Raw genomic sequence first — 70,642 nt, 5'->3', positions numbered from 1 at the left:
GGCTTTCCTTTGCACGACCAAGTCCTGTGGAGATGGCTGAGTTCCCCTCCACGCTGCAGGGCGGCGCACGTCTGCATGGGGGGCATGTGACATCTGGACAGTGGAGAGCATGGCTGGTGGCATTAACACGGCTGCAAAACCAGCAGGACCCACCCTGTTGGTCCCGGCTCCACCCTCGTGGGCTCCTGCACCTGCCTCTGGATGACCAAAGCGGGGCACATCCACCTGGCCCCAGACTTCGCGGCTCGCTCACGTGATGCCCCGAGCCTCCACCAGCAAGAATATCACCAAGGCCAGGGGACCGAGGCTCAGGAGGGGCTGACGGCGTGTTTGGTCTTCAAGTTCCTTTTACCATTTCCTGGGTCCCCCTCCGGTCCTCATGATCTTGGGAAATCACAGAGACCTCCAGAGAGGCCCCTGGTCTCTGGGCCTGCTGGGCATCTCCACCGGTTCTGGAGTGGCCCGTGGGCATGTGACTGGCTGGGGGGCACCTGTGTGGGGCCCAGACCTCAGCCAGCCCAGCGGCCTGCCCCTTGGCACCCACTGCTCTGCCCCCAGTCCTGGCTTGCATGGGGCAGCCTGGCCCCCTCCCCACAAGGAAGGCACACTTGGTCTTTCTGGGGATGCTGGCCCTACGGAGTGTGCGAGGGGCGCGGTTATAATGGCCGTGCTTGGGAGAGACGCACGCAGCCGATCGCTCTGACAACACGGGAACAGAAAGACGGCGCGGCTTCTGTCCATGTCCTCCCCCGCCCCGGGGCTCCCTGATCCTGGGCTCTGCAGACAGGGTATGCGAGCTCACCACTCAAGCTCACTCTCGGGATTACATACCCTGGCCTGCTGGGGACCTGCCCAGTGGAATCCCAAGGACGGAGAAGACAGCTTCCAGTGACCCCTGCCTCTGGGTCTTTACCCCTTGGTGAAGCCCCTCCCAGCGTGGATTAGGGCTGACCTGTGAGGCCTGACCCACAGGCCGCCGGGGGGGGGGGGTTCCTCCACCCCAGATGAGCCTTCAGAGAGGCAGCCCCCCGAGAGACCCTGAGCCAGAACCTCTAACGGAGCCTCTCCCAAGCTCTGACCCGCAGAAACTGCCAGGGCTAACCGACGGGTACGAGTTTGGGAGCTGTCTGCTGTGTAGTGACAGGTCCCCGCCATGCCGACCCTCACCGAGCGGCCAACACGGGCTCTCTTCGGCTTCCAGCCACGCTGCTGGGTTTCTGGCAGGACTGCTAAGAGCCGGGGGGAAACCTGGGCCCAGAGAAGCTACGTCGCTTTACTGAAGACACACAGCAGGGCCAAGATTTTAAACTCTGATCTGTCTGGCCCTATTGCCCAGGCCCTCACCGGCTCCACTCTGTGGCCCCAGGGGACTCAGGGCCACTAGCCAGGGTCCCACTCTCCCCTAATAGTCTTGAGTAGAGGGAGATTTCAATCCAATAATAGAAACCTGCAATAACTGTTATAATTAATTTATACAAAAGACATTAAAAAATTACACTCTGTGCATTCCAATCCTGTCCATGAGGTACGCCCGCTCCCCAGTTAAGCTACGGGGCCTCATGAAGACAGGCGGGGAAGAGGTATTTCAATATTTCTTATCATTTTTTATTCTCTCTAATATCCCTCATGCTAATTTCATTATGCAACACAGTCAGCACGGTGATGTAATTATTGAAAAGTAATTTTGCAATAAATGGATTTAAATGTGTTGGAGTCCGTTGTAGATTCAGTCTCGTGGTGAGGGTGGTGGGCGCAGGCGGGAGGCAGCGAGGAGGCCAGGCCCTCGGGGGAATCGGAGAAGTTCTGCGTGGCCCCAGCTGGGACTCTCCTTACACCGCTAGCGACAAGCAGGGGCCGCTCCCCGTCCCGCCCACGGCCCGGGGCTCACCTGCGCTGGAGCTCAGACTCCCGCCGTGGCCCTCAGACCCACTCCACGTCCCTGCCTGTGTCCCCTCCCCAGCAGCATCACATGGCAGCCGGTGGACACCACATCCTCTGTTCCTTGCTGGAGACCCCAGAATAAAATCCAGACCCCCGTCTCAGCCGGCCTCCTCAACCTCCCTTCTCCACGAGGAACCCTCCACTTTGATCCCGGAGCCAGTGGGCCCTTATGTCTGCTCCGGTCCCACCTCAGGGCCTTTGCACGGGCTATCCCCTCTGCCAGTGTTCACCTGCGGGTCTGTTCTTGGACTCTGTCCCCATTTCCAGAGCACCCACAGCATGTCAGCTCGGGGGCCGCCTCTGGGGTGCTCCCCAGCCAGGGAGAGCGAGCCCTTTGTACACCAGATACATGACGATGGGTGAAGAGGCAGCAGGATGGGGGCACCCCGGCTGGCAGGGACAGCGGTGTGAAAGGCCTGGTCTGAGGGGGAGAAAGAAGGTAAAAGCTGTCCTTTGAATTGACTCCCTCCTTCTCCAGGGAGCCCTCCTTGACTGACCTAGACCGCAGGAAAGGGGTTCTTAAGCAGAGATGCTCACAGGGCTATGGGGACAATAAGTGAGGGCTATCATGGTGCACGCGGGACCTCTGGAACTCTGCGCGGAGCCTGGGGGCCAAGCTCAGGTCCTGCTGCCCTCTCTTTGTCTGGTGTCCTTGCCTACAAAATGGACGGAAAAGTGAGGCATGGCATGTATACAGCAGGTACTCAGTAAAGTCACCCGGGCTGGACCGTGAGGGCAGCAGGTCCACGTCCCGCCGTGGCCCAGGGGCAGCCACACCACCCGCTTTCCACCCATGCTGGCAGTGGGCGCCTGCTTCGGCACCTTCCTGCCTCCGTGGGGGCGGAGGTGAGTGGGGAAGGGGCCCCAGCTGCCCCTCCCCATCGCTTCCAGAACTCTCTGCCAGGGCTGGCACCACAGCCCTGCCTGTCACAGGCCAAGCCGAATCTGCAATTTGTTCTTGGACGATGTGTAAATTGGCACCTCATTGATTATTAATGAAGTGCTAATTGCTCTCTGCAACCAATTTTGATGCAAATGCAGCTGGGGCTGCATTTTTGTTTGTACAGTTTTGCAGATTGGGATTTACCACGGACTTCCACTGTGGCCGGCCCGTGGCCGGGACCTGGGGCACCAGATGGGGACACTTGACAGTCTGCAAAGTCCCATCCCCTGTCCCACACCAATGATGTGGGTGCCACGCGTGCCACGGGCCCACTGGCTGGGGCGGCTCATGCACCGGGGCCGGACATTCGCGCCACGGCCTAGGGGGAGCGTGTGATGGGGCAGGAGGCTGGCGCTGTCCTGGGCCGCTCCGTCCTGGCTCCCGGGACCGAGGGGCTGACGCAGTGGAAACACGGGTCTTTGCCGAGACCTGGCGGAGGCGGTTGCCCGGGGTTGCGCCAGGCGGTTGCCCAGCAACGGGGCCCAGGGCCGTCCCTGCGGCGAGAGGGCTGCTCTGGGGACCGGCTCCCCGGGTGCCCAAGCGCCATCCGCGAAGGCTGGAGGAGGAGAGAAGGCTCCGTAGGGCCGGGGGGGTGGGGTCATGCCTGGGGTGGCCACAGGCCCCCGGGGCCCCCCAGCTCCGGCCGGAGCCCGAGGTCTCAGCACCCGAGCCAGCACGGCACCATCAACCTGGAGGAGGGGCTGTCACTGTGCCCCCGCCCCGCGTGGCGTGCAGGGAGCGGGTGTGAGGGGGCCTCCGAGGGAGGGTCTGAGCACAGGCTGCGGGGACGGGGCCTCGAGTAGGAGGCTGAGGTGGGAATGCAATTCTGGGGCCTTCAGGTCATTGAGGCAAGGCCGCTGGGCCTGGGCTGGACCGCTGGCAGTCCCTCTCTGGCATGGGGGGTGTCTCCCAGGGTCCCATGTCTGGTGGTGTCCACACTCACTTCTGCCTTGGCCGCGCACCGAGCAGCAGGGACAGGAGGATGGGTGTGGTGGGCAGAACCTGGGGCTCTACGGTGACTGGCGGCAGGCGGGGCTACGGGGAGGCCTCGTGGGGAACTCTCCAGCTGGGTTTGCATCCTGGGTTCTCATCCCCTGTGAGGAGGGGTCTGTGCAGGTCCTGGTGCTGCAGGTCCCAGCCAGACCCCTCGCACGTCAGGCCAGGAACGAGCCCACGCACCCCACACACAAGGCCTCACAGCTGAATTTGCAACGCCAACCATGCAGCTCCACGGCCCAGCCTCGGAATCTGGGGGCAGAGGGAGAGGAAGGAGCCCCCTGGCCTGGCCTGGCTCCCGGGGGGGTGGGCAGAGGGAGAGCCGGGGTCGCCCCACCCGGCTGGCTCTCCCGTCTGTGGGGCCTGCAGCTGGTGGTCAGGCCCCGCGGCCATGGAATCGGGTCTGCAGTGTGGGGCCTGGGACCGTCCCTCCCTCGCCCTGAGCATCATCAGTGCCCTGACTCCCTCCGCCTCGCCTGCCTGGGTGTGTGACCTCCCTGAGCTCAAGCCACCTGCACCTTAACCTCCCCGTTAGCAAGCGTCCACGAGCGAGGTCACGGAGCGGGGGCAACAAGACCAGGGGTGCCGTGGCCCTAAAGGTGGGTCTGGGTAAGAATCACCCACCTCCCACCCACTCCTGGGTGGTCTGACACGCGAGGTCTCCTGGGGGAGCCTCAGTTTCCCTGTCTGCAAAGGGGACGGAGGTACTGCTAGGTCCCGCAAGCTGGGGCGCTGGTTACAGACAGAGCGGGGGAGTCCGTGAATCCAGGGGAACCCCATCTGCTGCGCATTTAATTCACGGGGGCTCAGCTACAAACGTGTGTGGGGGAGGGGGAGACAAAGAGACGGAAAAGGAACTGGCGGTTTCCCACTGTCCCGCTGGGCGTCAGGTGCCCCTCAGAACCTTGCATATTTGTCACATAACCAGTCCTGACATGCCCGGCCTCGCTGGACCTCGCCCCAGGTGGGGCACCCAGTCAGCAGCAGGCTCCAGCCAGCTGGGAAGGGGGCGGCGATGGGCATGGGGGGGGGGGCGGGTGCAGGAGTGTCCAGGTGGGGGTGGGTGTGGGGCAGGAGTGGGGGGATGAGCAGAGCTGAGGACGCTTCTCTGCAGGGGCGTCCCGAGTTGGGGCCCCTGCTCTCCAGGCCAGCCCTGCAGGGGGAGGCAGATATGTACAGTGCCTGCAGAGGGAGCTGGGGGACGCCTCCTGCGTGCCTTTCTGAGGAGGGGCTCAAGCCAAGCCCTTACTGTCAGCTCATCAGAAGAGCCTGGAAGGACTCACACCGGCCTTCCCACTGGCAGCCGGTGTGCCTGACCAAGGATGTCTAATGAGCGGGTCCTACAGTGGCGTTGGGCTCCTTTCAGCCCCCGCTAAGGAGGTCTGTGGAGGGAGCTTTTCCTTGCTGTGTTATACCCCACTCCCGACCCTGGGCATCTGAGCCTTTCCAGCTTCTGGCCCCCACGGACACGCCGCTGAGCACCCTCCTGACCACATCTCGGTGCGCATGTTCTGAGAACGTTCATTGTCCCGCGAACCCGTGTTCCATGGAGAGCCCCGGGCCAGGCTTCCGGGATAGTGCCTGGGGAGGTGCTGGGGCCCTGGGGTCCGAAGCATCCTGGCTGGGGGCACAGATCCGGGACTCCCCGCAGCAGGTCCTGGGGACCAGCCCAGGTCTCCCGCGGCCCCCCGTGCCTGGGTAACAGAGGCTTTCCCGACGCGGCTGTCCACCTGGTACACCTTTCCCTCCCGTTCATTTCAACCCCCGTCATTGCTTTGATCAGAAAGAATATCTTTACGGCAGTTGTGGAGGGGATGTGGGGTGCAGGGGAGGGAAGAGGGGGGAACCAGGCTTCAGCTCAGGACAGAAGCTGGGGTGCTGGGTTGAGGGGAGACTCATGACCTTTCCATCACTCATGGCACATGCGGTGTGACCCCGACTCCTCAGACCCTGCCAAATCCTCAGGATGCACCTGCTTCGGGGGTGTTGTAGAGGTTTTGGGGTCTTTGGGATGCTCCCAGCCTGGAGTCTATGCCGCCGACCCCTCCACGGCCCTCGCCCCACCCCCAGTGCACCTGCCCCTTCCTCCAGAAGGAGCACCTGGGGCCTGCCGTCCTGGCCCCCACCGGCCCCGCTGGCTCGGCAGGGGCCTCGGTGGCCGTTTTAGGGGGAAGGTGGGGCAGGACAGTCATGCTTTGAAGCAAGTCCTGGCCCAGAATGACAGCAAAGCAGGGAAGACGAAGGTCTTCAAACCTTTGGAGGCGTCTCTGGGGCCTGTCTGTGGCCTCCCCTCAGCTGGGGGGTGCTCCCGTCTTCCCTCCATGCCTCTCCCCGGGGTCTCCTGGTCTCCCCACGGCCTCACACGTCCCATTACCAGCCTCGTCCCCTGCCATGTGCTGGTTCCTGAGAGGTGGGAAGGGGGTGTCCTTGGGATTAAAAACCTTGGGGGGCTGGGAAGCGGTGGTGAGTGGGGGGTCGAACGTGTTTTAAATACAATGCATACAAAAATGTAATAAATATTTAATTTTATTTTATTAAATACCAAATTGGTGATGGCTGACACTTTATTAAAGTGTCAAAGTGAGTGTTCGTACACTCTAATTACTTATTCTAACGAGGCGGGGAGGCCAGCATGGCGGGCTGTCTGGGTGTGCGGGAGGTGCGTGGCGGCGAGGGGAGGGCGCCTCCCGGTAAGTCACACCTATTAAACTATTATTTGCACCTAGAGGCATCTCATTAATACCTCGACTAGTGCCTTCACGCCGCCTCTGTGGGCTGACCCCGAGCTCCGAGGGAAGAGGCGGCCCCCGATTTCGCCCCCGGCGCAGCCTCCAGACCAGCAAAGCCTATAAAATTAATAAGGACTCTCCCACCTAATTGAATTCCTGACAAATGGGGAATCCTGCTGCCGCCAGCTCAGGGCATTCTGGGGTTCTGGGGTTCTGGGGCTGGTCCCGGACCCCGTGTGCTCCCCCCACAGGGAGGGGGCGCTCACCCCATCGGGCTGCCCCTAAAATACCTCTGGCCCTGTTTGGAACGTGTCTGCCTCCACCCCGTGCTGCAGCTCAGGAGTGACCTGGCCCCCCTGGCCCCCCGGGGCCCCTGCCTTGTGCGAGCTCGTGCTGTCTGCTGGGCCCCCTTTGGGCCGTGCGGACGTGAGCAGCTCTCAGCACCACTCCAGGCCTCTAGGGAAGGCCACACCAAGGGCTCCTGCAGATGCTGCAGGAATTAAGACGGCAGGGATGATGAAGACCCCACCCCGGTCTGCGGTCGGAGCCCCCCGCTCCGCTCAGACCCCGCCCTGGCCCGGTCCGTGCTTCCTCGGCTCTGGACCTCCGCGGCTCGGACCTCGCCACTCTCTGTCCACTGCTGTCTGGGGGTCCACTGGGGGCACAGCATGGACTCCACGCTCATGGTCCGGCACTGGTCATCTGAACGTCTCAAGCAGGCGCCAGAGCCTGGTCCTCAGCGTGGCCGGGAGGAAACCCACTGGCTCTCCCGACCGACCTGCCGAGCATTGATCGATGTGTCGTCTGCCCTCGATCAGCTATCACTCGATCGTCCCTCTTGCTGAGGGACGTAGCACATGCTCATTGTAACAATTACAAAACACCAAAGTATGCAGGCGCCAGGGCGGCTCCGTCTGTTCAGCGTCCGACTCAGGTCATGATCTCGGGGTCGTGGGATCGATCCCTGTGTCGGGCTCCGCACTCAGCGCAGAGTCTGCTTGAGATTCTCTCTCTCCCTCTGCTCCCCCTACTCAGGCTTTCTCTCTCAAATAAATAAATAAATCTTAAAAAAAAAAAAACCCAAAATACCAAAGTACGCAGGAGAAAACAAGGGTTCGCCTGCAGACCCGTGCCCCGATGCTAGGTCCTGGTTGTGTCTGGCTGGACATCGAGGATGGGTGTGTAATGATGTGGTCTCAGCACCAACCCTGGCCGCCTGTGGTTTTCCAGACCACCGAGGTAAGAAAGTTTCCAAGACCCAGGTGTGGCGGCTGAATAATGGCCCCCAAAGATGTCCACATCTTAGCCCCCAGAACCTGTGACTAGGGTTCCTTACGTGGCAAAGGGGACTTAGCAGCCATGAGTCAAGGCTGTTTGGGTTCTCCGGGGTGGGGGGGCTGACGCATCAGAAGGGTCCCTATGAGAGGGGAACAGGCAGGCAGAGAGGCAAGAGGACCCTGGGCTGCTGGCCTTGGGGATGGAGGAAGACCCCGAGCCATGCAAGGAGGGGGGCTGCAGAGGCTAGAAGGGGCCAGGACGGCCTCCAGAAGGAACACGGCCCTGAGGCTCCATGTTAGACTCCTGACCCCCAGAACTGTAAGCAGATGGTTGAGTGGTTTGGCATTGACTGACTTTGGGGTAATTCGTCAGAGCAGCAGTTGGAGGGCTGCCTCACAGGCGTGGCCGGGAAGCGTGCGCGGTCAGGTGCCATGTCTGCCATGGCCACAGGACTGGCGGGGAGCCCGTCACCTGCCTATGGCTGCCACCCACAGAGACGCACAGATTTAAGGGCACAGCTGAGGGGCACTAGGCACGCTCACGCTGCTGAACCACCATCCCCACCGTCTGTCTCCGGAACCTCCCTTCTCCCCACACGGAGACTCTGTCCCCATCCGACATTAGCCCCCGCCCCCAGGCCTCCCCCGACGGCGGTCGTGGGGGCCCAAGGCCTGGGCATTTCCAAACCCATGGTACACGTCCACCGAACGCCTGCCCTCCAGGACGGCCATGCCCATTTGCCTCCCATCGACCGCGAGAACAGCCCGTGGGGGTGATCTCCCCAACATGCGATTTGTCGTTTTATTTTGTTTTTAAAGATTTTGTTTATTTATTTGAGAGAGAGTGGGGTGGAAGGGCAGAGGGAGAATCCTCAAGCAGGCTCCCCGCTGAGCACAGCCGGATGTGGGGCTCCTCCACCACCTGACCCGAATTCAAGAGTCGCATGCTTAACTGACTGAGCCACCCAGGCGCCCTGCGATCTGTCATTTTAAACCATTGCTAAACTGACAGGTAACACTGGTGTGCGATTGGTGTTTCTGTGCACGCTTCCTGCTCCAAAATCAGGGCCCTGAAGAATAAGGAGGTGCGGGTGTAGGAAAACTGGAGAGACAGGATCCAGGAGGTGTCCTGGCCGACTTCAGGCTGAGAAGGGGGATGGGGACGGGGGGCAGGGCTGCAGGGTTCCGAATCCCACTGTCCCTGACGCAGCAGCCCTGGAGACACCAGCCTCACCTCCTCTGAGGGCCAGGGTCTCCTGAAGACCCCTGCGGCCCCTGAGGGGAGGGGCAAGGAGCGGTGGGCCTGAACTGCCCCCCCCCAGCCCCAAGCGGTGCCAGGTGAACACGGGGGCTGACTCTGCACAGACCATCGCTGAATTCAGGGGCCCGTTCTTCAACAACGTGTCCTTTTCCATGCAGTTACTAAGCATTTCCTGCGTTCCCACCGTGCGCCAGGCCCGTGCCAGGCACCCCTCCTGCCCTCGCAGAGCACGCAGTCCAGTCGGGCGCGGGCAACAGCCAAGCACACAAGTCCCGACAGCCAGTCCGCTGCTCTGGTCAGCGCGAGCAGGAGACCCGCCGAACGCCCTCCCTCCCTGCGGCGACTCGGAAATCAGCCCGGCCGCTCCCACTGGGAGAACGGATTGTCTCAGAGAGGAGGCAACACCCCACCTTATCACACGTCTTAACGCCCGTGCCTCTGGCCCAAATTAAAAGCATAAACTGCTGGTCCGTGAAGTCACCTACAGTTAAGGAGCACCAGGTGGAGGGCCAGAGAGGGTCAGTGATGGTCACACCCAGAGATGGAGGGGGCTGGCTTCTCCTGACAGCACAGGTCGGCAGCGCCCGCCTTGCCGCCCCAAACAGGGTCCAACCAGGAGACCCCAAGGATGGGGAGGCAGGCTACACGAAAGCACCTGTTTCCCTCCCACCACCCCCAATTTCTTGGGGTAAAATACACATAACATAAAATTGACGATCTTAACCAATTTCAAATTCAGGGGCACCGACCACATCCATGCTGCTCTGCAGCCGTTCCCCGCATCCAGCTCCAGAATGTTCCATCCTGCACACGGAGACCCCATCCCCATGACGCACGGACCCCCACCCGCTCCCCCAGCCCTGGCCCCGCCGTCTACCCTCTGTGTCTGTGAGTCTGACGACTCCGGGACCTCGCGGGAGTGGGGTCCCCGTGCATGTCCTTCCGTGTCTGGCTCGTGTCCTCGGGGCTCGTCCCCGTGGGGGCAGTTTCCCGCTAAGGCCGCTGTGTGGACGGAACACATTTTGCTTGACTATCTGTCCGCTTGTGAGGCTTGGGCTGCTTCCACGTTTTAGCTCTCGTGAACCGTGCTGCAGTGAACATGGGTGTGCAAACATCTCTTCAAGACCCTGTTGTCAATTCGCGAAGGTACATTCTGAGGCGTGGAGCTGCTGGATCATATGGGGACTGTGTGTTTAGTTTCTGGGGAGCTGCCAGGCTGCTCTCCACAGCGGTGGCGTCTTCCCACACGCCCACCAGCACTGACGCCTCCTGGGCCTTTGGCAGCAGTAATCCTAACGGGTGTGAGGCGGGATCTCCCGTTTTTTGATTAGGAACACCTGGTTTGGGTCCTGGGTGTGTCTCATCCTGTCTGGTGTGGCTTAGGACATCGCTCCTTGACCTCCCAAAGCAAAACTAGACTTTTCCCTTTCCCTCCTGGGCACCCGGGGAGCCCAGATGTGGCCACAAGCCCCAGCGGTGGCCGGTGCGATGTGGGCAGAAGTGATGCGAGCCTCCGGGCCCAACTCACAGACTCTTCCGAGGGTGCTCCTTCTCTCTTTCTCTGCTCGTGGGCCAACCAGTCAGATCCAGAGCATTCTGAGGCCTTGGGGGATGGCTGGGTCCCCACATGGAAGGAGCCCAGCTCCCTGGGTCGCCACGTGTGCACGGACTGCCAAATACGTCCCGGGACTTTACGTGAACAAGTTATAAACTTTGAGTTTAAGTCATTGACATTTCTCGGGGGCTGTCGTCGCAATCAGCGTTATTTATGTAACGAGTACCCAAGGTGGGATGGAATCCAGTTCATGGGGTTGCTGTAAAGGTTCAGTGAGCTAACCCACAAACGGCCCTTCACTTAGTACATTCGCAGCGCTGGGTAAACGTTAGCTGTTGTAACAGTGTGTGGCCCTTCCCTTCTTTCCCCAACCCCCCCACCCCACCCCAACACTCACACATTCATGCTTAAGCGTTCTTCTTACAGACAACAAACTCTTTGAACTTAGGGATCTTTACGTTGCTGGTGACAGAAAGTTCAGTTCACACTGGCTTAAGCCAAAAAGGAACCTGTGATTTCACTGAAGTGAAAATTCAACGGTCTAGCTTCAGGCACAGCTTGATCCAGAAGTCCATAGTCGTTAAGACCCAGTCCCTGCCCATCTCTAGGTTCTTATGTTTTCTGTGTTGGCATCTCTGTTGGCCTCCCTTGATGGCAAGATGGTTGCCATGGTTCCAGGCCAGAACGAGGTCACAGCATCCATAGACCCATTATGGGCAAGGAAGAGTCTGGCCCATCCCAACCTTCCTGGTCCCAGCATGGAGCCCTAAAACTCCTCTGAACCTCAGTTTCCTTATCTGTGAAGTGGGGATGCCTGAGGTCTGGCACACAGGAGATAACGGAATCAGTGCTTGTTTCCTACCTTCCCTGGTTTGGCCTTGAGGGGCTGGCACGGGCCTGGGGTGTACTTTGTCCCTCAATGCCTCCTAAGTCCTAAAGAATGGCTCCAGCACCAACAACAGTCCCTAACACATAGTAGGTACTCGGCACATGGTTGTCAGATCACTGTCTGTGGTTTGTGTAATTCCAGAGGTTAGTGCTGGAGACTGTAGGGCAGGGGCTGACTGGGAGAAGGGATCCACTCAGAATAAGAATTTTCTAACTCTTTCAGAGGCCCAGAGACAAGGTGAGCTGCTTCTGAGGATAGTGAGCTCCCCATCAGTGGGAGCATTCAAGCAGAGGCCAATCTCCCCTCCAGGATCCTTTCTATAACTCTATGTCTCTGCATCTCCACAGCTGTGCAGGGTGAGTTCAGGGAGCTCTGGCCCAGATCAGGTGTCACAGGCTGGACGCCATGAATGGGCCTGAGCTGAGAGCCCTGCATGGGACAGAAATATCCATACCTGTGCTCCCACACCCATACAGGGACTGACAGGCAAGGTTGGGCCTGCTGACCCTTCTGGGTCCCACGGGGGTCACCCCTGGCTGCAGTGGGCAGCATGGGCAGGCTCACACAAAGACCGTGGAAATCCTTTTTGCAAATTCCTCAGGGGAGACTCTTTGGACACTGCCCAGAAACACCTGTCTGCCGATTCCTTCCATCCCTTCTCCGTCCACCCCTTCTGTCCCTGTGTCTCTCGGTCTGTTTCTGAGACCCAGTCTGTGGCATCTCTTTACCTCTCCCTCTGCCTCTGTCCCTGGGGAGGAGGGGGAGGGAAGGGCATGTGGGGGCAGTGAGCTAACAGCTGGGGTGTCCCCTATTTCCCATCTCTGAATTGCTGTCTATGTGGGAAGGGCCTCGGCCACGAGGGTGGCCAGGAGCCCCCAGGACCCCTCTTCCCCCAGCCGGGAGACGGTGCAATGGGGCGGGTCCAGGGAACCAGGCGGTGTTTGCACCTGACCCGAGGGCTCATGAAGCCCCGTGGGGTCTCCCTCCCCGCCTCCACCTCGGGGTTCCCCCTGGGACGACCCCCGCACCAGGCCCGCTGGTGCACGAGTGACCAGCCTGCAGCTCAGAGAGGCGGAGCCTGCGAGGGCTCGGTCCGCCCTGGCCCGTGACCCCCAGGCGGGCCCGCGTCTGGAGGGCGGCCTCAGTGTCCCCCGGGCAATGGGGCCGCGCACCCGGGGTCGGGACCGTCCCGCGCGCCGCCGGAAGGGGGCGCCCCCCGCCGCCAGGAGGCCCCGCGAGGACTCGCGGAGAATTTGCTTCTTTTCATCACCCGCGCGCGTCCAGAGGCTCCTGTCAACACCTTCCCACAGCGTGTAATGCACCCCGACTGACAGCCGGAGCCGCCCCTCCGGCCGGCCGGCCGCCGCGCACCGGCCGCCGCGCACCTGGGGCTGGGCCTACGCTGGGGGACGGGGGCGGGGGACCTGCGGGGAGTCTGGGGAGGGGTCCGAGGGGCAGGGGCAGGGGCCCCGCGGGGGTGCGGGAGCTCAGGGGCAGGGGGCCTGCGGGCGGGGGTGCAGGGGGATCCTGGCGGGGGCGGGGGCAATGGGGCTGCGGGGGAGGGGCTCCCTCCTGGCGGAGCTGCGGGCAGGGGGTTTGGGGGCTTCCTGGCGGGGTTAGCGCTGTGGGGATTTGCCCCGGGGACAGAGGGTGCGCGGGGTGTGCCCTGGGCTGGCCCTCCCCCACCCCACCCGGCCTCCTGTCTCCTGGGGTGCCCCCCCACCCCGGGAGCGGTGCAATTCCATCTGCCACCTCGCTCCCAACTCCCCTCTGCTTGGATTTCTCGCCCAGCTTGATCTGACTCCTTCTGGAGCTCCCCTATGGAACCCACAGGGCAGGCGGGGCATCAGCAAATTAACAGAAATCCGCGCTCAAACGGGGGCGGCGGGGAAGGGGCAGGGGAGCAGGCAGGCGGAGCCCCCGTGGCCACAGCCCTCTGCCAGGCCGGGTTCTGCTGGCTGGGCACTTTTGCTGGAGCCTTGCCAGGCCTAGCCTCAGTTTCCTCGCCTGTGAAGTAGGGAAGCCACCTGCCTTGGGGAGGCTCACGAGGGTGCGGGCTTGGCCAGGTGTTGGCACTCGGAGGCCGCCCAGAAATGGGCCTCCTGCTGCAGGGTCGGAGCTGAGCGGAAACCAGCAGAGGTCTGAGCAAGTTGCCCGCCCTCTCTGGGCCCCAGGAAGGAGCAGGTGGGGAGAGATGGGGTCTGGGGGCCCCAGCTCCCTGCAGGGTTGGCAAAGCTACCTTCCTTCCCCAGGGGCCAGACTGCGGCCCAGGGGAGAGTAGGGGATGAAAACAAACATACTTGAATCCACACCCAGAGGTGGCTCCTCCCCTCCCCAGCCTCTTCCTGCTCCTGAATACCTACAGAGCGGACGCAGCTGCTGGAAAGTGGACAGGGCCCTCTGTCCCTCTGGGTGCTGGGCTCAGTCTCCATGAGGCCGGGGTGGGGGTGGGGGGCGTGCAAGGACCAGACAAGGCCTCAGGCGCGTGCCCAGCTACCACGATGGGCAAGGCGGTGGGCGGCTGAGGACCAGACCCCGGCCCTCCAGGCCACCTTCCCACACACTGCCACAAGCGAGGAACAAGAAGGGCCCTGCGGCTCCGGTGACCTTGCCGAAGGAGGGCGCCCCCGCCCCTGCCGTGATTTATGAGGGTTTCAATAGTGTTTGTGTCTTCTTGGAAAGCAATTTGGGGGCGGGAGCTTTGATGGTGGGATCCGGCGTCTGGGAACCTCTCCTTGGAGAATGATCCAAAAACCATACATCGTCTCAGGCACAAAGATGTTCAGCGCAGTGTTTATAACCGCAAAGAATTGCACCCAACAGGAGGCCTTTGGGATCGATGCTTCGAGAGCGGGGAACAGCCCCAGGGAAATGCAAATTCGTCTCTAAGGGAGAAGAGCAAGGTGCGCAAGCGAATCGGCACAGTACGCCAGCGCCACGGAAAGCCCACGCACGACCCATCGCCGCAGCTGCACAGCGGGGCCAGGAGAGGCCCAGGCAGAGGACCGGAAGCGCGGGACGACATCGCGGTCCCTGAGTCTGGCTGGGGTGGGCTTTCCCCACGCTATTAGTGCGTACTGTGTTGATCATAGGAGAAACCAACATCATTTCAACAGCAAATTATTTAAAGCCCCATTTGTATACTGAAGTATTTATGAGTGAAATGATATGGTGTCTGGGATTTGTTTTAAAACTCACTCCAGATGTATTCATGCATTACTTGTGCAATTAACAAGGAAGTTTAATAAAAACCCACCATGTGTGTTTGGGAGGGTCTGCACAGGCCTTGGCAGGGGTTGAGGGCAGAATCTGCAGCTGGCATGGCTGGGGTCCTGAGCCGGGCCTCCTGGGTGTCCGTCTTGCTCCCACACAACCCACATGGTGGGATCCGAGACAAAGGGATGATGGTCCTGCTGCAGAGGCAGGAAGGAGGCTGGAATGAGGGGCTCAGGGAGCAGGGTCCCAGCCCACAGGGATGGCGTTCCAGGCTTCTCGGGGCTGCATCAGTCCCCCAGAAACCCTGGCACGGGGGACAGAAGGGGCAATGTGTCCCGGCTGCAGTCCAGGAGGACCCAGGTGGGCAAGTGAGGACGGGGACCTGGGCCAGGAGGGCGGGCAGGACGCCCTGGGATGGCTCCGCTCCTGTGGGACCTGCTTGTTTTCGCTCCAGCGGCCCCTGAGGATGCCCTTCCCCCTAAGCTCGCGGGCTTCTCTAAGCTGGCTGATGGCAGCGCTGGGGTTAGGGACCTGCCTGCCCAGGCCGGTAGGAGGGGCTTCCTGACTGAGCGGGTGGGGCTCAGGGCTGGGGGCACCTAGGCCCAGGGCTTCTGCCCCCACACCCCTCCCCCAGGCAGCACGGGCAGCCTGATGTCCTGGGCTCAAACTCTGCCCTGCCTCTGGACTGCCGCTGTCCCTCCCTGTGCCTCCGTGTCTCTGGGTGTGAAACGGGGACGTTGGAGTCCTCTCCTCCTCTGCCAGACCAGGTCTGGAGTCCAGAGACACCAGTGTCCCGTGTGTCCCTGGCCAGTGTCCTCTGTGGGGCCAGGCTTGGGGTCACTCAGTTATTTGGGACTTTGCCAGTGCCGCAACCCCTGCCAGGGGACCTGTTTAACCACGGATTCCAAACCCCTGGGGTGAGCGCCAGGGTGGCAGATGGAGGTTTGGGACGTGGCTCTGGGTTCCGATTTCTAGCCAGCCACATCTCACTGTGTGGCCCGGGCAGCTTGGGTCGTCCCTCTGGGCCTCAGTGTCTACACCCCAGCTCCCAGCCAGGCCTCCGGCGAGCCTCCAGGAGCCCTGCCGCCGCCGTGCCGTGTCAACCTTGTGCTTCACTGTCTCCGGTGGGTGCTCAGTACAGTCTTTTGACATGAAGATAGCCCACGGCCCAGCTGCAGAAGGTCCACGAGTTATGTATTTTACATTTTCTGGTTTGCTGTCACAAAAGCCGGCTCTGGCTAATCAGAGCCGAGAGTAATTTCTGAGGCGGTACGGGGTGGGGTGGGGGGTTCAGAGGGCCCATGGGCGGCTGAAGACCCTGGTGTGGGGCGGCGGGACAGGGTAGCCCGAGCCTGGCCACCCGAGCCCGGCAGAGGCTTGGGCAGGACAACACTGCCCCGGAAGCGGGGCCGGTCCGTCTCCCTCCCTCTGCTTCTGGCTCAAGATGTAAAGGCCAGTGGACCAGTGGCCGGTGGCCTGGCTGGGAAGGGGCCCAACCCTGCACCGGTGGCGCCCCTGGGGATGGGCAGCTCCAGGGAAGGCCAGGAGCCTGGGCTCTGTGGGAGGGGCGAGCCCCGGGTGGGAGGGGCAGCAAGCAGAGAGCGGACAGTGGGCCTCCCAGGGGAGACACGGGGACAAGGCCAAGGGAGCAGTACACGGGAGTGGGGGCACTCCCGGGGGAGGCTGAGCCCCAGAGCCGTGGGTCCCCCACCCGAGACCGCCCCTCCTCGGGGTTCTGCACCTTGGCCCAGGTTCTGTTGTCCTGACCCCACCCTGACCACAGGCTTGCCCCGACCAGGCCAGTCTGGGAAAGAGTTAAATGCTGGCCTCTCCCCAGTGACAGGCAGGCCTGATCCCCCCGAATCCTCTTTTAATTATTTTGTTCTGGTGGAGGTCGACGCCGCCCGCCTGCCCACAGCCACCCTTATTGGTATGCGCTGCCCAGGCCCCTGTGGACGGCCCATCCAGCAAGGCAGTGAGTGAGAACCCTCTCCCTGCCGCAGAGACCCCGGGCGGCGGCCGCGGAGCTGGTAGGGAGACCTGACAGCAGGCCGGGGTGGGGAGGTGCCACCTCCCTGGGGGACCACCTTACAGATGTAGAAACGGAGGCCCCCATCGTCACTCCCTCCAGGGACCCCGGAGTCCAGTATAAACCTCAGAGCTCAGGCTGGAGCCCACGCATTCTGTGGCCTTTCTCTCTTCCTTGGGACCCGCCCGTGAGGCTCACCCCAGCATTCCTGACCCTCCAAGGGAAGGAGAGAAGTCAGCTGGAGCAGCGAGACGTCACCTCTGAGTCCCCTCACTGTCCTTTTCCAATGACCCCGTGACCGCCCCCTTCCCACCACCACGGGAAGGAGCCCAGACCAGCCCCACGTCTCGGTCCCCACCGCCAGGCCTCTCTCCCGGCCTCCACGCTGCCTCCTCCACTGTTCACGCCGTGTGTACGCACCGGCTGCTCGGGCACCAGTGTGGCCCCACCCCACTCAGGGGTCCAGCCCGTGGGCGATGTGTGGTCCCGATCATGCCCAGGAAAAGGCTCTGCCCCCTTCCCCCCAGTGCTTCTTGGGGAGGGGGTATTAGGTACAGACTCGGCTCCGGCCAGCCCCACCCTGTCCGGTCCCTGACTCCCCACGGGGCACCCGTGGCTCCTTGTCTGTGACCTCGGGGTACCTGCTGGGGTCTCCTGTCCTGTACCCTCAGAGTCGGGGTCCTGGGTGCTGACCGGCCCCTGCTTCTCTCAGAGGCTTGTGCAAGCCGGGGTCTTGGGACCCTCTGGTGATGTCTCAGGCCTGCAGGCCGGGGACCTTGTCCCACGGCATCACAGAACATACACATGATGTATGATAAATAACACAGACCTCCTCCTCTCACATAGCGAGAGCAGGTGTAATACAGGGGACGGGGTGTATGCTGCCATTTACCGGGGACAGAGTTTCAGTCCCGTAAGAGGAAAGTTTCCAGAGCTGGACCGGGACGGTGGCTGCACCACGGTGTGAACGTGCTCAAGGCCCCTGAACGTGCACCAAGAAATGAAGGTGGTAAATTGTCCATCATGTGTTTTCACCACAGGAAAAGGTGCATGTATGCATATATATTTACATTCTATAGTGGCTCTTCTTGTTTGCCTCGTGGGTCTGTAGCCTCCCTTGAGCATCTGCCTGTGGTGGCCTGTAGGAGGGTGCAGGGCCCAGCGGCCCTCGGTCTGACCACACACTCGGGAGGGCTGGACCTTCAGGCAGGAGCAGGCCCCGGCGCAAGGATTCGGGTGGCCCAGAGGGGCCTGGTGTCCCATCCCTGGAGGCTGGAGTCAGCGTGGGGAGGGGCTCTGGGGAGCCCCCAGCAGGGGAAGGCTGGGTCAAGAGGGGTGGGAGGAGCCTCACCCTCTTTCTGGAAACACCCACTCAGTGATAAGACCCTGGGGGCATCAAACTGCCTGGAGCCCCACCTGCCTGTCTCCTGGATCCTAATTCATAACAAGAGAAGGGAGGACATGGGCTAGCCTTATTTCCCATTATCATTCAAATAGATTGAATGTTTTAATCCTATAATAAAGTGACAATTTCCATTTTCCCCAGGCAATTCATTTTCACAAAATGACCAGGGTCATGACCTGCTTTGCAAAAATCAGCACTCCGTGATTAAATCAAATCTGTAAGATGAGTTTTAACAGGGATGTTTCTTTAAACGGGGCCTAGCTGTGGGCTCCCACCGCCCCTGCCCTCCCAGGGTCAGGCTGGAAGGGGACAGCGAAGGCGGGTTGGGTGGGACCCGTGGGAGGGCCTTGGTGGCCCCGTGACCCCGAAACCCAAGCAGCCAGCCTCTCTCCTGGGGGCGTCCTCAGCCGTCCACAGGGGCCTTCCCAGAGGGCTGCAGGCTCCTTCCTCGAAACCCTGAACAGGCCTCAGTTTCCCCATCTCCCCACTGGGATAAGAGCAATGCCTCCCTCCTGGGGGTGGGTAACAATTCAGGGACAAAATCACGTAGTGCACCGAGTCCTCAACTTTACTGAGTATCCCACTGATGATGATTTTTATTTTTATTTATTTTTATTTTTTTAAAATATATTTAAAAAAATTTTTTTTTTTTTTTGAGAGAGAGAGAGAGCACGAGTGGGGGAGAGAGGCAGAGGGAGATACAAACTCCCCGCCCAGCAGGGAGCCCAATGTGGAGCTCGATCCCAGGACCCTGGGGTCATAACCTGGGCTGAAGGCAGACGCTTAACCAACTGAGCCACCCAGGTGCCCCAGATGATGTAATTTTTAATGATGATTGTTATTACCTGGGCCCTGCATGAGGCGTGATTTTCTCTGGGGCGGATCTTGGGAAGCCCCTCGGGCGGCCGCAAGTCAGTGGGACACTGCCCAGCCCTATGGGACAGTGCACCATCTGACCAGCGGGAAGCCGGCCCCTCCCCGGGCAGCGACGGGCTGGGGGCCGGATACCGCCCAAGGCGCAGGCTTTTCCAGAGCGCCAGCCGTGGGCCTGGTGGTTGGGGCCCTTCCTCAGCCGAAAATCAGTGTGGACCTGTGCAGGTGGATAGCGGCGGCAATGACCACTTTGTGGCCGTTCATGGGTAATTCCGATTTTCAGCCTTCTACGACCATTGTCACATGTCACCCCCACTCAGTGAGGCAGACAGATGGGGTCAGCACGTGGTGGGGTCTGGCTCCAGCCCGTCCCCTGCACCTGGGTCCCTGAGAGGCTCCCAGAGTGGGCACTGCTCGCAGAGGGGCGGGGGTCTCGTCCCTGTTGCATGATGGAGGCTCGGAGCTGACCAGGGACACCGGCACTCTCCCCGACCTCCTCCCCGGCTGTGCTGAGGCCCCGGACCCCGAGTGACCACCTGGGGCAGGGCAATGCTCCCTGCAGTCAGTGCCTGACTGACACGTGGATGTGGGCTCCCCGTCCCCTGCAACCTGGACCCCCCAACACAGACCGGCTGCTCAGGCACAGGGCCATTACGTCGGGGTGCATGCTCTGCAACTGTTTGGTGGGTGGGTATGGGGGGGTCTATGCCCCAGACTGCAGGTGTTTGCTGGACAGCCTGAGGGCTCAGTGCAGGCAGGAGGTCTGGAACTGGGGGGTAGGGGGCTCTTTGCAGAGCAGCTGGTGGTCCCCGGAGCTGTGGCAGGGAGGGGGGAGCCCCAAGCAGAGTGAAGGTCCTGAGGACGTCCCACAGGGCTGATCTCCCCGCATGTCTCTTCACCTCCTTCCTAGGGTGGTCTGCCTAGCTCAGGACAGCAGCTCTTCCGGGGTGCTTCGTGGGGGACAGGATTTGAGGAAGAGCCTGCTCCCACCTCCAGCCCTGCCCCAGCATCCTGGGCATTGGCTCACGGTGGGCCCCCCAGGCAGCCTTGGCCGGCCCTTTGCTCATCTGGCAAACATTTCCCAACATCTGCTCCCAGCTGAACCAGGAGCCAGAGACAGTGGGGGATGGGACTCAGGCTGGCCGGCATGGAGCTGGAAGCTGGGGGTTGGATTCGTCGGGGAGGTGATGTGTGAGGCTCACAGGGACACACTCAAGGCTGGCAACGGGGACCTCGGGGTCCATGACATGGGCTCTCTGATGGGCGAGGCCAGGACACAGAAAGGGGGCCCAACAGGGCTGTCCAGCCAGGCACTGCAGCCAGGGAGACCCACCCTCTGGGGACCTCCCTTCCTCCTTCCCGCCCCCTGCCTTCACTGCCACCTGCAAGGTAGGAGGACGCACACGGCTGGGTTGAGTAAGCGCTGCCTGGCACTCACATGGACAGTCCTACTGTTTGAGCAGCAGACAGACCCCCAGATGCTTGGATTTTCTCCGTGGTACAGAGGAGGAAACTGAGGCATAGTGGGGTGAAGCTGTTTTCCCAGCCACAGCGCCAAAGGAGCAGAGAGGAGCTGCACGTGGGTCCCCCTCCTTGCCCCAGCAGGCCGCCCTTCAGGTCACTGCCTGTGGAGCTTGGAAATGATCCTCACGCTGCCGGACCCACCCCCACGAACCGTGTCCCCGTAAAGCGTCTCCACTGGGATTATCGCGATGCTGGCGATTAAAGCTGGGCAGGGGCTGGTGGGGCTAGGGCACCAGTGGGCTCCCAGGTGACAGTAGACAGGCCATGGGGACACAGCCTGGCTCAGGGGAGCTGCTGGCCCCAGGATGGGTCCACAAGCTGGAGATTTGATAAAACAAGGACACCTGTCAGCCCGACCACCCTCACCCCCAAGGTTGGATCCTAAGCAAGAGGTTGGAGCCTCTTTCTGGGCTTCTTGGTTCTCATGCCAAGCCAGTGCTGGGGAGATGCCCCCGTGCTGGTCAGGGTCCGGTGGTCCTGGCCCCTGCCTCAGTTTCCCCCCCTGCAGTCCCACGTAGAGGTCTTCGGGAGGCTCCCTGAGGTGCTCCTGCCTCTGCCTATGGAGGTGGGGGGGCTGGCTGAGTTCGGGATCCAAGTGTGTCGGGACCAGCCGCATTCCGTTCTGAGTGGAGCCGGGGCGGGGATGGCAGGAGGACAGGGGTCCTGTGAACAACCAAGGAGCACTGGGGAGCCACGGGAGAGATTTAATCAGGACAGGAACTGCGAGGAATCTGGGGCTGGGCGCAGCCCAGGGGGTGGCAGGGTCAGGGGTCAGGGCTGCGCATGTCTCGGGGGAGCTGGCTGGTGCTGCAGGCCCCTTGGCCAGCATGTCGGGACAGCTCCAGGGTGCAGGGCTGGAGCCTCTGGATGGAGGGTCGGAACTAGGGGTGCAGGCTGGGTGTGGTGGGACCCGGGCCAGGGAGGTCCCTCCTGTCCTGAATGGTGGGCATGCCTGTGGGCGTGAGGATGCCAAGGCAGAAAGGGCCTGCAGGGAGCTGTGTGTGGAGAGCAATCTTGCCAGGCCCGGGGCCTCGTGGGGTCCACTGCTGGGAGGCCTCACAAGGGGACATGATCAGGCTGGTGCACAGGAAGCTCCCTTGGGCTGCTAGGGACGCACTTGAGGGGCCCGAATGGCCACAGGGGCATGAAGGAAGCTGTTGCAGGTGGACACGGGGGCTTGAGAGCAAAACAGGGGCCTCCAGGCTACGGGACTGGATGGCTGGGTAGTCACTGGGGCCGTGGGGGGAGCAGCAGGTTTGGTGGGGTCTGTGCCAATGCCACCTGTCCAGCCCCGGGGGGGCCCTCCTGGCCACAAAGCTGGGTGAGGGTCCGCACGATGCCGTGCAATCAGCAGGCCTTCCCTACCTCGCTGCTCCCCGCAGTCCCCTTGCCCACCCTGCCCACACCCCAGGTAACACTGTCTACTGGTAATTCTCCTGATCCCTTTATCCTGCGCTTTAATAAATAATTTACCTGAATTATTCACATGGAAATTTCAACATTATTAAAAATTAACCAACTTAAATGAGTCCATGGTAAATAGCTGGGGTGGCTCTTCAGAGGGCAGGAAGCGGCCCCCAGGCCGTGTGTAGGACAGCAGGTGCAGGGCAGGTGCAGGGCAAGCGAGCGGGGTGTGGGAGCAGGCGGGGCTGGGCAGGTGCCCTCGAGGTGTTGCAGGGGCAGCGGGGAACCAGGAGGCCATGTGCCCCCATTCCCTGCAGGCTGCCCAGCCCCCGCAGAGAGTCCTCGGCTCTCTGGACCGCTGGTGTGGTGGGATGACCCTGCCATGCTCCAAGGACTGCACGGAGGACTTCGAGAGGAGGGAACCAGCAGCAATGTGTGATGGGAACCCTGGGGGTCAGCCTCCCGTGTGGAAGGCCCTGGAAGGTGGGGAGAGTGCTCCCTGCCTGGCCGGGGGGCTTCCTGGTGCGGAGGCCTTGGTAGCTGCAGGGCCTGGCTGCAGAGTGCCACGAAGGAACAGTGAGTGGGTCCGTGCACGGGGGAGGCTGTGAGCGCGTTTCCAAGCCTCCCGTCAAGGCAGATCAGCACATGACAGCTACCCAATCACCCGAAATACGTGTCCTATTTAGTTTTATTCATGTTTATTACAGGGTCCTGGGACTTGGGGAGAACATTCAGGTCCCTGAATGAGCTGTCTTTTATGAGCATCTTCACTACACGGAGGTTTGGGGTTGGTGAGGTGCCTGTGGACAGGCCGGTGCAGAAACCCTTGTCATGCAGGGGGCCGGGGGGACGGGACAGCTGCAAGAGCCCCAGCTGGAGGTCCCACATGCCCACCTCGCTGCACCAACTCCGTCCTCACCCGTCAGCTCCAGCTGTTCGGGGCCTTGGGAGCCGCCATCCCTGCGACACAGGAGGAGAAAGGAAGTGACCATTTCCTGTGCCGGGTCCACCCAGAAATGGCTCCCAAGCCCAGCAGCCAACTGGAGCTCTTGGGCGGGAGTTTACGGCAACCTAAAACAAAATCCCAGCAGGCTTTTTGTAGGAATTGACGTGCTGATTTTAAAATTCACGCGGAAATGCAAAGGCTATAAAACAGTCTAAAAAAACATTGAAAAAGAAGAACAAAGGTGGAGGACTAGCCCTTTTTTTTTTTTTTAATTTTATTTATTTATTCATGAGAGACACAGAGAGAGAGAGAGGCAGAGGGAGAAGCAGGCTCCCAAGGAGCAGGGAGCCCGATGCGGGACTCGATCCCAGGACCCTGAGATCATGACCTGAGCCGAAGGCAGACGCTCAACCATCTGAGCCACCCAGGCGCCCAAGGACTAGCCCTTCTTGACTTTAAGACTTCTTATAACACTACAGTAATAAATAAGAGTGTGGAACTGGTATGAGGAATGGACAAACAGGTCAGCGGAACAGAATAGAAAGCCCGGAAACAGACGCACACACATATGCAGACAATCAATTTTCGACAAAAATGCGAAAGGGCAAGTCAGTGGGGAAAGGATGATTTTTCAACAAATGGATTTTCAACAAATCCATATGCCAAAAAAAAAAAAAAACCCAACAAAAACAAACAAATGAAGAACTATGATCCATACCTCACACCACATATGAAAATTAAGTCCAAGTGGATCACAGACCTAAAAGCAAACCCTCAAACTAAAAAGCTTGTACAAGAAATCATCTTCTGGATGTTTACAAAAATCACATCTTTTATCAAATGTGTTTACAGAGATCAAATCTTTGTAAGCTCAGGCTAAGTACTCAGCTATGACACCAAAAGCATGATCCATAAGATAAAATATGCATAAACTGGACTTTATCAAATTTAAAACTTCTGTTTTTTGAAAGACACTATGAGAACAAAGTGACAAGCCCTAAATGGGGAGAAAATCTTTGCAAATCATACACCCGACGGAAGACTTGTGTCAGAATATATGACGAGCTCTCAAAACTCAACAGTAACAAATCAGTAAACACACCCCCAAACGGGTCAAGTAATTTCAACAGTAGCTTCCCCCAAGATGTACAGATGGCAAAGAAGCACAGGGAAAGACGCTCACCATCCTCAGTCATTAGGGAAACGCAGCGCCCGCCCCGAGACACCCTCCACGCCCTTGGAGTGGCTCAAAACAGACCGTCAGCTTCGGTGGGACGTGGAAGGGCTGGGAGTTCCGCACGTGGGTGGCAGAAATGGAACGACGCACACCTGCTGTGGAAGGCGGTCTGACGGAGCTTACGACGTCAACTACCCGCTTGCCTTGCCCACGTCTGCAGAAACAGGAAGTGCCCGTCGACAGACTGATGGGCAGGTGGTGGTACATCCATTCAGCAGAATTCTGCTCAGCCACAAAAAGGACAGAATGGCTGATAGATGCAAAAGTAGGGATGAACCTCAACGTTTTTCTCTGGAGTGCAGTGAGCCAGACCAAAAATTGGTACATATTCTGTTCCTATGAAATGATAGAAAATACAAACTAATCTATAATGACAGGACGGGGTAGGGTCACCTGGGGCTAAGGGCGGAGGAAAAGGAGGTGAGGGAGGGGATTACAGAGGGGCTCAGGGAAACTGTCGGGGTGAACGATGTGTTCTTTGACGTGATCGTGGTGATGGTTTCACTGGGGGTATACAGTCGTCAAAATATATCAAATAAACCCTTTACATATGTGAAGTCAATTACATCTCGATAAAGCTGCCAAGAAAGTTAAAAATTAAAAAAAAAAAGCAAATATGCAGGTTTGGGTTCAGTGGGAGTGGGGTGGCCTGAGACTCTGCGTTTCTAGCCAGCTCCTGGGACCAGCCTGCGTGGTGAGCGCCTCCCCTGCTGTCCCCATCCAAGCTCCGAGCACTCCCCTGTGTCCTTGCCTGCATCCTTCCTCCACACTGGCCCCGGCCTGCATCCAGTCCACGCTCGCGGGCTCTCCGGGTGCGCCTCTTCAGCCTCCCTTGGCCGGGAATCTGTGAAGCCGACGTTCAAACAGTCCAGGCGAATTACTGGTGGAGTGCCCCTCCCTCCGCTTGGGTCTGGGTAACATCTCCTCCTGATGTGGGCAAGGTGCTGTGGGGACATGTGTGATGCCAGGAGGGGCGCCTGAGTCGCCGTGCGCAGACTGCCAGGCAATGGGAGCACCCCCTTTCCCCCTCACACCCTGTGTTGATTTATCGGTGATTCTCGCCCCAGTCAATTATTTCTACGGGGTGGCCAAAGGTAAAGTCTCGAATTCCACTTTCCTTTCTACACGTGTTGTCTTTCTGTACGGCCCTCCCTCCCCCACCTGGATTTATGCACACATACCGGCACGGACTGTGGACGCCTTGCTCGATGCGCTACGACCTATCGCCACTGTCCGGCAGGGCTGGCCTTTTCCTCCAGAGCCCCTGTCCCCACTTCCTCTGAGCCCCCTCCAGGGGCCCTCCGCAAGACGAGACTTTGTAAACCGAGATCTGTTTGGGGTGGCCGCGTGCCCACTCCCACTCCAGCGCCTGGCTCGGGGCCTGGCGCACAGTAGGGCTCACGCAGTGGGAGGCTGGGTGCCCTGACGCCAGAGCCTTAGACAGAGGTCCCCTCTTGCCAAGCTCAGGCCCCCATTGGCAGAGTCTCTGGATGGCGTCCCCCTGAGTCCCAGCGCCCGTGTCTGCGGTCCTGCTCAGGAGCCTCCCCTCTCAAGGTGCGACGCTCCCCCTGAAACCGCCATCATGGGTGCAGAGTGGCTAAACTCGGGGCTCACCTGGGCCCTCTTCTAGGGCCCCAAAGGTCACAGGCAGGAGCTGGGCGGGCACGGGCCAGGAAGACCAGGCGGGCACTTGGGGGGAGGTTTGCAGGAGTTTGCTCGGCAGACGACACCAATGAACAAGTTCCCTCCCTGTGGGGAGCCAGAGAGCAAAGGGTGCCCCCCACCTCCCTCCTTCCGGAACCGACCACGAGGGAGGGTGAGCCAGATGCAAGACGGTGCGGTGCACCCGCCCGGAGCCGGGGGCTCTGCGGACACACAGCACCTCGTGACCTGCAGCCCCAGGACCAGCCCAGGCGGCACGCCCTCACCCCATCTCACAGGTGGGGCAGGGCTGCGGGGCACGCGGAGGTTTCTGGGGTGAAGGGAGCCTCTGCCAGCCACCAGCCATGTCACGGGAGCCATGGGTGCCAGTGGACTTGTTCAGAAAGCAAAACAGAACAGCGACGCTAATTTCAATACTATATTGTATGAACTCACGGTGCTCGGAATGTTACCGTTGGACACGGAATTGCTATGGAAATCGTTCCTGAGATAGTTTATGTTCTTCCCCAGACCATCCCGGAAACCCGCTGTGCATTTCACATGTGTGGCTCGCGTCCATCTGGGCCAGCCACATCCCCAGCGCTCGGCGGCCCCACATGGCTCGTGGCCCCGCGTGGCTCGTGGCCACGTGCTGCACGGGGAGAGCCACCCATCTTGCCTGCGGTGGGGCCTCAGCAGTGTATACAGTTGTCAAAACTCGTAGCACGGTATGCTTAAAGGGGGAGCATTCTACAGCGTATAAATTATACTTCGATACAATCGACTAACTGTAGAATTAAATGAAATTGATTGATTTTGATTAAATAGGAAATTGATTAAATTCTACGGATCAGGCCTGCTGTTGAGAGGCAGGTGGGCAGGGAGCGCCGGAGAGCGGGCAGGTGGCCTCACCGTGTGCTAGGGGCTGCTGGGGGTCTCCTGCCCGAGCTGCTGCCCGCCCCTCGGAGATGCAAGCAGAGGGAGGATTTAATTAAACCGGGCCCGGCCTCACCACACCTGGAGCAGGAGGGCCCAGCATCCAGTGGACAGCCCGGGGGAGGAGGGCCGCTGCTTAACCTGCTGGCGGGCTGACTTTAAGTTAATAAAAGCACATCCGAGGGATGACCCTGGAGCCGTCTCTGCCGCTCTCCTGAAGGCCACACAGGCCCCTCCTAAAAGGTTATTAAGGAAAGTAAATAACTCAGGGGGGTGTCCTTCCTGGCACGGACATCCCGGCCTGGGCGAGGGCGGGGGCCAGGAATGGGTGGGAGGCCTGGGCCCGGCCACTTAATTAAGGTGGCAGGAAGGGGTGGGGGGGCGGAACCCGGCCTGGAAACCGGGGCACAAATGTGGGGAGAGACGTGTGGGTTGGGGCAAACTTGGGGTCCCTCTGGGATGCAGTGAGGGAGGACAGAGCAGTCACTGAGCACGCAGTGCCCAGGGCATGAGGACGACAGGCCAGAGTGGCTCCTCAGGCAGGAGAGACCTCCCTCCCTCCCTCCCGTTCATCTTTGACTGGGGGGCTCCTAAGGATCTCCGTGAAAATCCTGGCTTTTAAAAAACATTTTTTGCAGAAATTTGCGAGCTGATCCTAAAATTCATGTGGAAACTCAAGGGGCCCAGAATAGCCAAAAGAATCTTGAAAAAGAAGAACAGGGGAGGAGCCCTCACACATCCTGATTTCAGAAGTTCTCACCGAGCTGTGGTGATCATGACACACAGAGAGACGTGGGGCTCCCCAGCACAGAACCTTGGCCCAGAATAGCCCTACTCTTGCTGTCTGCTGGCTTCTGACGAGGGCGCCAAGACCAGTTGGCGGGGAAAGAACGGTCTTTGGAGCAAATGGTGCCAGGACACCAGGCGTCCACACGAAAGACGGAAACCTCCCGCACGACCTGTAAGAAAAATGGACTCACACTGTATCAACACCTAAATGTGGCAGAAATGTGGCAGCTGAGCCTTGAAGGGCTGAGAAGAAAATGTGGGAGCAAGTCTCCATGGTTCTGGGTGACACAATGGTTTCTTGGCTGTGACACCAAAAGCACCAGCAACCAAAGAAAAAATTGATCCATGGGACATCATCAAAATTTACAACCTTTGTGTTTCAAAGGACACCCCACTGAGGAAGTAAAAAGACAGCCCACGGAATGAGAGAAAATGTCTGCAAATCATATGTTTGATAAGGCACTCATACCTAGAAAATATAATAAAAAAGACAAGGGACCCAGTTTTTTTAACGAGCAAAGGATAGGAATAGACGTTTCTTCAAAGACAATACACAAATGGCCCATAAGCCGTGAACGATGCATCACAAGCCGATGGCTAATGCAAAGCAACGGTATGACCTCACACCCGCTCGGGTGGTTACGGTACACGAGACGGACGAGTGTTGAACCCTCATGCATTGTCGGTGGGAACGTAAAATGGAGAACACTCTGGCGGTTCCTCAAAGGGTTAAACACAGAGCTGCCACGTGACCCAACAATTCCACTCCGAGTCGTGTGCCCGAAAGAGAGAAAGGCCCAGGTGCCCACGGAACTGCACACGAACGTTCATGGCAGCACGAGCCACAGTATCCCCAAACTGGAGATAACCCAATGCCTACCAGTGGGCAGTGGATAAACAATACGATCTGTCTGTACAATGGCGTGTTATTCAGCCACAGAAAGGAACGAAGTACAGATTCGATTGGCAACAGGGGTGAAGCTTGGAAATGTTACGCCAAGCAGAAAGAAGCCCATCACAAAAGACACCTGTCGTTTCCACTCCTGTGCTTGGAGCTGGGGGCTCTGGGGGAATGCGGGGTGGAGTGCCACAGGGTAGGGGGACGAAGGTGTCCTGGAACCAGCTGCATGAACCTGCGAGGCCACTGGAGCCACGGGACGGTGTGCTGTACGCAGGGGATGTGTGGTATGGGAATTCTATCTCGGCGGAGGTGTTAGAACCGTGCACTCGTGTGCGTGCGTGTGTGTGTGTGTGTGCATGACCGTGTGCATGTGCATGCATGAGTGTGTGTGCGTGCACGAGTGTGTGTATGTGTGCACGAGTGTGTATGTGTGCACGACCTTGTGTGTGTGCATGGGTGTGTGTATGCACGAGTGTGTGCGTGCACGACTGCGTGTATGCGCGTGCATAACCATTTGTGTGCGAGCGTGTGTACGTGTGTGAGTGCGTGTGTGTATGCACGAGTATGTGTGTGTGCACGAGTGCGTGCACACAATCTGTGCAGGAGCCTGCAAACGAGGTTCACTGGCCTTGCTGCATTGCTGACCAGACGCCAGTGCTCTGGGTGGGCAAACCTCAGGCCTCTGCTCCCCCAGTGCCGGGACCGCTGACGGCCTGGCCTAGAAACACCTGGGCGCTAGAGCCCCTTCCCCAGGTAGCCTGCCGGCTGCCATGACTAAGTGATGTGGGTATAAAAGCCCCAGGCCCTGTCCCCAAGATGGGACCACCGCTGGGGTGCTGTTTCCACCCTGTAGCCCCCATGAGGAGGGGTCGGCCTCAGCGGGACCACATCTCTGCCAAGCTTCCTCCCCCACCCTGCTTCCCTCGGCCCTGCATGTCCCTCCTGAGGGCTCTCCTCTAGCGCATCGCCTGCCCAAGGAGCCCTGTCGCCTCACCTGCCCTACCCAGGGCCCCCCCAAGGAAAGGTGACTGGAGAGGTCACCCCAGTCATGTGTGCACCCTGATTCAAGGTCCAGAGCAACTCCTGCATCTCGTCCTCAGGTGACCTCCTTCACCGTCCCCATCGGATGCATGCAGATGCCGGGCTCAGACAGGGCAAAGGGCGGGCACTCCCTTGTCCCTGGTATTGGGCTCCAGAGTAGAGGCTGGACCAGAACCTCAGGTCTCAGGTGCACCCCTACCCCCTGCCATTGGGGTCCTGTGCCAGTTTGCCTGAGGGCCCACCTCCCTCTGCACCCCCAGAGCCCACCCCGGAAATTCTGACCCTGCCCCAGGGAATTCGATGTGCTCTGAGGCTGGACACCTCATGGTGTGAAAGCAGGGATGTGGGCACCTCACTCCCCACCACCCCGAGACTCGAGGAGGGGGACAGAACAGGGAAACGTAAGCACGGAAACAGCAAGCCTTTGCTCAGTGCCCACTGTGTGTCCACATGTGCTGGGCATGGCCCACCAAGGATCACCTCCATGACGCACAACAGGACTCTGCTGCCCAGGTGGGGAGACAGGCTCAGGGAGGGGCCAAGACCTGGACCTGGCTCAGCTGGACCCTAGGGTCCTTGCTCCTTCCATGGGAGGCACGTCTGGTTCATTTCCCCTCTACAGGGACTGCCTCCCACTATGGGTGGGCACCCCAGAATCTGCAGGACAGCAGAGCCAGCGGCCTGGCTCATTGTGAAGACAGGCCTCCCGGCTGGCCCTACACTAACCTTGCCATCTCTGTGTGACCTGGAGGCAGCCCTGGCCCGCTTGGTCTCAGTTTCTCTGCTGGTAACATGGGCAGTGGGACCCCTAAGCCTCCTTTAGGTCCGCCAGAGGCAGGAGCTGCTGGGGCTGCGCGGAGCTCTACCCACCTCTCTTGCAGGGCCTGCGGCAGATGGAGCAAGTCTCCATCCAGACCCACCCTCGGACTCCGTCTAACCCAGGAAAAGTGCTGTAAGTCGCGGGGGTGGGGGAGCCCAGTATCTGCCAGGAGCTGCAGCGGGGTTCCCACGGCCAGCCCCCTCGACCTTCGGGAGCTGCTCTCCTTCTTCTCTGCCTGCCCCAGCCCCGGGGTTTCCCGGAAGCTCTGAGGATGAGAGAGCACCCTCCCGGACCCGCCAGCCCCCGAGGCCCAGGGACCGTCCACTCCTTGGGCGCAGCAAGGCCCCTTCCCAGCACGGTCAGCTTCGCCTCTGAATTAATCTGGGTTTTTAAGCACAATTAAAGAGGTAATCAGGGTCAGCGGTGCCTTTCAAACACAGTTTAGCACAAAATCCTAATGCAGGAATTACACAAATGGATATTGTCAATATAATGGATTCCCACCAATTGCGCTAAACAAGGCTGCATCAGGGCCGCGCGCGGAGTGTGGCGAGGGCTAATTCGGCGGCGCCCAGGTGGAGGCAGGCGGGGCACCGGCCGCACTGCGGCCGCCAGCTCCACATTCATTACCGGGGAGCTTGTAACACATTTCAGAGAATTCATTAGGGAAAGAAAACAGTAAAATTTGAAGTTATTTGTAAACCCGACGGGGAAAACATGCATCATTTCGAGAAAGGAAATGTGTCGATTCCAGACGGGGCCGACGCGGCGGGGAGCGGGGAGGACGTGGGAACCAGGTGTGGGGGAGCTCAGAGGTGGGAGGCTGGAGGCTGCGGGGCTGCGGTGGGGGGGCTCCCACCCAGGAGGCTCGTGGGGGAGCATCCCTGTTGCGCTGGCCCAGTCCCCCACCCTCCTCTCTCTGCGAGAAGGGGCGGGGGGCATGTTGCGGTTTCCACGGGGCTCACACTCAGGGGCCCAGAGGGGGCAGGGCCTTGCCCACAGTCACACAGCACAGAGGCAAAGCCAGCCAGAACCAGGCTCCACTGAGGTCTGGAGGGTGGACACTGGGCCAGGTCAGCCCTGCTGGCTCTGCTCTCCCCCTCCCTCCTGGCAGCCTCCCTCCTGTCTCTCCTGCCTCATCCCCATGCCCCCATCACAGGCTGCCCCCAACCCTCGATCCTGCCCCCACTGCTCTGAGCTTAAGCCCCTTCCCGGGCCTGTGAGTGTCCGTCCCCAGACGCCACCTCCCTGGCCCCTTTCCTCTCCCCACACCCTGCTGTAATCTCAGCGGGTGCCCACTGGTGTCTCGTCTTTGGGCCTCCAGATCCTGAGTGCTGAGAAGGGACGTTTACTCTGCTCACCACTGTACCTGTGAATGGTGGGCCCACAGACATGCGCTGAGCGCCTGGACCCACGGGGAGAGACCCCCTGAGCATCCTCCTGTGCTCTCTGTGAGGGAGATGCTCCCCATTGACAGATGCTTCGCCTGGACCAGGGCGCCACAGTGGGAATGCAGAGCCCCTGGAAACCTCCTGGTTTGGTCCGGCCACCCAGCTGCCTGGGAACCAAGTGGGTCAGGGTTAGACTCAGCCGGGTGGGTGCGGGGGCTCTGTGGACAGTGTGTGTTCAGGGCAGAGCCTCCACGTGTGGCCACGCGGTGAGCCTGCTGACCTGTCCCAGGGCGTGAGCCCTGTACCCACTGTGACCGGCATGCAACCACAATGGGGGGAGGAGAGAGAGGGCACAGAGAGGGGGCTGCGGGTGGACGGCCGGCTGGACACCAGCATGAGGAGTTCTCCAGCAGGCCCAGTGGTGAGCCTGTCCTGGGAGCTGAAGCCGGGATGCTGCCTCCGGTCAGCCCGGGAGCACAAGCCATGGAGGGAGATGTCCGGGGGCCAGAACAGGGTGGTACGGGGCTCCAGGGGGTGGCCGGGACAGCACTGAGGAGAAAATGCACTCCGCAGGCTCTTCTCCCACCCCCGGCCCCCAAGGGCTCCCCTGGGGCAGAAGAGGCCGCTGCCGGGGTAACAGGACAGCCTTGGCTCTGGCGAGGGGACAGGCTGAGGCGGTTGGCGTCCACTCTCTGAGGTAGAATGCCGGCCTGGGCATCAGGGGCGACCCAAGGCCCTGAGCTCTTCAGGATGGCTGCCCGTGGGTGGTGACCCTTGAGGCTGTCTCCTGGCCCCACCACAACAGGATCTTCTCCCAGGCTGGCCCTGGGGCCCCCGACAAACCCCACCTTTGGGGTGCCCCCACCATGGGAACAGGCCGGGGCTACGGCCGCCCCTTCCGCCTGGGGTGCAGAGGTTAATGGAGGCAGTGGGATGGGGAGGCGAGACACGGAGGGGCCGGTTGGGAGGAGCCCCCGTCTCTTCCGGCCGAGACAGAATGAGGACAGATCAAAGCTCAGGGGTTTATGAGCCTTGGGGGTGGCAGCTGGAACGGCCTGGGGGTGGGCTTAGGGCTGGCGCTAGGATCCCAAGGATGGCTGGGCAGGCAGGCAGGCCCCAGTCAGGGCGCCGACTGTGGGCCGGGCGCTTAACACTCCCACAGCGGCCTAGGAGGTGGGGGCTCTCTCCTCACTTGACAGAGGGGGAAACTGAGGCTCAGGGCCAGACACTGCGCCCAAGGCCACATGGCTGGCCAACACCCAAGCCAGGATTAGACCATGCCTGGGTGGCCCCACAGGCTTCCTGTGACCCCGGCGGGGGCTGCCCTCCCTTTCGGTGGGCAGACAGGTCCCGGGGACTGCAATTGGTGCACAATGGCCAGTGTATATTGATGCACACAGGGGTAAGGGAGTGAGTGGGCCTGCCTTCCCCGGCCCAGTGACCCCAAGGAGTTCTGGGGTCCCCTCTGGGTCCTGAGCTGGAGACGACTGGGCTGGAGACGACTGGTTAGGTTTCTGCAAGGGGCACCCCTCCACCCCCCACACCTGGGTGAGCCTCTCCCCTCCATCTCTGTCTTGCCCCCTCCGCCCAGCCACTCAACTTCCTCCCCGGGCATCAGGCCCCTCTCAGGTCCTGACTCCGTCCCCCTCCGGGTGCCAAGGGCCCAGTGCCGAGGGTGGGAGTGACTGGCACTGGGAGGCCTACAGCTCTGCTCGAGGACCGAGCTCCTGCCCACTCCCACCCAGGCCGTGCTGCCGGCCCTCCATCTGTCCCCGTGGCAGCGCCGACAGGGAGGGACAGAAACAGACTGAGCCCTGCAGGGAGCTCGGCAGCCCCGTCCTCTGCCTCCTCCCCACCCTGCCCCACCAAGCTGCCCCCTTCCTGCACGTGCAGGCCCTCGCCCCCCAGGCCCTCGCCCCGCCCTCTGCCAGAGGTGCCCTCAGCAGGACTGCCCTTCTCCCGCCAGCGAGCACGGCCCGGGCTTCTTCCCAGCGGGAAGACACGGCGGCTGGGAGGTTCCCCGTGCTGACCGCTGTGGTGCTTGATGCAATCTGGGGCAGGGTCTCTGGGACCCTCCTCACCGAACCCTTCAGGGGGCAGGCCTCCCCCAGGGTCCAGTTCAGCCCTGCTAGTTACTGCTGTGTGACTTAAGCGTGGCCCTTGGCCTCTCTGAGCACGCAGACACTGCACTGATGCTCCCCTCCTGGTCCAGTGGTTAGCACCATCCCCACTTTACGGCTGGGGAAACCGAGGCTCGGCGCAAGGAAGCCACTCCCCCTCTTGTCCTCCTTCCCTGCCAGGGCCACCCACCGGTGCTTTCCAAGGGTGGATTTTAATTAAGCCAGTTTATAATTACCTTGCTGCATCCCTACTTAATAAAACTCGAGGGAGTTTTAATTTTTTTGCCTTATTTAAAAATTTCATCACCGCCTGCCAACATGGGGGAGAGAGGTCCTCGCTGAGTGGGCCCGTGTGCCTGGCTGCGGGCTCAGGAGGGGCCTGGGGGGCTGGCTGGCAGAGAGGGGCAACGCGCAGCCCCCTTGCCAGCCCATCTTAGGTTTCTTGCCCCACCTGGTTGTCACCCTGACTAGGGACTATCTGCCCCAGGGACGCCCCCAGGGGTCCCAGATACCCCCTCCTCCACCCAGCAAGCCCTGCCTGCCTCCAGGAGACAGGGAGAGTCAAACTAGAGAACTCCTGGGTCGGCTCGCTTTGTCAGTGGAGACACAGCACGTGCAAAGGTCCAGGGGTTTGGGGGGAGTGGGTGGCAGGGTGCTCAGGGTGGATGGGGGCTTGGCCAGGCTTGGCGGCAAAGGTGGGCAGGGGCTGGGCCGGGCACTGCTGCATGAGTTGGTGGCATGGGCTATCCTCCTGAGCCAGGCATCCATCTCCGGAGAGTTTCCTGAGGACCTTGTGCTGGGCTGCACGCACTTGCTCGCGCCTCACACAGGCTGCCGGGCTCACCTGGCTCTTGAGAATGTGGAATCTGTTATCGAATTGAAAGACCAGAAGAGCCCACATAGAACTCGCTTCTCTGGCTTCTTGTAAAGTGCTGGCAGGCCCCCAGAGGGTAGTATCAGGCTGGTGCTGGGAGGGGGCTGCCAGGTATGGTCGTCCAGGTTGCACTTCCTGTCACAGCATGGTCCTGCCTGGCCCACTCCCCAACCACTGCTGGGCCGCCGCATGGAGCTGCTCCCGATCCTGGGGTCCCCCCACTCCTTCCCCACAGGTCAGCACCAGGCCCCAGGCCCCAGAGCAGCAGGTTGCCCAAGCTAGATGCAGGCCAGTGAATGGTGCTCAGGGCTCTGCTCCGCCCGACGAAGGGCACCCCCGCCCTCCACCCCCTGTGCACCCCAACTCAGGCTGTCTTAGTCAGGGCAGCCCCTATGCTCAGTGTTAGTGCAGCCCGAGGTGGGGGCACACATCGTTCAGGCCCCGGTCCAGGAGGCTCCAGGAGCTGCTCCCTAGAACACTCACTGCCTGTCCAAGACCTGTCCAAGATTGACAGAGCGGGTTAATAAGTACCCCCCTTCCTCCTAAAGGCTAATTAAATATTAATCGGCCTGGTGAGGTCAGCAGAAATCGCTCGGCGGCAGAGTGAGATGCATTTAATTAATCCTCCTGCGAAGGGCCTGGCCGAGGGGCCCCACACGCCCCCTCGCTGCCCTCCACATCCGCCTGGCGTCTAAACCCCGCCCTGCTGCCTGGCACCCCCTCGCAGACCCTCAGCTCTCACCACCCCGAGGAGGGGAGCAGCGGGGTCCCGTCCCAGGAGTGCTCTCCCTCGCTGCCCCACACCCGTGACTTTTCGCCCCCTGCACACCTTCCCAGAGCCCATGACGGCACAGGAGGCCAGGGACTGCGGCCTCCACTGTGGTCAGCCCTCGTGAGTCCCGTGGGTGAGGCTGGCCAGGGGCTTCCTCCCATCCCTTGGCTCAGGACGACCCATGGAGCTGATGTGCCTGAGTAGAGGCGGTCACACTGCTGGCCAGTCCGGACCTGGTCTCCCTGTCTGTCCACCATCTGGTCACTATCAGAGAAGCCTTGTTTACGGAAGACACCCGAGGCCCAGACAGGGGTCCTTGCTCAAGTAGGCTGGGGTGGGAAGGAGGCCGTGGCCAGCACGCTGGCCCCGTGCTGGGCCTGAGACCACGGTGCCCTGGGCCCGCAGGAGGGCGCAGGCGATGGCCTGCAGGGCGAGTGCCACTGGCAGGGACTCTTCGACGTGACAGGTGGGTCTCGGGTCCAGGCCAGAGCTCCCCTGACCTCGGCCTTCCCCGGAGCGCACCCCATCCTGGCTCAGCACGCCTCTGAGAGGTGCTGGGCAGCCCTGCCTCTGGGTCTGCTCCAGTCCACGTTAATTTTTTATTTATTTGAAAGTGGGACTGGAAGTGGTTTCAAAGTGAGTCTGGAGTAATTAGGAGCTCCTGCTGATGGATCGCACTGGAGGGACGTGGGGATTATTTATTACCGAGTCACTTGCCGGAAAGGTTAGAGGCTGAGAAGTAATTATTTTTCCTTCCTGTCTCCCCGACCCATCCTCTCTGCTGGAAGGGGATATTTTGCAGGAGAGAGCAGTTTGGAGGTCTGGGGCCAGGCCACACCCCCACCCTGCCGGGAGAGGTTCCAGGAAGTTCTGGGGGTCACGAGAGCCTCTGAAGGGCCACCCCAGCCCTGTCCTAAGGTCCCCAGCTGGGGAAAGGTGCTAACTCACTGGGTGCCCTGCCCTGTGCAGGGTTCTGGGGCACACCGAGATGTACTGTGGAGCTGCACAGATACCCATGGGAAAGCAGCCCAGGCAGCTGACACAGCAGGTGCAAAGGCCCTGGGGTGGGAATGGGTTGGCAGCCTGCAGGGCCGGAGCAGGGGAATGAGGCAGAAGAGGGGACTGACAGAGGCCTAGCTGTGCCAGGCCATGCTAAGGAGACTGGGCTTTATTTCAAGTGTTTTGAGAAACATTTGGAGGATTGAGAGTGGGGAACATGTGACCTACCCACTCTCCTCACCTGGTCAGGGTGGGTTTTCAGAAGCATAAAACTCACTCAGCAACCCCATATCTGTCCCAGCCAGGCTGGTCTTGCACTCACCTCTCACTCTCTCCTGGAGCATCTCTCACCTTCAGGGAGCCACCTTGTACAGCAATGGCCAGATAGGGAGCCAGCAGGAGCAAGGGGGCAGAAAGCCCAGCCCAGTTGGATTAAACAGAAGAGAGAATTTGTTGCCTCCTGGAGTTGAACTGTCTGGGATAGGGTCTGGCTTCAGGCATGGCTTGATCCAGGGCTCAACCATCATCACCAGAATTCGTGTCTGGGCTCTGATTTTTCTGCAATGGTTATTCTACCCTTAGCTTTTGAAAATTGTCTGAGGATTTCCACTCTCATCCAAGATACAGTAACAGGGACTAGATTTATGTTCCCATCTGAAACAATTATTTAAAAAAAAAACAACAAAGTATGAGAAGCAATGACTGTCAAGACATTGGGCATTGGGCAACAAAGGACAGAGATTTCTGAGAGATAGGGGAGAAACAAGGGGATCCCTGCCAATGAGAGAATTTCCAGACCATGAGGCAGAAAGGGAGAACCCAGGTGTGGCCTGGCACAGAGTTGAAGAGACAGAGCTCAGTCTGGGGGGACTAAGGTGGAATTTGTAGGACAGTGTACCAGAAAGAAGAGACCTCCACAGAGAGAGTGGGCACTCTGGAGATCTGCGGAGGGTCCCTCTTGAGCATTCAGGAGAGTGCTGATTAACGCATGCAGATGAGGAAATTATCCAAGACCTGGAAAAAACCATCCGAAAGGATAAGAGAATGATGCTGGTGCTCACACAGGGCTGGGAAAATGTCTCTTCCTCGCAGCCAGACTCATGATAGAAAATCTCATCATTCTCGGGGCCTTGGAAAGAATACTGAGGAAGGTCTTGCCTCAGTAATGGGGAATTGGTAGCATAGACTGGGAACAGCCCCAGGGGCACAGTCAACAAGGTCAGCAAGGCTGTTGCCCCCTGACTTCACCGCATCCCAAAACACAGGGCGACTATATTTACAGAAATACAAAAATATTCTGCAGTCAAAAAGGCAAAATTCACAATGTCTGGCATCCAATCAAAGATTTTCAGGCATGAAAAGAAGCAGAAAAATATGACCCACTGTGAGGATAATACTCAATTAATTCACACCAGCCCAGAACTGACCTAGACGCTGGAAGGAACAGACAAAGACATTAAATCAGTTATAACTCTATTCCATGTATTTGAAAAGTTAAGCAGACACGGACGCTACAAAACAAGCAAACGAGACCCAAACGGAACTTTGAGTCCTGAAAACTATGACATCTTGGATGAAAAGCTCGCCAGATGATATTATTAACAGATTAGACATGATAGAGAAAAAGATTAGTGAACTTGAAGGCACAGTCATGGAAACTACCCAGAATGAGACACAAAGCATTTTTTTTTTTAATGAGAAAGGTGGTTGTCTCTGAGACAGAGCCCGATTCTTGTGTAACTGGAGCCCCAAAGGAAGAGAGAAAGCACAGAAAAGCTGTTTGAAGAACTTTGGCTAAAAATTTACCAAAATGGGGGAAAATTATGAGTGCATAGATAAAAGCTCAACATACCCCAAGCATAAGAAGCATGAGGAAGACTACAAGGCATGTCACGTTCAAACTGCTCAAAAGCTGCAACAGAGATGACCCCAGGGCGGCCAGAGAAGAACCACGTGTCTCAGGGGAATAAAGACAAGAGCGTCAGCAGACTTCTCCCGGGAACCGCAAAGCAAGGTGGCCGAGGTGCCACGCTGGAATTCTATACCCAGCAGAGGTATCTTCCCAAACTGAAGGTGAAATAGAGGTGTTTTCAGACAGGAGTGGAGAGAATTTGCCACTGGCAGGCCTGCAGTGCGAGAGGTGCAGAAGGACGTCCTTCCGTCCTTCTGGCAGAAGGAGAATAGCAGACAAGTGTGAATCCACACGGGAATGACAAGCACTAGGACCAGTAGCCGTGTGGAGAAACAGGTGAGCTTTCCATTACCAGTGACATCTAATAAATGATTATCGACTGCTCAAATAAAAATAACCACGCCTTGTGGACTTCATACCACGTGTATAAGAACAGTGTGTGACAATAGTCTGAACGCCACGAGGGAGAAATGGAAGGAATTATACGATCACGATCATCAGGTTCTTTTGTAAAAACCGTCCAGGAGAGGGTATAGTGCCAGAGTCCCACATTAGAGCCACGGTCAGATGCCACAGCAAGGAAAACTGGGTGTAGGGCACACCGTACCATTTTCTGAAACTGCATGTCAACCTACGATTACCTCTAAATTGAAAGTTCAATTAAAATTTTCAAATTTAAATTTTTTTAATTAAAAAATCAATAAAAATGCATGGAAAAAGCTATGATGAACAAAATATCTCAGTGTTAAGTAAAGATAGGATCTGGAGGGGAAGAACTGAGAGGGAGAGCAAGTCTAGACCCTTCCTTCCTCCCCACCGCACCACTTCAAGTATCTCATGTCCGGACCCCGTGAGCTCAGAAGACAAGAGAAGCCTTTCTGATGCCCGTCTTCTGTGTTTGCAAGACGAACATGAAAATCCCTGCTTCAAGATGGTTGATGTCCACACAGTGGAACCGCATGGAGCCCCACCTTGGGGTGGAGCTCGAGGACGTGATCTCAGTGACATGGAAGACCACGTATGCTGTGATTCCATTTATGTGAGACATCCGGAGCGGGCAGACTGACACAGAATGAAGATTGGGGGCTGCGGGGGGCTGGGGGAGAGGCTGGGGGGGTGACTGCCGATGGGCCTGGGGTCTCCCTGGTGGTGGGCACACAACACTGTAAACAGACTCAAGGCCACTGAATTGTTCACTCTAAAACGATGAGCGGTTCATTTTGTTACATAAATTTTACCTCCAATAAAAAGAAATGGCGGTTGGGGGATCAAACCCAAGGAGGGAATATTTGTGACCAGCGCCGGGCCGGTCACAGCGCTGTTCACGTTACTATCCCCCAAGGTAACTCCTCCCAGTTATTCAGTGCCTCGGTTTGCGTTCCCCACAACAGTCCCATCAGTGGTCATACTCCCCCCCACCCCCACCCCATTCTCCAGACGAGCCATCGAGGCTCAGAGAGGGTGGGTTGCTTGGCCACAGTCGCGCAGTGGGGCTGGGATCCGAGCCCAGGTTCCCCATTCCGGGTCCAGCTCCTCCTGCACACCCTCTACAAGGTGACATCATTGTACTTTTGTTTTGAAGGGTAATCGACATGCAGTGCTATACTGATTTCAGGCTCCTGACATACTGATTTGGCAATTCCATGCATTACTCAGCGCTCCCCACCATAAGTGTGGTCACCCTGTTTGCGCTTCAAGGGCAAGGAGCTTTCAGTGTGTGAGCCTCAAATCGTCATGATCATGGCAGATTCAGGCGTGGCAAGGCTGGTGAATGTACGCTGTCACCAAGGGCCGGCACGACACTGGGGAAGGAGACTAATAAGAGGTCTGTTCTCCAAGGTGTGGGTACGACTGGGCAGAGTGAAGAACTCAGGAGCCTTGCTGGGGCTGGCAAGGGAGGCAGGCTGCCTGGGCCTGGAGCAGGGGGGAGGGCTGTGGCCTTCAGAGGGAGAGCAGGCCTAGCTGAGGAAACACACCCCTTCCCTCTCTGGTTTCCCACTCCAAACCAGAGAGCAAGAGCCGGGGGTGAAACCAGCATCCCTGCTGGGGCCCAGAACAGGCAGGGAAGGGTGGAGCCTGGGCGTGGAGGCGTGCGGGGCAGCCCCCCTCAGTCCATAGCACCCCTGCCTCTCACCTGGACACCTGCACATGGTTTCCCCTCCACCCCCGCCCAAGCCCCTTACGAAAGGTCAACCACACAGTGTCACTCATGTCCCCCATAAGCCTCCTCCGTGGCTCCCACAGCTCTTCAGACGAAGCCCACTGTCTGTGCTGCAGCATTGTCCATGCGGGGCCCCCACCCCTCTGCCCTCCCACTCACCACAGCTCCAAGGAAGTTCTGCTGCCTTCTCTCCTGCCTCAGGGACTTTGCACTGGCTGTTCCACTCACTGGGAATGCTTTTCCTTGCCCCCTCCTCCAGGTCCTGGCTCAAGCATGGGGACGCCCTCTGTGCCCTTGGTTCCGTTTCCTCCGTAAAGACCCTCACAGCACGTCCCCCATCGCCCGGCGTGCCCTGAGGAAGTCCAAGGGGGCAGGAGTCAGGTGAGTTTGCTCGCTGCCCCCAGCACAGAGCCTGGCATGGGGAGGGCACCCGAGGATCGGTTGCAGAGGACATGAGTGAGTGAATGAGCGAGTGAACCGTATTTGGGGCAGAGGTGGGCCTCAGCAGCAGACATCAGGTGAGGGGCTGTGGCTCCAGCTGGCCCTCCTGACCCTGGCTTCCTCCGCTGATGGCCGACCTCCTGACGGTGGGCCAGGCTGCGGGAAGGGGAGTGGGTGGGCTGGGCCCTCCTCCTGAGGGCCCCAGGGGCTGTCGAGGGAGGGGACTGCCACCACTCCAGGCTGCTTTGCCCTTCTGGCCTTGGTTTCGCTGCCTGTAAAATGGGCACATTCACGAACCTCCCCTTGTGGAGCCCAGCCTCACCCCTGCCACCGCCAGGGACTCAGCCCCATGGTTGACCCTGTGCCCTGAGCCCTTTGGGCCTGTCCCCTCCCCCTGGAATCCCAGCTGCCAGGCTCCCTGGGGGTGAGGAAGGGCAGGAGAGGGTGGCCCCGGCTGACCGAAGGACCTCCTCTGGCTCCAGGGAGACACAGGACAGCCAGGGGCAGGAGGGGTGGGCAGAGGCCCCAAGGGGCAAGCCCCTCCCACCGCCCACCGTCTGTGCCCCAGCAGGGCTGTCTGTCTGTCTGCACGGGGCGGCCGGCCCAGCCCGGGCTGGTGGGCGGCTGCAGGGCACGCAGCTGCTTGCCGGGCCTCGTCATGAACCAAACACGGTAACTGTTGAACGATTGAACCACACTAATGAATATTGGGCCAGATATTTTCGAGGCCTGTTCCGACTGATTACTTGGAGAGCTGAGTACGCCTCCCAATTACCCAGGCAATTAGGCGGCTAATTAAACACTTACCCTTCGCTTCATAAACAGGCGCGAGCGGGCGGGAGCCGGCTCTGGCTCGGGCGCCTACGGAGCCCTGGCTGTGGGAGCCCCACGCGCCCGCCCGGGTCTCAGCTGCCCTGTGGGCAGGCCGGCCGGTGCGGAGACCAGCAGCAGGACTGGCGTCCCGGCGGGCCAAGGGGTCTGTCCTCATCTCCCCGGGGCGGGGCCTGGCTCAGCTCTCTGTGTCCGGCTCCAGGGAGCCCTCTGCCTGTCCTGGCTCCGAGGCCCTCCGCTTGCTGACCTCGGGGTCCTGGTCCGCCCCCTGGCCCTGGCCGCTGCCGGCAGGACGCCTCTCTCTTCCGCCGCCACGGGTTGCTGCTCTGGCAAAGGGTCTCCCCTGTGCTCGAAGCACAGCCAACAGGCCTCCCAGCCAGAGTGATTTCTCTGGAAAAGCTCACTGTGTCAGGTATGGGGGCCGTAGACATGGCCCCCCGTTGTTCTGCTATCCCTGTCGTGGAGGGGTGTCTGTCGGCTCCCCTCGGATCTGGGCCGGGTCACGACAGCTTCAGGCAGCGGAGGCTGTGTACTCCCAAGGCCGGCTCTCTGAGGCCCTGCTTGTGCCCGAGGCCCGCAGCCCACCAGGCTGCACCCACACACATCTGCACACGCACACGCACGCACACGCACGCACACGCATCCACCTCCAGACAGAGCCCTTCTGCTCGTGGCTCTGCTCAGGGCGCATCTTGTTCATTTGGCCGGGGCCTGTGTCCCCACCAGTATGCGTGCCCCACCTGGAAGGGCCCTGTGGCACCCAGCTCAGCCCACGCTGGACACTGGGAGCTGTTCAGGGAGTGTTGCACAGGGGGGCGCCCTCGAGGCCAGGGGTCACACCTGGCACTCACTGAGGGTATCACAGACTAACAGAGCCTCTGAGTCAGCCTATGGCACACACGCATGCTCAGGGGCACATGCGCACACCCCCCTTCCTGTAGGACTGTACAGGACAGGGTGGGGGGGGGGTTGGAGCAGTCTACCCTGGGGGCAGCTCGGTGACCCCCGCAGCCCCACCCGGGCCCGGAGGGAGGGTATGGAGAAGAAGATGGGTGTACATTCTGCTCCCGGGAGCCCTGCCCTGACTCCTCTCCAACGATCGCATTCCCAACCCTCCCTGCTGGGCCCACATCCCAGGCCTTGCAGGATGCGGGAAGGACTCAGAATGCCGTCCCTACCTGGATCCCAATGCCACCTGGAAAGGTTGGGCAGGTGGGGGGACGTGTTCCCCAGTCTCATAGCCCCCCTCACCTGGATTTACAGCCCAGGAAGCCCCTGGAAGCTGCGCTGAGCCCCTCCAGAGAGTGCGGTCCTCTCACCAAGCCCAGAGATGCCCAGGACGGGCAGGCTGGGACCAGCATCCCAGGGGCCGGAACAGAGCGCCAGGCCGGGCACTTCAAACAAGCACACTTGATCATCTCCCCGTCCCGGGGCCAGAAGCCTGAGTTCAGGGGTCAGGGCCGCGCTCCCTCTGAGGGCTCCAGGGGAGGGTCCCTCCTGCCTCCCACACTCCCCTCTTCTGTGAGGACACCACCCCACTCCAGCGTGAGCTCCCCTTAACCATCACACCCGCAGAGTCCCTGCTTCCGAGTAAGCTCACGTTCACGGGGACCAGGGCTAGGACTCGGATGTACCTTTGGGGGGGGCACAGTTCAATGCCCAGTAGCTCCACTGCACTGCACACCCTTGAGCCAGGGCCGGTCCTCCCTGCGCTTCAGTTTCCCCACACATCAGGCTGAGGGACACTGGCCCTGACCCCTTCCCCGGGCATGCCAGGAGCTCTGACCCCAGCCTTGATGTCACGGTCAGCCCGGGGTCTGCAGCCAGTCTCTCCTGTCTCCGTCACTTAGTTTCAGACCTCCTCACCCGCTGCCCAGCATGCATGCTGGCCCTCCAGTGGCCTCACATCGAGCTTGGGAGACTCAACCAGTTCTACATCTCCTAGAGGCTGGCGGGCATGGACCGTGGGGAGGCCTCCCGAGGAGCCAAGGAACAGAGGGCCGGCTGAGCAAACGCACTACAGCCGCCTCCTCCAGGGAGAACTCCAGGCTTTCCTCCATCCCACCCTGACCCCAGCCCATCTCCTGCCCACCCCTGCGCGGCAGTGCTGGCCATCTCAACCTGGCGTTCGGGGCCTCCAGAAGCACAGCCAGGGCCCCAGCCCCCGGACCCTTCTCCTCCAGCTCTCCTGCCTCTGGGCCTTGTGCGGCCAGGCAAACTGCCCAGGTGCCTCTGTGAGCTGCCACAGAGGGTGCTGGGGCCCAGCAAGGAGATGCCCTCTGGTGCCAGACCGTAAGTAAACAGACACAGCAAACAAGACAGGGAGGGAGGGAAAGCCGGTGCCTGTATGAAAGCAGCGTGTGGACGAAGGAATGAAGGCGGGCCGGAGTGAGAGCGCATGGAGGAGCGGGGGGCCCGCCCAGCGGGGGCCTCCAACAGCTCGGGCACTCTGAGCCTCCTTCCTCACCTCTAAAACGGGGGCCACACCGCCCCTGCCTCGGGGGTCTTTGCACGTTGGTGAGCCGAGGCTGGAGGGCTTGGCGCAGGGCCCAGCGCGGGGCGTGGGGCGTGCGAGGGTCCAGGCTGGAAGGAAGGGCCTCTCGCTGGCTACCTGCCAACGTGGGGTGCGGCCTCCTGGGAGAGGGGGTGCCGGCTCTGCCTTCCTCTCCGGGATTCCCTCAGGTGGAGGCCGGGCTGCAGGCCGGGCAGCCAGGACACCCCGGGACGTGCCCCACTCATGGGCATCCGCGGGGCACACCCCCATACCCAGAGATCCGCCCGGCCCCAGCGCGGGGGCCGGGGAAGCAGAGCCAGACAAAAGGCTCTGTGTCGCCCTGAGGCGGGCCGGTATTTATGGCGGCCGGGAGTTTAAGAAAACAGGGGCCTTCCGTCCACGGGCGAGCGCGGCCGGCGGGGGAAGCCCGGAGCTAATTAAATCTGCGCGGCCGGGGCCACAGAGGCTGATTGTGCAGCAAGAGGATGTTAATGCGCATTTTAAATATTTATTGTAACTGAGGTAGGTTATGAAAACAGACATCCCTCCTTTCAACACTCGGTGCGTCAGATTTAGGGCTTGTCTGGCCGCTGAGTGATTTCGCAGCAGTCGGCGAGGCTGGGAGCCCATCCATCACGCCCGCAAGAGGCCGGCGGATGGTGAAAGATTAGCAGCCTGATTTACGGCCAGTGGGCCGCGAGTGGGTGGGGAGGCCGCACACCTGTCTGGGCTGGTGGGCGCCGAGGGTGCCCTTGGCTGCCCAGAGGCTCCGTGCCCAGCGCCCTGGGTCCTCCCTGGCCGGGCTGGGGGTCCCGGGCACTCTGCTTCCCTCTGGGCCTCAGTGTTCTCCTCCAGAACATGGGACCGGAGTAGCCACGGATGGTTGGCATGTGCCAGTTTCCATGGCGCGAATGCTCCACCCCAGCCGGTGGCCAGGACCCAATGTGGCGTCACCGCTGGCAGAACCGGCAGGGATGGGAACAATCAGCTCTTTGAACGGGTAAGGGCCGCAGGGCGGGCCCCGGCACACACACCTCGGGGCACAGTCCTCAGAGTCCCACAGTCTCACAGTCCCTTCCTTCTGTGCAAGAGCTCCTGGCTCGCCTGAAGAGTACCAGGCAGGCTGTGGGGATGGGGGGCAGGGGGGCTGGGCTGGGGCCTGGGAGCAGTCAGTCCTGCCGTCCTCTGGGCATTAATGTCCCCACCTGTGAAACAGACTGTCATTAGAACCAGCACTGTGCAGGGAGGGGGGTGACTGGCCTCCCGGGAGGGGCAGCTGAATTCTGGGGTTTGGGATTGGGATGAGGAGAGCCCTGGGCCAAGCAGGTGATGAGTCTGCTGCAGACTAAGGAGCCCAGCTGGGTCCTCCAACTTGCAGACCGTCCTTTCGAGAGAGGTGTCCAGGGACAAGGACCCAGCTTCCTGCATCCACCCGAGCACTGTGCTCGGCTGAGCAGACCCCCAGCAGACATTTCTGAGGTCTAGCACACCTACTCTAAGAGCCTTCTTGCCTCATACAGAGCAACAATCCTCTTTCAGACCTCCCACTTGCACACCCCCGGGGATGCGCAGCTCACTACCTACCAAGCAACTTTAGTCCACCATCTCTCACTTGCCTGAGTTCGCAACCGCTCCTCAGGGGAAGCAGGCAGGACCTCATCCCCCATATGGGCAGGAGAGCAAAGGCCATGAAGGAAGTGGTCACTTTCCCGCACCTGCCCCTATTGCCCCAAATTGTGGCACTTCTGGGGCTGCCCCCAACCTCCTGTGTCCTCCTTTGCCCTCATGTGCCAGGGTCCCAAGTCCCCTCACCACGTTCCTGTCCCCCCCACCACCGTCCTTACTGACCCCCACCAACTGTGCCTCTGAGCTCATGGGAGCCATCCTTAGGTTGGGGTGGGGGACCAGAGACTCCCGTGGGGTGTCCCACTCATGGACCCCTTCTCCCCACTGACATCCCTGCTGACCACCCTCCCCTGGCCTCTGACTGTAGCCCAAGGGGCGGGATGCTGACGCTGGGTCCTAGTGCTCCTTGAGCCAGGGTGGGCACCGTGGCTGGGCTCCCAGACAGGCATGCATGTGTCTGTCCTGCCAATTAGGCCTGGTGGCATCATCAGATCTGCTTGTTAGTGGAGCTCGGAGGGAGAGAGCAGGCGGTGTGGTTGGTCGATGGGGGACGCGTCACCTGCCTGCATGGACGGCCCCCTGCCTTGAGGATCAATGCCCCCCTCCACGGGGCTGAGGGAACAGAGCAGAGGCGCCCTGAGGCTCAGGCCCAGAGGGAGGCAACCTCCCAGCCCCCACGCCTGATTCCAGGGTCCCCCAGCCCCACAGGCCAGCCCTGAGTATGAGACTGGACCGTGTTCCTGATTTACAGAAACAGAACAAGGCTCGGAGACTTGGCCCAGCCGCCCAGCCGGTCCTTCATGAGCCCAGAGCAGATATCTTTCCCATGGTGAGGAGAGGGACCACGCTGCTGGTGGGGTGGGAGGGGGGAATGCCAGGGCGCTCAGGGGCCTGGGAAGGCAGCATGCTACTCGCTGTGCATCCTTGGACAAGCCCACCGACCTCTCTGGGCCTCTCAGCCTCCTCCTGCTCCCCTCTGCCAAGATACTGGGGGGCTGAGCCCAGCAGGCAGGGCCCGCACAATCATGGGAAGATGGCTTGGGTTGACACTGGCCAGCGACCCCCAGCAAAGGCCATGCTGAGGCCGGGCCAAACCCCAGCCCAGGCTGTCAGGAGGGGCAGAGACCCAACTGCCCCCAAGCTGGGCTGGGGCATGGGGTCAGCGTCTTCTGGGGTTGGGACAGAGTGGCTCTGCAGGGTCTCTAGTGCCCACTGCCTCCCCCATTCCACACCACTGCACGTGAGCACATGTGTGCTCAGACAGAAACTGAACACCTCCCACCTCAGGAATTTCCTGGGGCTGCATGCACACGAATGCACACACATGGGTGTGCATGTCACACCCAGCCTGCCAGGCACCTCCCCACACACCCCCAGGCCCTCCAGCTCCCTGCACGAGTATACAGAAACACCCACATGCATGCACATACATGCACATTGTGCACTCGCATCCCAGGCGAGCCCATGGACCTGCGTGCCCACGTGCACACTCGGGCACCCTCGCTCCTGGGCCGCCTGCCCGAGCCCTGGACTTGTGCTCGGTGTGTGTGCTGACAGACTGCCTGCCTGGGTGAGGGGCATCTCCACCTGCCTTTGGGACACCATCTGGGCCATTGGTGAATGGCGTCTGGGGACAGCAGGAACAGGGGCTGCAAGTGTGGGCAGGAAGCGACTGACGTGGCCCACGCCCACCATGGGTCCAAGGCCCCTGTCCTGCCAGCATCCACTTGGCTGTCTCTGGGTGAAACTGACCTGGAGCCCCAACCCTCCTGGGGAGCACTATGTCCTCCTAGAACCCAAACTTTGGTTTCTAAGCCCCCTTTCTCCACTGAAAGGAACAAGAGACCTTTGAAGAAATGTTGGTCCCCGGGTTGGGCATCAAGAGAACAAGAGGGGCTGGAGTATTCTGTGCCAGGAAGTGATGGGGCGATCAGGTGCCAGGTCCCTCCGGCCAAACTGGGGTGACCTGAACATCAACGTGGGTAATGATGTGAGCAGATTTCCACTCAACCAGTTAAAGATTAGCATCTATGTCCAAACTCGAATAAATAAATACATGAATAGATGGGAACTTTGATGACAAACGGATGTTTACAGTCCCCAAATACCACCTCACAAGAACGCATTAATTACAAAAGCAAACAGCTTTATTGTACAGCGTCCTGGCAGATGTACCCTCAATCGGATGGTCAAAGCAGAGAGCGCTAGTGAAGGGCCTGCCCCACCTTGCCACGTTCCCGGGAAATGTCCTGGGCTACTCCTGCCAAACCATGAATCTAGCTTTGAAGTAACAGCGGACGTGAGTGCAGGGGAACCCCACAGAAGGGTCTGTGACCTTCAAGTGACACAGTCATGCAAGGCAAGGCAAGGCTGCTCCAGAATGAAGGACATGGACCAGACCATGACAACGGAGGGCAACTTGCAAGTTCTGCTCTGTTGGGGTCAGAATGGAGTGATGTATCAGTGTGTTCCTGCTGTGTAACAAACCGTCCCCAAACTGAGCAGCTTAAAACTATAGCCATTTTATGATCTCTCCCTATTTTGGAGTCAGGAATTCGAACAGGGCTCAGCCAGGTGACTCTCCTGTTTCTGTCATCCAAGGTCCTCAGAAATTCTCAACTCCCCAGGATGGGGAGTAGGGCTGGGGCTGGTCCATGGGGCAGGTGCCCTGGGGCTGGGGCTGCTCTGGGGGTGCCAAGGTGGGGACAGATGGAGAGCTGGCCTCAGATGGGACAGTTGGGCTGAGTACCCAGGGGTAGGCTTCTCCAGTACAGTAGCCCGGGGGTAATCAGATTTCTTCCGTGGCAGCACAGGCTCCCGGAGAGAGGGTCCCAAGAGGTGGGACAGGGAGAAGCTGCAGGCCTTCTCATGACCCAGTCTCGGGGGTCCCAGACATCATGTCCGCCATGTCCTATTGGTCAAGCAAGTCACCAGATTGAAGGGGAGGGGATTCGACCCCACCTCTCACCTCTTCCTGGGACCAAGCTCCAGCCTGGCATTCACAGCTGTGGCCAGACCTCACCCCTCCCTCTCACACAGGCCGCCCACCCACCCCTGCAGTCACCCTCCAGCCACCAGCCTCCAGCCTCCGGCCTCCAGCTCAGGCTGGAAACCCTCACTCTCCGAGCCCCAGAGTCCTACCAGATGCGGCTCTGGGTGCCCCCGGCCCCCACCTGCCCCTCCTCCTCCAAGTGTCCCAGAGGCAGGAAATGGGGGCCCAGGATATCACATGACTGGTTTGTGGTCCCTGAAAGCAGACGCAATGCCGTCCAGAGAAATAGAATACGAGCCACACAGGTACGTCTACCCACATTTTTCTAGAAGCCATGGTGGAAAAGGTCAAAAGAAACAGGTGAAATTACCTCTGTAATATATATTTTTTAGCCCCACAGATCCCAAACATGGGCATTTCAATAGGTACTAAATATGAGCAGAATTGTTGCTGAAATCTCATCCCACATCGTTGAGATCCGGCGTGCACTTTGCACGCGCAGCACTCCCAGCTCGGACGCCCGCATGCTGCGCTCAGGGGCTGGTGGCTTCCGTGGGGGGCAGGCAGGGCGCAGTCAGCCCCCGGCCCCCGCCTGGTGCCGGGGCCTCTGCCCACCCCGTGGGCCTGCAGTGGGTGCTCTGTGAGGCCGTGGGGCCTCAGCCGGAGGGCAGCGCTGTGTAAAGAGCCTTCGTTGCTCCTAATCCTTAGGAAAATAGCAACCCGGCTCAGAGCTTCAAACATGCAAACACCTACTTAGCATGGTGATCGGGAGGGAGCCCTCGCCCACCCCACCCTCTCAGGCAGGGGAGGAGGCCCTCGATGGGGTCAGGCTGTGGACCCCATCCAGGCAGTGCCCGGACCAGGGGCTCCCTGTCCATCCTGGTGACTTCAGAGCAAACGTCCACTTTGCTCCAGAAGGGCTGGGAGGGAAGGGAATGCTCCCCACTCCTGGAGATGGGTTCTCCTCCCATTGTACAGAAGGAAAAACTGAGGGCCATGTGGGGCACTTAGCTGCCCAGGGCCACCTGGCCAGTGGGCAGAGCTATTCAGACCAGAGCCCAGGTGTGGCTAATGACATCACTCAGTCTCCCTGGGGTGGGTGAGGGGAGAGACCCTCGGGCGGGCCACCTGGACAGCAGTCCAGCCTGGGCTCCACTCTGGCCCAGATGGGAGGTGGACGGCAGGGGCTGCAGGAGCTCAGGGCCAGCCTCTTGGGGAAGGGCCACAGCCCCTGCATGGGGGCCCTCAGGCAGGCCCCAGACCTCCCCAGACCTTCCGACAGGCCCTGGTGTACCCCGTGTTACCCTTGTAGACGCGGCGGGTGACCTTGGTGACAGGACTCCGCTCCCCCTGGGGACAAGTGGATGGACGGACATGGGACGGGCTGGCCAACCCAGCTTTCGGCCTGTTGTCCCCACAGCCTACAGAGCTCCAGCTTTTGGTTTCGCTCCACACCAGTCCATTTCTTGCTGTTACCTCACAGGCTTTCCTGGTGCTGCTGTCAGCATTAAAAACAACCAGGTGGCCCTGGCAGACCACCCCAGTCCCCGCGTCCTGCCCACGCGGCCCCTGGCGCCTATCAGTCCCAGAGAGAAGCCTATTCCCTCATCACCATCCCCCGCAGAGACAGAGCACCCACGTGGCGCCTACGTTCTCCCTGGAATAAGCCACGACGGACCCTAAAAAAGGGTGAGGTTGCCTTGCAAAACTCCAATATCCCCAAAGGCGGTGGCTCCACAGGATTCTCTTAGTGTGGTAAAATACACATAATGTAACATTTACCATCTTAACCATTCTAAGTCCACAATTCAGGGGCACCGAGCACATCCATGCTGCCGTGCAACCGTCCCCCCTGTCCAGCTCCAGAACGTTCCATCCCCCACACAGAGACCCCGTCCCCGTGACGCACGGACCCCCCCGCCCCCCCATCCCCGGCCCCGCCGTCTACCCTCTGTGTCTGTGAGTCTGACGACTCGGGGACCTCGTGGGAGTGGGGTCCCCATGCGTGTCCTTCCATGTCTGGCTCGTGTCCTCGGGGCTCGTCCCCGTGGGGGCAGGGGTCCTTCCTTCCTCTCAGAGGCTAAATAATATTCCATAGTATGGATGGACCACCGTTTGCAGTCAGTCATCCCTTGGTGGACTTCCATGGTTTAGCTCATGGGAAGGATGCTGCTGTGAACACAGGGGCGCAGATACCCTTTCGAGTCCCGGCTTCCGATTCTTTTGGGCACAGACGGAGGAGTGGGATTGCTGGGTCATGTGGTGATTCCACATTTCATTTTTTGAGGAATGTCCACACTGTGCTCGACAGCAGTTGCCCCATCTTCCTCCTCACGCCCGTGCACGAGGGCTCCCGTCTCCCCACGTCCTGGCCCAGACCTGCTGTTTTCTGTTTGATACAGATAGGTACCCTAACAGGAGTGAAGTGGTCCCATAGGATTTTTGAAATAACGTATTTCTTAGAAAAGACATCTTGGTGTCCCTGCCTTGTCGGTACCGAGCTGCTGAGGGCCCCCACTTCTTCTCCAGCTCCCAGAGAAACAACATTTCCCAGCCCTGCTTGCCGGTGGGTCCCCGTCATCGGTTCCAGCCCGGGCCTTCCCGTACGCCCACTCCTTCTGCTCCTCCCCTGCCCCCCCGCCCCGGTTGAGCGAGGCCAGGGTACCCCACAGCACATGCTGTTGTGGCCAGGCTGCTGGAGGGAAGGAGTCACAGACCCTGAAAGACTGTGTGGTGCACGGCCCCGTCGTCAGACAGAAGAGTGAGTGACATGATCCAGAAACCACTCCGACTCTGCTAAGCACATATACATATATGCACATACATGCTCAGGAGCACACGAGCTATGCACACAGTGGCCCAGCTCCCAGTGGAAGCTGGTGCCCAGGTGAGGACCTGGTGGGCAGGAACAGCCCCTCCCTGGGCCAGCCCTACGCTCTGCTCTGGTGGCGGGGGAGGGGCAGGGCTGTTGAGAAGGTGTCAGCCATGCAGGACGTGGAAGGCCAGCTCAGGGCCCCGGGAGAGCCCAGCCTCACTCCCGCCTCACTGACCCTGCCTCGCCCAGGCCTCTCCTTGCAGCCTGGCTCCCAGGGCCCGTCAGGGAGGTCGGGAGTGGCACCAGGGATGGGCACGCCAGCGTGTGGGCCCCCGGGGGTGGCTTAGCCGTGACTCCCTAGGTCGATGTATCAGCCCAGCCGCTGGTCCATCAGCCAGATGGTCGCTTCAGCAGGGAGAGAAAAACCTGACACGCCATTTCAAACCGATTTCACGGCAGGCCTCTGGAGAGCCCCAGTGAGCTCCCGACAATCCGATCTGTTGTGAATAAATATGACAAAATTGCCAATTACAGGAGGGAGGCCTCAATGTCGGGCAGCCGGGCTGGCTGTGCTCAGGAGCTGACGCACAGGGCGCCACATCCAGAGGAAGGGTAGCTGGGCCGGGGCAAACGATGCACCAGGGGCTAGGGGCCCTGCCACCCTGGACAGAGGGTCCTCACTGTCCCACAGCCCAGCTCTGGCTACTGCCTTCAGCCCACACTCCCCACAGCCAACACTTGGCCCTGCCTATCCTCTGTTGCCTGCAGGGGCGGCCAAGAAGGCCCTGGGCAGGGCAGTGGCTCCCCTAGGAAGGGGACGAGGACGAGTGGGGGCCCATGTGTGACCTGGCCCTCAGCTCAGGAACATTGCTAGCCTGGCCCAGACAGCACCCAAGACCCGGGTGTCATGACATCACCCTCTTTCCCCAGAGCCACAGAGGAGGCCCAGAGCTGGGCAGGGACCCACTGTAGGGACCCAGTAGCCAGAGAGGAACAGAACTCAGAAGCATGTGTCTCCTCCCTCTGCTCTCGGCCCACCCAACCCACGCAACCACAGCAGGCCCCTCTCTCACCCCGCCGCAGCACTTCCGTGCTGAGCGGGAGGGCAGTCCCACGTCAGAACCCAGATCTGCCCTGCCACGTGACCCTGGGCCGACCCTGCTGTGTTGAAATTGGTACCAGGATTTGTTTTAATCCGTTATGGTAAGCCAGCAGACACGAGACAACTGCTTTGAAAAGAGTCATTTTTTTATTTGCCCAGAGGAGGGGGCGCCACGCAGGGCCACCCAGGGAAGCGCGGGTTGCTCAGGAAGCAGAAGGAGCGGTGGGCAGGGCATGGCCCAGAGCCTCTATTGTGGTTTTCATGGGAGGGAAGGGGTGAGGCAGAGTCAGCAGCTGAGCAGGCTTAGGGGCTGGGTAGTTTGAAGAATCTTGGCGGGCTCTGGGCCATAGGGTGGCTGGTTCTTATCCAGCACCTGGCCCCGGTGATTTAGGGCTGGGAAATATTGGGCTGGGGTGTGAGAACCTGACAGAGGAGGGGCTGGGGTGTAGGCTTGGACTGGTTGGTTTACATGGGACAGACACACTTGCAGGGGAGAGTCTGCTACCTCTAAGACTGGCCAGGCTAGGGAGGGCACTTTCTCCCTGGCCAGCAAGGGCCCTGACCTATCAAAGCATCATAAAATACAAAAAATAAAAAACATGGTTAATATACCTGCCCCTCTCCAGGTCTCAACTTCCATCTGCAAAATAGGAAGTTGGAGCAGGTGGGTCCCCAACTCAGCTCCAGTCATCTGCATCCCTAGGACTTCTGCCCCAGTGCCCTTTGTGCCCTGTGCTGCTGGCCTGAACCCACACCTCTATGGGGGGCCATGGCTGGGCTGCCCCCTGTTTCTTTTCCCTCTGCTGGTGGGCAAGCAGGCTCCAGCCACACAGACCCCAGTCCTACCTCCTTACAGCTTCCCATGGGCCTTGGTCCAGCCCAGGCACTGGAACCTTATGGATTGGGTTACAAATCAGCCCTACCCCTTACCAGCCAAATGATCAAATAGGCAGGATAGTACCCACCACCAAAATAGTTTACCTGAAAGACTTAGCACAGTCCTGGTGCACAGTAAGTGCTGAATAAATTATAACTGTTCTCACTCTGATCACAATCATCACTGTCACCATCATCATCATCACCTTCATCATCATCACCATCCTCATCTTCATCATCACCATCATCACCACCTTCATCACCATCACCACCTTCATCATCACCATCACCTTCATCACCTTCATCATCACCTTCATCATCATCACCATCACCTTCATCACCATCATCACCATCACCTTCATCACCACCATCATCATTACCATCATCACCATCATCACCACCATCACCACCACCATCATCATCATCATCACCATCATCATCATCACCTTCATCGCCATCATCACCATCATCATCTTTATCACCATCACCATCATCACCATCCTCACCATCCTCACCATCGCCACCATAACCACCATCATCGTCATCACCATCACCATCATCACCACCATCACCATCACCATCATCATCACCATCATCACCATCATCACCATCACCTTCATCACCATCATCACCATCACCTTCATCACCACCATCATCATTACCATCATCACCACCATCACCACCATCACCACCACCATCATCATCATCACCATCATCATCATCACCTTCATCGCCATCATCACCATCATCACCTTTATCACCATCACCATCATCACCATCACCATCATCATCATCATCACCATCATCATCATCACCTTCATCATCATTGCCAGACAGCCCTTGTGAGGGTGGGAATGGTCATGACCCCACATGAGGTGAGGGCCCCGTCCCATCTCCTCCCTATCACAGGGCCAGAGTAATCTTCTTCCTAGGTAAACATTTGGAAAATCCAGAAAAGCACAACGAAAAAATAAAACTTACCCAGAATGCCACCATCCTGCAATAAACTCTAAATATTTTAAATTAGCAAAGTGATATAATACTTTATAGAAAAGTCAAAAACGGGGAGAAAAGAATAGTCACTATCTGTGTCCCCACCTCACCACCACACTGTCCGTATGCCGCTCCGCATCCTTCCAGGCGTTTTCCCGATGCATATGTTTTTTACAACATTACACCCTTAATGTACACATAATTCTATATGCTGCTTTCCCTTAACGTGACATAGTGGATGTGTTTGCATATTACCACCCGGTGTTCATAATTATCACTTTTAATGACTGCCTAGTATTCCACTGAGTGTGTGTACTATAATCTACTAAACTGCTCCCCAATTGTTGGACATTTCAGCTGCTTCCAATTTTTTTTGTCATTAAAAATAATGTTGCGATGAATATCTTTGGGCCTGACACTCTTGCCATATTTTGGATAATTTCCTTAGAAGAGCATTCCAGAGGTGGCATTACTAGGGCAAAGGCACTGAACACTTCCACGGTGCTTACTTCACTCTGCCAAATTACTTTCCAGGGCGGGCTTGGCTTCCAGCACCCCCTGGCAATGGGCCCCCCAGTTCCCTGTGCCTCCAGGGATTTGTGGTTTCAAGGACTCGTCTGCTAAGCAGCAGGTGCAGCCCTAGGTGATCATCACCTTCATCACCATCATCTATCATCACCTTCATCACCATCATCACCATCACCATCACCATCATCATCATCATCATCACCATCATCATCATCAGGGTCTACCCCCAACACGGGGCCCCACCAAACACTATCCAACCACTTTGGCTCTTACTATGTGCCTGGATCCTACAGTGAACAAGGTGGTCACAGGCCTGGAGTTCATGGTGGAGCTGGGGAGGGGGCAATAACATTCAGGGCCCTTGGGATGTGTCAGGAGAGGGGGTCTCAGAGGACATCTGTGTGTCGACAGTTTCTGTCTATGTTTGCAGCCCCTCCAAAGCTCATCTACAGCCAGTGGCTCAGCATCTCCGCCTGGACGTGTGTTGGATATCCTGGGCTCCCAAGGACCAGCTGACGCTTGGATCAGGCCCTAATGCTCCCCCTGCCTTTGCTCTTGCACCCATGTCCCCACCCACCTGGCTGCTCAGGCCGGAACTCTGGAAGATACCCTGAGCAAGGCCTGTCAGCTCTACCTGCTTCTCTCATCACCCCAGCCTAAGCTGCTGACCTCCTACACGTGGATGCCTCCAGCACCCTCCCCACTTGTCCCCTTGCTTCTGGATGCCTTCTCCTTGCAGCAATGTGGTAAGCATTTGAATTGAGGCATTCCTATGACTGACATCCCCCAATATTTCCCACTGAACTCAGAAGACATCCCCACTTCTCACCTCCAGCCCTTGATGGCCTAGCCCACCTGGCTTCATGCCCTCTCCCCTCTGCCCAGGACCTCCAGCTGCTTTGACCTTCTGTTTGCTCTTTGCATATGATGGTTCCTCCCAGCCTCCCAGCCTTTACCCTACTGTTCCTCTGCCTGTGATGCCCCCCCAAACCCTACGTGACAGCCTCTGCTTCATCCTTCATGTCTCAGCTTAAATGACACCTCTCTGAGGAATCTTCCCTGACCACCTGAGTAAATGTCCTCTTCCCCTGATATCCCATCAATACTTAGTCCCTTCCTTCATGTATAATTCATAGATTTCTTTCCCTGTTTGCTTGCTTTTCTCCCCCATTGGCATATGAGCTCCATGAGGTCAGGGGCTTTGTCTGTTTTGCCCATTATTGAACAATGAACCAGCGCAATGCCATGCATTTAAGGTGCTCAGTAAATGGTAGAGGGAGGGAGGGAGGGAAGGAGGGAAGGAAGGAAAGATGGATGGATGGGTAGATGGGGATGGGTGGATGGTTGGGTGGAAGGATGGATGAATGGATGGATGGATGGATGGATGAGTGGGTGGGTGGATGGGTGGGTGTGGATGGGTGGATGGGTGGGTGGATGGATGGATAGATGGGTACATAGATAGATGGGGATGGGTGGATGGATGGGAATGGATGGATAAATGGGTGGATGGATGGGTGGATGGATGGATCAGTGGATGGATGGATGGATGGATGGATGGATGGATGGATGGATGGATGGGGATGTATGGATGAATGGGTAGATGGATGGGTACATGGGGATGGGTGGATGGGTGGGTGGATGGGTGAATGGATGGACGGATGGATGGGTGGATGGGTAGATGGGGATGGGTGGATGGATGGATGGGCCAATGAATGAAATTAGTTTGTATAAAAAACTGAAAGGAAATAAGGAGGAGAAGGAAATTAGGGGTGTGTCACTGCAGGAACTGAGGAAGATTTTGTTCCAGGAAGGAGACTGGGACACAGGGCCTACCTGTCAGGCCTGGCTGGTGTCTGACACCTCCGAAGGAGACAGACAGGGATTGGTTTGCCCAGAGTCCCACCCAGGGGCTGAAAGCTCAGCCTCTCATTTTAGAATTGTGTTATTTTTTAACTTTTTATTTTGAAATAATTTCAGCCTTGCAAAGATGTTGCCAAATAGTGCACCATCTTCCAGTCTACCCTCAGCCAGCTTCCCCAGTGTCACATCTTCTAGAACCAGTAGTGTGCGTGTAAGCCAGTTCTCAAAAAAGGCCCTGCTTTGTGCCCTTCGCTGATTTTCACGGTGTGAATACTCCCACCATAGCCAATTTCAATAATTTCCAACTGGCTTGCAAAACTCCTAAATATGTAACATTGGCTCTTGCAAGACCGTATGAGCTCGCTCTGGCACACCATGGTATAAAGAATAAACATGGATTCTTATGTCCTTGGCTGTCCTCTTGACGTCCGTGTCCTGTCCCGGGCCTCACGCTGCATGCAGCCCTGTTTCCTTTGTCACCTTCATTCTGGGGCACTTCAGTCTTTGTCTTTCGAGACAGGCACATCTTCTCCAGTGCAGAACACCCCTCGTGACTGAGTGCGACCTTGGCAGGAACATGACAGCAGTGACTGTGTCCCCCCAGGGCCCCATGTCAGGAGAACACGGGGTGTCTGCCCCATCATGGGGGATGCTAACCTGACCACTGAAGGATGCCTGTTGGGTTTCTCCAGCCTAAAGTTACTATTTTTCTCTTTGTAATGAAAGTACCTTCAGCCTTAAAGAGCCCTGACCCCTGCCCCACAGGGACGAACGCCGAGGACACGAGCCAGACACGGAAGGACACGCATGGGGACCCCACTCCCACGAAGTCCCGGAGTCAGACTCACGGACACAGAGGGTAGACGGCGGGGCCGGGCCTGGGGGAGCGGGTGGGGGTCTGTGCATCACGGGGACAGGGTCTCTGTGTGCGGGATGGAACGTTCTGGAGCCAGACGGGGGCACGGCTGACAGCAACATGGATGTGCTCGGTGCCCCTCAACTGCACACTGAGAAATGGTTAAAGCGGTCAACTTAATGTCATGTATATTCTACCCCCTGAAACAGGGAAGACAAATTGAACACGTATACAGGTGGGGGGAAACACCGTGGTTCCTTGTGTGTCAAACCCCCAGCCTGCCGAGCCGGCCCCGATCGTGGGCTGTGACACGGACCCCGCTTCCCAGGGCATCTCCAGGCCACCCCACGTCCTTCTCATACTCAAAGCCAAGCTGCTTTACCTGCGAAGACGCAACCGGCGATGGTGACCCAGGAGGTAGTGGTGTGCAGGGCAGCCATCCGCTGCGGGCTCGCCGTGCCAGGCTCTCTCCACCCCCCGGCAGATGGACAGCGAGCTCCAAGCTCCTGGTGCCTTGCCGGGGTCACACAGTGCCCCAAGGGGAGGGGTTCAAAGGAAGCCAGGCCCCTGTGTCCTTGGTAGGTTGGCTGCTCTGGCCTTGGCCTGGGGCCCAGACTCGGGCCAGCGTTTCCAAAGAAGCCGTAGATATCCTCCGGCTGGAAGGAGGAGGAGGGAGGGAGCAGAGGGACCTCTGGAGGGTGACCCCACGGGCTCCCTCCTCACCCCCACAGGCTCTGCTCCACCCGGGACACGGCCCCATCTCAGGGGGCCGCCCGAGGCCTCAGGGCCCCACCAGGGCCACACACACCCCACCAGGTGGGCTGTTCGCCCGGCATGTCCATGGTGGCTGGCACGGCCCAGCCCAGCCCGATCCCTTCCCCTTGTCCAAACTCTCCAGAAAGTGTTCTTAGAATCCCTCCAGCGTTCTCCAGTATTCAGGACAATGGCCTGGACAGATAGGCGGACAGATGGGCCCGTGGCCCTTCTCTCTTCCATCCTGAGTCTTCACGCCCCTGCCTGGATTCTCCAGAGCTCCATCTCAGTTCTCCCAGACCTTCACACCAACCCTGTGGCCGTCCATCAGGGCCGGATGAAGCCTATCCTGAAGGCGGAGCCGGCGGCCAGGTGATGGAAGGCTCCCAACCCTTGCCCCTCCCTGAAGGCCACTGATGTGCCCTGGGGGCCTGGCGGGAAACTCCATCTGTGACAAGCGTGACAAGCACAATGCACCTTGTATGCTCATCTGGACCTGGCCTGGGCCTCGGGTCCTAGCTCACCTGTCTCCCCACAGCCCCCAGGCGAGGAGGAAGACGGCGCAGCCTGGAATCCCAGAGGAGAAACTGAGGCCCAGAGGGGCAAAGCCACTTACCCCAGTGAGTTGATGGCAGGGCCAAACAGCCAGCTCTGGACCCCGCCCGGGGTCCTCCCTCTGGGCTGCTGGGGCCATGCCGTGGGGGGGTCCCCAGGGGAGTGATTGGAGAGACCCCCAGAATCCGGGCGGGAGGCACCGTGAGGGTGCCCAGACACAAAGCCCATCATACAGACACTCAGGAGCTCCAAGCTCAGAGTGGGCAGAGGACATGGGCCCCCAGCTCCCTCCCCCAGGCGGGGCCTCACCACTGCAGCTGGGCCACATGTGCTCAGACGCCCGGGGACTCGAAATATCAGTTGTCAGTGGCGCGCTGGGGGCGGGCTGGGTCATCCGTTTGTTCGTGAGAACTTCCCGTGGCTGGCCTTCTCACCTGCCTCTGTCGTCCTCCCCCACCCCCCACCCCCTGCACCTGACCCCACCGCACCCACCCCTCAGCTGGCCAGAAACCTTATCCATCCAGCCCGGGAGCTGCCTCCTGGCCGTGGGGGATGGGCTTGCGGCAGGGAGGGGTGCATGGGCCCCCAGCAGAGGGGCCCGGGCTGGGAGCAGGAGGCTGGCTTGTGCCTTGGCTCCATGTGACCTTGAAATGCCCCCAACCCTCTCCGGGCCACAGTTCTCCCATCTGAAAAACAAGGATGTGGCCCCATGGTCTGCCGTTCAGGCAAGCACCTGCAGGCTGCCTGGAGTTTGGGTTCCAGAGGGGTCACTCTCTCCTTAACTGAGATCCCAGGCAAATCCCTCCTTTCCCCGAGCCTCGGTCTCCCCATCTATTAAATGGGACAGAGTCCTTTCCTGGGCCTCGATGGAGCCACGAGACCCTGGTTTGCAAACTTCTAGGGGGGCCTTCCCTGGCCTGGCTTCCACCCACAGCCCCCACTGGGTGCAGAGCTCCTGCCTTGCACAGGGGCTTCTGACCTGGATTTCCCGCCAGGCTCCCCAGCCCCCATCTCCATGCCAACGTGTCACCTGACCTGCACAGCGCTCCCCACAGCCCCTCCCCACAGCACCCCCCCTTCTCTGTTCTGAGGCCTCCCGCCCACCTGCTGAGCTCACATGAAACCCGCAGTATGTTTTTTTTGGGGGGGTTGCTAATCTGCTGGAACAGGGGCCTCTCAACCAACCTGGGGGGCTGCCAGTTCTCAGCGCAGCCGGAGTCAGGGGTCAAGAAGGTGAGGACAGGGAGGGTGCTGGGACCCTGCCGGGCCTGGGAGCAGGGGTCTGGGGGCCCCAACCGCCGAGGCTCTGCCTGCGTGTGCCCAGCACTGTCCATGGGGCTGCCAGGCACCCCATCCCCCTGGGGGAGCCCCAAAACCTCCAGGCTCCGGGCCCATCTCCATCTGCCCCCAGCGGGCCTTGCATTCTTCCCAGAACAGGCTGCTCAGCACCTGGCCTAGCAGGCTGTCCTCATCACCCTCCAAAGGAGCCGGCTAAGGGGCACTGCGCCCAGGGGCAGACATCTAGGAGGGTTCCCCACCTGCCCGCCCAGGGGCCCCCTCCATTCCCCTCTCTCTCTTGGCCCCTGTGGCCTCCACACACCACATCCACGGACCTGAGTGGAGGAGCTCAGCCTGAATGTGTGGGATTTGTGTCTACATCTGGGCTGCACAGAGGGCTTATCCCCCAACCTCCTTCCTACCGAGGCCCGTGCTTGACACGCCACCAGAGGGGCAGCGTCTGGGCTGCAGTGGTGGGGGTCCCGTAGCCTCTCAGGGAGCTGAGGTGCCCAGGGCATTAGGCCACGTGAGCAACGAGGGCGGGGGAGGATGGGGCCCCGAAGTATTGGGGCAGGGTCCCGACCATCAGCGCACCCTGGGTCCTGGCTAGCCCGGGTCAGGCCAGGCCAAAGAGGGGACCCACGGATGTGGGCGGGAGGGCCAGCGGCGTCCCTGAGTAGAAGCCCAGCCCCATGCTGCCCCACTGCGGGGTCTTGGCCGCCCCCAAACTCCTGTTTCCTCATCTGTGCAATGGAGCTGGTGAGCTTCCTAGGCTGACAGGAGGGATGACAGAGGTCACACTTTGGAAAGCTCTTTACAGACTGTGGAGTGCAGAATGAGTGTGGTTAGGGCTCTTGCCTGGCAAGGCGAGGTGCTCACCTCCCGCATGTCTGCCCAGACCCCACGTGCATTCTGGCCACTGCTGCTCGGTCAGCTCCCCCAGCCTCCCCCCACAGCACAGGCCTTCCCTCTCCTGGGCTCCAGCCAATGAAGGGCCCGGGCTCCTCCGGAGCTCCCCAGGCTGGTCTCCCAAGGCTCCTCTGGCTCTTGCATCCCTTTCCTGTTCTCGCTGACCTGCCTGGGGGCCAGGGCATTCCCACAGCTGGACTCCCACCCCTCCAAGGGGTCTGGCCCTGTGCTGGGCCCACAGACCCTAGCGCAGATAGGGGAGGCAGGCTCCTTGCAGACAGAGCACCTCCTACACAGTCTTATGCCCACCATGACACAGGGAAGGCCAGCAGCCTCTGACCAAGGGGCTTAGGGATCAGAGCAGCCTTTCTGGAGAAGGTGGCCTCTGAGCTGAGCTCCAGAGGAGTGGAGGGCATGGGCCACCATCGGGTCCTGGGTGCCACGAGGAGGGGGACCTGGCTGTCCCTGACTCAGGGCCCAGCCGCCCTACCCCCATTCAGACCCTCTGCCTGCACACAGCCCTGTCCTCCTGCTTCCAGAAGGTGTGTCCCCTGGTTGAGTCAGATTGGATTGATCATAGACCAGGTTTATTAAACAGGACAGGGCATTCCCACCTGCTGTGTGCTTGGGTCTGTTTCCCCATCAGAACCACCCAACCGCAAGTTCTCGTGCTGGCCGTTAGAATTCTACAGGCACAAATGGGGTGCTGGCCCAAGGCAGGGCGCTCCCCACCCTCACCCCTAGGGCGCCCCTCCCCCGGCACCCTCACCTGGGCCTCTCCCACACTCACTTGGATTGGCCAGGGAGCCACCTGCTCATCCCCAGGACCCGGCTTCTCTGCCCAAGGTTCATGGGATCCTGTGTCCCAGAACTCGGCGTGGTCCAAGGGCCTCACCTAGGACGGCCGCTTGAGGCTGGAGTGCAGCGTCCAACCAGCTGTGAACTTTGTGGACCCCTGAAGCTGTTTCCTCCTCTGTGGAATGGGGACAAGAGTAGTACCTGTCTCCCAGGACTGTGGGGAGGGCTCGGGGGCACCTCCCATTCAAAGCCCTCATCCTGTTTGGACCGTGGCTCTGTAAGGGCTCCCAGCCCTGGGCTGGGGCGGCAAGCATGACACGCCCATATACGACCTGAGAACCACCTCCAGGCAGCCCACCTTCCTGCATCTTCCACACCCACTGCCTGCATGACTTTGCTTCCCTGTAGACACGTGCCATTTTTGGCCTGACTTACGGGGCCATTCGGGGTCAGAGAACGGGGTCCCAACCGTGCCAGCCAGGCACCCTGTCGCCTGTCTCCACAGCCTCCAGCGGGAGAGCTAGGGGCAGCCCTTGACACCCGGCCCCGGGGAGGCTGGTGATGCCCCCACGCTAGTTCATGCCACGCCACCTCATAGGTGTGTTTTCACAGCCCTCGCCACCGCTGGGAGGTTTTGCATCAGCTTCCAGGGAGGATGACAATCTCACGATGTGGAGAATGGGCTGGTGACGGCTAATTGATTTTACAGCGGTACCGAAGGACAGACAATGAAACTGCCATCAATTTAATCCACTATTTAATGGCTCCAATTTAGCCTCTGTAAATGCTCACTAAACTAATTTCTCTGGGTTCAGCAATCTGAAAAGCTATCATATCTCTAATCTCCTTCAATATATTCATCTGGAAAAGGGAATTTAGCCAATTTTGATGTGCGGAGATGATCTGTTAGCACAGTGTAAATGTTTATAACACGGCAATCGAGTTCGTTTATAAGGATATGAAAAGTTTTATTGGGGAGGGCACTGGAGTGGAACCGGCGGATAATAGGCAGTTACCCAGCAGGCTCCGGGCGCCCGGGAGCGGGCAGGCATGCAGAAAAATACTCGGATTTGCTCTAATCCCAAATTGTGAGCTGAAGTTCGGCCCCGTACACAATGCGCCTGGAACTTGGCTGCACAAAGGAGTCGGTGCCGCCCCCCAGACCCTGACCCTCCCGCCAGCCCCGCACCCCCCACCACCCGCACAAAGGCGGCAGGCGAGGGGGATGGCGGGGGACCCGGGTCCCCACTTGGGGCTCCCCTTCCTACTTCCAGAGCCCAGGGCTGGTGCTGGTCTGCCTCTTCTCCTCCCGCACTGAGACGGCAGGCGGCCGAGCCAGAGGGTCCCTCCCCGGCACTGCGGTCGGGTGGGATTTATTAGAAAGAGACGGGTGGCCAGCTGCCCTCCATCTTTGCTGAGGACAGGGCAGGAGGAAGCAAGCTTAAATTACCGAGCAGGATTTAGGTTCGCCACAAAGAGTTTCCTCCCTAGGAGGGGTCGGGAGGCCTGTCCCCCTGGGAAGTGCCACCTCCAGCTGACCTTTCCCAGGGCGGGGCACTGGGCAAAGGCGGCCAGAGGAGGGCGGTCCCCCGCGGAGGTGCTCAAGCCCCGGCTGGCCAGGAGCCCGCGTGCCACCATCCGCGGGACCCTGGGACCCGGGTGCAGAGGGTACGCCCCAAGGATGGCAGCCCTGGTCCTGGGCACTCAGTGCGTCTTGTTTATTTTTGTTTCCCAGTGGTGTGGTTGAGGCTCGATTATTCAGTGCTAACGAGCCAGCCCGACCCACACATTAAGTGTGGTTTTGGGGCATTGTTGTTTTTCTCATATCCATCCTGTTTTTAAAGAAAACACTCCCCACGGCAGCACATAAATCAGGGGGCTGGGAGTTTGGAGAAATGCCACCGGCATCCTGCAAATTTAAGAGTGACGGGGCGACTGGCGGGCAGCAAAGGGGCACGGCCCTGGGAGAGACAGCAGGAGGCAGGACGCTGCCTGGGCCTGGACACTGTCAACCCTGACGGGGCTGCCCAGAGAACCCTGAGGCCTGGGGACCCAGGTGGCCCATCTTGGGCCCAGCCCCTCCCCAGGGCCGGGCTGATGAGGACAGAAATCAATTGGCCACACGGCCGTGACGGCCTCCTCTGTCCCATCCTCAAGACGGGGGCCCTCCGGAGGGCAGGGGCCACATCTGGTCCTGGGGGCCCAGTTCCCCGATTGGGAACTCACGGCAAGCTGGGTTCGCAGGCAGATGGATGCCCACATGCTTGCTCTTGCAGGCGGCTTAGAGCAGAGGGCACCAGTCGGAGCAGGCCGCCTGGGCTGTGATCCTGGGCAGCCTGTCCGTGTCTGGGCCCCCCTGCACCCCTCTGCCAGGCGGGGGGGCAGCGCGGGGCGGGGGGAGAAGTTGCTGATACAGCACTGCTGCTCACAGCCTGGCACCTGGTGGACGGTGACCCCAGCCACCTCCTCAGAATCTAGCCAGTGGACACCCAGCTGGGCCTGGGCCTGGGAAGACAGCCCTGCCTGGGGACAACTGTGCTCCTGAGCCTCCCACTGCTGGGGGCCCACCTGGCCCCTCCAGCCTCGGCTGCGTGTCCGAGATCCTTGGCCGAGGCTGGCCTGGGGACGGGGGCGGGGGGGGGGGGCTGCTGGTGAACCGCCAACAGCAGGGACAGGGCTGCCACAGACGGAGAGAGGTGCTCCAGTCCCACCTCCCCCACAGTGGGCAGGAAGCCCTGTGCACAGGGTCGAGGCCGTTCCCTCCCGTCTTGAGTAGCCCTGGCTGGGGCCGTACCCCGTGCCCCAGGGGAAGGTCCCCCTCTCCAGCCCTCACCCTCTCTGGCTGCCTCCCAGCTCAGGGAGGAAGGGTCCACAGCTGCCCAGGCGCACGCGGACCCCTGCCACCCCCAGGTGACACACAGGTGTACTTTGCATTCCCCAGACACTAGCCTGCTAGTCAGATGGATGTCACACCCCTACCCACACACCAATACACACCACACACACACCCCGATACCCAGCTGCCCACACGCCCACACCTACACACACCCACACAGACCTGGAATGCAGGCCGTATGGCTCTGGTTGGTGAGGCGGCTGTGCTGGGTGGATTTCCCCAGATAAGAGCTCCGATATCAGCTGCTCTCCCCATAGGCCTTGAAGGCCAGAAACTCAGATTCTGATCAGATTTCACTGTGAATCACGTGTGTGACTCTAGGCAGCTCCCTTCCCCTCTGCAACCCTTTCTATGCCAGTGGATTTCCAGGCTCAACAAAGACTCCCGTTCCACATTCCAGAGCCAGAGGGAGCACAGTGAAGGAGCTCATTCTCACTACAGTGTAAATGACTACCAAAGGCCCTCTCCTGTGAGGTCTGACTGGGAGCAAGGGGCAGAAGGAGGACACTGGGTCCCCTGGCCCATTGCTGTGGTCTCCGGGTAGGGAACTCTCCAGGCCTGCACTGTACCTGGCCATATCAGGTGGGAAGGGCTCCAGGACCAAGGCCAGGTGGGGCCAGGAACTGGGGTGGTTACCTGAAGGCTGCTTTTCTGTTTGGACATGATTCTTCCCTGAGTTCTGCCTCATCTGAGTTTTATGGCAATGTCTGAGTGCAGGACAAATCTGGGAGCCCCAGGCAGCTCCAGACCCACCGGCCGCACCTTGCACTCTGGGGAGGAGAATGGTGCCCACAGCTGCAGGGAGCACCGAGGGCCCAGCCAGCCCGCACCGGGTCCAGCAGAGCAGCTGGCCGAACTCAGCTGCCCGGCCCCCGGACAGTGACGTCACGCATGCAGGTTTATGATGGCAAGGAACATTCTTTCCACTGTAAATTATATTTAACATTCCACAGAACTTTATTGCGTTTTGTGTTTGGGTTTATGAAAAAATCTGTATTTAACTTCAAGCCCTGGTAAACATCTTTGCTTATGTTGTTATGCGATTCCTTATTTGAGTATTTCGATTTAATTTCACAGTCCATATACCTTAAAGTTTTGGCTTTACCCCTCCCTTCCCCGCTCACTCACAGATGCCAGCCCCGCCTTGCCCACCCTAAGGTGGTTCTTTGGTGGCACCCGGAGAGGCCCAGCCCTGTCCGTGGACCCCGCCATCCCCGAGTCTGGACCATGATGCCCACCGCCCCCGGGCAGAGTGTCTGGACGTCTCCTGGGCGTCCGGGCATCTGGTAGGAGAAGGAACAGCAGAAAGAGTAGGGAGGGAGCCAGGAGGCTGGGTTTGGTCCATGCCTGACCCTGACTCCCTGTGACTGTTTCCACAGCCTTGGAGGGGAGGGACGGGCTGGAGGACACACTTCTGCAGGGCCTGCAGCCCCAGCCCTTGTGGTCTCAGCCATGCTGGTGGGAGTGGGGCAGGAAAGAGGAGAGACAGGCCCAGAGGAGTCCGGCTGCCCAGGACTAGCACCTCCAGAGGGCAGCTCCCATGGGCTAGCGGGAGGCTTCCAGTCGGGTCTGGCTGTGCGGCCATGGGCAGGTTCTGCCCTCTCCAGGCCTCCACCTGCTCCAGGGGAGGAAGGATCAGACCATCTTCGGGCCAGCTTTGCTGAGGCCAACACCTCACCCCAGCCATTCCAAGTCTTGAGGGGCAGGTGGGGACTCTTTGGGAAGAGGTTAAGACCCAGGAGCCTCTCTGCCCAGGGCTGGCCTGGCCACGGCCTCCCTTCTGTCATCAAGCTGAGGGGACAGGGAAGGCTCTCCCGGTCCAGGCTCATGGGTCAGCACCGCGCTTACATCGTCTGCTCTCTGCCTGAACATGAGAATCTTGTCGTGGGGCTTTTGTGGTTCAAAGAACCCCGGGTAAGGTAAGGACACACACGGCCACCTGTCCACGCTACCCCAGCAAGGACCACCCCGGGCGGAGGCCCTCCTGGGGCCGGGACCGCAGCAGCTGAGCAGCCTGCCCCTTCCTGTGGATCCTGAGGCCAGGAGCTGCCATGCAGGCTCCACATGGCTCTCCAGGAGGGAAGGAGGCAGGTGGGAGCCTTGGGTGTCCCCAGGGTTCATACCTGAGGCCTGGAGCAGTCCCTTCACTTGCCACAGCTCGCCCTTCCCCACCTGCCCGACCCCATGCCGCGGTTCTTCCCCGTGGACCTCCCAGGGGTCCCCCTAGAGCCCGCACTGCTCTCGTGTGCCCCGGACACAGGCTGCGACTCAGGCTCACAGGTGGCCCCAGCTGTCCGTCCATCTTTTGAGACCTGGATCAAGAAAGCCAGAGGGCCCCAGGTCCAGCCACCCCAAGTGTCCCCTGTGTTCCCCGCTGGGCTGTGCAGGAGGGCAGGCCTCCCGTGCCCTGCTGGTCCCCAGGCAATGCTCAAGGACCGTTCTCCAAATGCATAAAGAGAAGAACGGTGGCTGGAGAGGTGGATGGCCAGTGGGCCCAGCTTTGGGGATGCCTGGGCCCCAACAGCCCCCAGTGGCAAATAATAAGCAACCTTCTGCTGCAGACAGCGCTAATTGACCCCGTTACCCTTTCTCAGACAGGACCACAGACTCCTTCTTGACACAGGGCCCCAGGAAGCCATTCTCCATCAGAAATGGCAGAGGAAATGAAATGTCTTTGCTGGCTCTGGACCCAGTCACCGTGCAGGTCCTACTGAGGTCTCTCTGAGGGCGGCCAGAGTGGCTCACGGCCCATCACCAGCAACCCCGCGTGTCCTGCCTGTCAAAGCACCCTGGGCGCCAGCCCCCTGGACAGACCCCACATACAGTGAGTGGGAAGAGGGAGGAGGAGGTGGACACCCGCCCCAGGGACGCTCCCCGACACCAGCCCCCCGGGATGCTCTGGCCCGCACCACACTTCAGTCCCATCATTCCCCGAAAGATTTGAAACACTCGTAAGAGAGACACGACGCTCAATGGAGTGAATACGGAGAGAAGCTGGAGGTCAGGGCAGTGTTGAGAAGCGCACATCATGGGTAAAACAGGCTGTGATTGGAGTCTGAGCTTCCTACGGGCCAAGGCAAAAAGAGTAACACCCGTGAGGGAAAAAGAAGCCAGGCCTCCAGGAGGATCGTGGCTATCCCATTCAGGAGGCCCGAGAAGCTTCCGGCCCTTGCACTACAAAGTGGATTTCCGGAGACGCTCAGGCAGCCTCTGGAGGCTGCCTGGTGCCGTGGAGGGGACGTTTGCTCTGTGGTCTCAGTCTCCCCATCTGGGAACCTGTGTCGGCTGCCTGGAGGCCCTGGCGAGGTGCCCAGCTTCCCCAGCTGCTGGAGGCCGGCTGTGTAGCCCTGGCCCGGGAAGGCTGCCGCTCGCCTGCCGCGAGGCATGATCGCTGCGCGTGTAACTCAGCATCATTGTTTCATCAGTCACAAAATCCAAATGGAAAAACAGAGACATAAATACGCTCGCCCAGGGGGCCGCTGGACCGTGCATGGGCCCAGAGGAGGTAAGTGTGGGCGTCGCTCAGAGGTGGGAATTGCAGGCCCCTGGGGCCGGCGTGCGGCGACCTGGGTCAGAGGCTGAGCCCCAGGCTGGCTGGGGCCCCGGGGGCCGGGACAGGTGACAAGGGGTTGGCCTCGCCCCGAGCAGCCAGCCCCGCAGGACAAAGCCTGGAGGGCGGTGGGGGGCACTGCGGGGCCTCTGCTCTGTCTTCACAGACTTCCTCACTCCCCAGGTGGCCCAGCGAAAATCCATGGCCTGAAAAACCAATTCGGATTTCATGGCCAGCCGGAGCGCAGGCCGGACAAAGGGGTGGGCAGCCCCCCGGTGTGTATGGGGGGGAGGCCAGGCCCGATGCAGAGGCGCTGTGGCTGGCAGTGACACCGGCCAAGGGGGCTCCAGGGATGTGTGGGGGCGATGTCCTGAAGGCGGGCACCCTGGGCAACCCCCACAAGCTTCCCCTGGCCTCAGTTTCCCTGCCTGCCCAACAGCGGTCACGGCCCGCGTGTCTGGCTGGTGTGATGGGGACAGGCACCTCCAGCTGTGCAAACGGTCCGGTGGGGGCAGGAGGCCTGCCGGCGCGGCCGGCGGTAGCCGTGACGACGCGGCAGTGAAAGGCGGAGGCTGTTCCTGGACCGGGGCTGTGTGTTTGCCGTGGGTCTGTGCCACCCACACCCCACCAGACTTGCTTGCAAACAGCATTTTGTTAGCCAGCGCGAGCGCGTTCCCACGCGCACCAACCTCTGCTCTCCTTGCCTGCCAACCTCAAGGGTGGCACTGCGGCTTCCAAAATCTCATTACCGCCACCGTTCCCCGTCCTCCGCGGCTCCCTCCTCGGCTGCCCCCCTCTCTCCTTTTGGAGGATAAATTTCTGTAGCAGCCAATTACAGCCGTTTGATGTGCGTAATGATGAAGCCGTGGAAATTGGAATTGACACCTCGGAGGATCGCGGCGGGGGGAGCCACACCGTGCGCGGACCCAGCGTTTTCCCGGCTCTTCTCCCATTGACAAGGACTGCTGGGGCCGGGGGCCGGGGCGCGGCCGCGGGCGGGGGCTCGGGGCAGCCCCGCGCCTGCTCCTAAGCACCGATCAATTACAGCGCAGACAAGCCAGTGTCACATGTGATTCACAATGTCAATTTCATGCTCGCGGTAACCATTTAAGAAAGAGCCGGGCTGGTTTTACATTTGATAAGAAATCAGCAGCGTTTGTGTTTGTAAAAAGACGGATCACAGAGTGTGACAGGTCCCAGAGATTGCCAGCCAGCGTCGACGGCCCGTCTGGAGTCTGTCAGGGACCCGCAAGTATTTATTTCAAATGGGTTCCCCCCCGCCGCCCCCCTCAAGCCGGGACGTGAAAATAAACTGTCAGTCTCTATTTACAGCTGTACAAGCTGGAAATACAGAGGATTTTAGGTTAAATTGTCAGTTAACAGAATTCAAAATAGAAAAAAGAAATGGGCCTCGCAGCTTTTATTGCACACTTTGATAGGGAAAGTCATTTCTGCGTTTGGAGGGTGGAAGGAGCCCGCAGAGGCAGGCCAGGCAGGGCCTGACGACCCCGCGCAGAGGACCGCGTAGCATTAGGCAGAATTAGGGCAATATTAGGACTCATTAGATGGAGACGGGACCCTAATGGGGCTGTGTCCTGGGCCTTGCCCCGCTCCTGGCCCCTCTGCAGAGTGAGTGTCTTTAGGAGCTGGGGCACGCGGCCAACCTGGCCAGGACGCCATCCCTGGGTGCACTCGGCTTCTGCCAAAGAGCTGGGAGCTGCTGGGGGCTCCCTCCTGCCCTCGGCTCTCCAGGACTCAGGTTTGGACCGGAGCTGGTGGGTTCTGCCCCGGCGCACGAGAGAAGAGCCTCTGCTCCGCCCCCTCTGCCCCAGGTGGGTGTGGGGCATCCTGCTAGATGTCCAAGCCTTCAGGGACAGGAGGGCCTCGCCTCAGCTCGGGCCCGCAGA

Source organism: Mirounga leonina, unplaced genomic scaffold (genome assembly GCF_011800145.1).
Source record: "Mirounga leonina isolate KUSES-001 unplaced genomic scaffold, KU_Mleo_1.0 Mir_454, whole genome shotgun sequence".
NCBI classification, from domain to species: Eukaryota; Metazoa; Chordata; class Mammalia; order Carnivora; family Phocidae; genus Mirounga; species Mirounga leonina.
Note: the sequence above shows the minus strand (reverse complement) of the source record.